General features: G+C 43.8%; 1 protein-coding gene and 1 non-coding gene across 2 annotated transcripts; both read left to right on the top strand.

Annotated features, from left to right (window-relative positions):
• The first annotated feature begins 3,586 nt into the window (after positions 1 to 3,586).
• LOC120849248 lies at positions 3,587 to 16,493 on the top strand. Its single transcript, XM_040221437.1, has 3 exons — positions 3,587 to 3,655; positions 14,420 to 14,611; positions 16,410 to 16,493. Exons 1-3 carry the CDS (start codon positions 3,610 to 3,612, stop codon positions 16,448 to 16,450), a joined length of 279 nt encoding a protein of 92 aa, XP_040077371.1. The 5' UTR covers positions 3,587 to 3,609; the 3' UTR covers positions 16,451 to 16,493.
• Positions 16,494 to 22,635: 6,142 nt separating this feature from the next.
• Trnac-aca lies at positions 22,636 to 22,717 on the top strand. The gene has a single exon. It is a non-coding gene; the product is annotated as a tRNA-Cys (tRNA).
• Positions 22,718 to 72,089: the final 49,372 nt, after the last annotated feature.

The following is a 72,089-nucleotide window of genomic DNA, read 5'->3' on the forward strand; positions in this document are numbered from 1 at the left end:
CCTAAAAGGAACGCGTTCCAGGAACGCCGTTCCTTTGAACGCCGTTCCGTACAAAACTGGGGGTAAATCTGCCTCCCATATAAGGGCAGATATGTCCCAATCAAATAAGGTAGACTTTATGTGTACTGTTGTTTTCTAAAAATATCTACCAGAAGTAAATTCTCATCTGTATAAGAAAAATTCCAAGTGGATAATGAGAATGTAGCAACTTTTATTAATTTTTACATGATGGTGCGCTTTACGCCACTCCTGATTTCGCTCAACTAATTCCCAGAAGAGCAGGATTATCGACATTCGCGTAACAAATGTCGATAACGTGTACGCAGGGAGAATAAAAAAAACAGTACTCTATCTGTAGTTGTGACATGATTTCAGACGGTCAATGGCAAGTGACTGCTGGTAGAATTTCGAAGAAAACATTCTCCCGGCTGCCAGAAGATAGTCACGGCCTAATTCTAGAGGTGATCTGGAAGAGGACCTGTAGGAAAACGATCAATTGTCGCGAAGTAGGTGTCAGCGCACTTACGTTGAAGATACCGGACTTGAAAGGTGTAATCCGAGATATATATTTACACGGGCATGACAACCACTCAAACACAAAAACCAGAAGGACGGTGTCCATGAAGATTCAACATGATGTAACACAAGCTGTCATTTGTAGAACCGAATACTAAACGCATCACAAAAACATTATTGAGCTTCTTTGAAAAAATCGCTCGTTGCCGGTATACGGGTAGGACTTTTCGAATTTACTGCGGAAGCAGAATCCGCAGCAGCCATGCAGGGCACAACACATGCCAAACTAGGTTCAGAAGCAGACACTCCGAGATTGCCAACGGCTAATGCGTCATCCGCCACACCACGCGACCACGCTGCTGCCATTTCCTGCGCACAGAGAGCAGTTCGTCACGTGCGCACATTCTACCACGCTTTCAGCTTAGAGAGAGAGAAAAGGAAAGAAGTAAAGACCAAAACGGGAGTGCACACACGAAAGGCTTATCCTCTGGGGCATCCCAAACAGGACCTGGTCCTGATCCTAACAATGACCACAACGAGAGGATTTGTCACTTGTACCCAAGGTTGATAGTGCAGTGAACGCTATGTGTGGCCTTGGGCTTGAGGCAGGTGCCGTGTTCTGCCTTATCACCAGCTTCTAGACTGTAGGCACGTGACCCAAACCGGAGACACGATGGGCCTAATACACTCATAGTGTTTACCCTGCTGTCAATACCGAGTGAACAGGACAGCTCTATGAAGTTCAGCTTTTGAACTTCCAAAGAAGATGTCTAGCCCAAAATATAATTTTAAATGAAAAACTAAGCGGGACTTTTTTTTTGCGCACGATGACCACAAGTAAATAAAAAAGAACTATTTACCAATAAATTTAAAATTATTGGTACACTTTTGGGTTCGCGTTTTTAAACTTAAAATGTTTTATGAAAGAGTTACACATAAAAGACACCACGGAGAGCACATCTTCCGAGTTTCAACACACGATGAATCGCCGACGCTCGCAAACGAAAGGTTGCGATGCTGCGCGAACGATCTTTGAAAGATGCTGCGTAGGGTACTCCGGGCGCAACGGCTTTGCAGCCGTTCGAAGGGAAAATGGTTCGGGACGACGAAGTAGCATCTGGCATCTTCAGTAAGTGAACGGTTCGTGTTCCCCCGCTAAATTTAGAGGGGAAACATGAACAACATTAGTTTCACTGTTAGATTTAGCAGGAAAATTGACGTCACGTGACATAAGCTTCAATTCAATATTCCGCTAAATTAAGCGGGGCGGTTTCACCGATGCCGACGGCGACGCCGACACCACTTAAAGCGGAAACTGGCGCCTAAGAGCTGCGATCTAAAATCCATTATTTAATTAACTCGCTTTCCGATCTTATGGACTTCGTCATATTGTCACACGTCAAACACACAACCAAACTTCATTTGTCTTTCAATCTTCGAATTGCGGAATTGATTAATTGGTCCTAATATCTGGAATAACTTCACCTTAAGGATGTTAACAATAGTTAACCAATTACATGAGACATGCACTGTAGATAAATCAACTAGTGTCTTCGCAAGTACATATAACTTTTTTTTGTACGACCGAAACGGACACTAATATCATTATCACGGGATATATTTTTAACCATATATGTCGTGAAAGGGCTATATGAGGCCGTATTTGAACTTTTATGCAGCGCAATCAGCCGTATTTGCACGCGTATATGGCGGTATATGGCCGCTTTTATGCACTTCTGTGGCCATATATGGCAGTATTTGCCCACTTATATGGCGATATGTGGCCGTATTTCCTCCCAAATATAGCGGCATATGACCTTATTTGGCACCTTATGTTATCATATATGGCCATATGTAAAATATATCAGGGCCATATATGACATTTTCGTCCGTACCCAAATGGTCTTTCAATTCAAGACGCAATCAGTGCCTATTCGCGCGACTGACTGCTCGATAGCGAACCTGCTCCCCGTCGCTCTACTCGTCGCTCGACAAACCGCTTGCATGCGGTTTAATACTTCACAGCGTTTGGAAGGACGTAACGCGACGCACAACAGAAACACGACCTAAACGATTATTTAATTTTCCTCGCCAGGGGTCCTGCTCCAAACATGAGAGCCACTGGTCTATCCCGAATAAGCACTCTCCTCTTGGCTCTTTACATTTCCGCGTCTTGTTTCGTGATTGGTTGTTCGACCTGCTCATTGGTTAATGGCGGAATCTCTTAGGCCAAGGAGCGATGATGAGATGCAAGGAAGTTTGGCCGCACCCTCCGCTTCTTAACTTGTCACTGACCACACGAAGAGGCACTGAGGGTGAGGAAGAACTAGCAGCTCGCAGCGACGTCGAAAGGCCGAGCTCTGACGATGCAACGTAGAAGACAAGGCCCCCTCATGATTTCAAGGTTGTATTAAGGCTCTGTTATACTCCGACGTCGAGCATAACAAGATTGATCGGATATATGGAGTCCCTGATCGCCGACCAATCAAAGGCCCATATTTTGCGCAACGCCACGTTCGCTGCGTTCAAATTTCGAAGTATAACTTAGTATTTAGATATGCACACCTTCCGGCAACAAATATTTAAAAGGAGAAAATAAAACGAAGCCTTGATAGAAGGCACGTAGCCAGGGAAGGGGACCTATGGGGCCATCCCCCCCCCCCCCCAAATCTTGCCATTTTGGTGGGGCCCCCTCTCCCCCTTCCCCCTCATACACCATTTTGTCATGGGCGGCTCCCCCCCCCCCCCCCCCCCCCCGAAACAAAATCCTGGCTACGTGCCTGCTTGATAGTATCTGATTTATTTGGCGAGCTTTTTTTGACGCACAGAGGTGGACCGAACAAACGCCGTTGCATTTTGCGATTGTGTATTGTATTTCTTTTTTTTTTCTGTTGTTATTTTTATTTACTTCTTGAGGGGTTCAAACAATCATCACAGTTGGAATTTTGCGTCATGACGGCGAAAATGGAGAATGTTACAATTGCCCACGTGATTCTTACGCTATGTGTCGAAGGTATAAAATCGTCAATTCGCTCAAATGCGAAGCAGTTTGCGCAGAAACTCCATTCCATAAAGAAGGAATCAATAGAAGCGATGAAGCTCCTGCTGATTGCCGTCGTTATTTCTATTCACACAACAGGTACGTAGTACATCTTGTATCATTCCGTAGATGCTTCGGTTGTACTGGGCCTTAATTTTGAACTGGAATGGATGCGAAATCATTGGTAAAACCTTGCAATGTTTTTGTGAGCCATTACTCTTGTAACATTTGATGTTGAATCAAAGTAGTGAGCTGGACGAGTAGGCTCTTGGAAGTTTTTTTTTTTTTTTATTTTCCGTTTTTCCCTTGCCTTTTCATTTACACACACACACACACAACACACACACACACACACGCACACACACATATATATATATATATAGTTTATCATCCTGAGACTGAAGCGTGTGGATATTTCTAGTTCAGAAACATAGTGTTCTGTCATTTATTTATTCGGTGGGTTCATTTAAAATCAAACGCCTGTGTCGAAGTGGGTACGTTAATTTCCCTGGAAAAAAATTTTTTTAGTGACTCCGCTTCCGTCAATAACAAAACCGTTCTTGAACACACACACACACACACACATATATATATATATATACATATATATATACAGGGTGTCACAAAAGAATATTTTCAGGGTTTTTTACCGCAAAATATAAACTAGGCATCGCCGAACGCTCATTCTCCGCCCAAAGGTAGCGCTAGAGGTCACAACCAGATGCCAAAGTTTTAGCCCGATCCGATAACTTAATCAAAATTATAATTGATTTTCTGAAAATTTCAATGGGAAAATGGAGCCCATTTTTGCCCGTTTTCGGTTTCTGGTGCCCATAGAGCCCCATGTATACGAAAACTCAGCCGGCCGTCATTTTCCGATTGAAATTTTCAGAAAATCATGCATAACTTTTGCCTTTAAAATAATTTCCACATCAAATTCAACTTGAATAAAAAAAAAAGAAAGAAGAGTTGGGTTATAGAAAGACGTCCCCTGTCGAGGGGCTTAGCATCTAACAACCTACATTGCAGTGTTCCTCGGAAGTGCACACACGCTGCTGTAACTGTCGTGTGTCGTACTCATCAAGCGCTGCTAGGTTATCTCACTTGAGGAATCAACTACTTGATTCTTTAAATGGCAGATCCTAGCTTCGCTTGGTGAGCACAGGACAAAACATCTTTCTTCATTGCTAAAATGGACTTCGTGTAACGGAGAATCGAACGAGAAGCTGACGTTGCGAGTCGGCCACCACCTCTTTTCATGCATCCATCCCTCAGTCGTTCGCCCACACAGAAACATCCATAACATCGCAGATGTTGTACTCCGTTCACAATCCAGCTGGCAGGGTCGTAGAAGCCACTTACTCGCCGGACCAATTGATCGCCGTAATTGCAGATAACTTGATCACCTGGTGCAAGACCGACGGCGGACTGGTTCCACGTGCATGTAGCTTCCACCACACAGTCAGCTTAGCGGTGAACAGAGTAAACAATTCATGGGCGAAGGTCACGCGCCGGAGCGACTCTACCCTTAGCGAAAAGTCGTTCAAAATCAGTATACTGAAAGTATACTAATAGTGAACTTAGGGTATGTACTGAAATCGTACTAGTTTCACACTTTTATGAAACAAAATAGTATACCTTTAGTACACCCCAAGTACATATGTAGTATACCATAAGTGCACCTCGAGTGTACTCTTAGCGTGCTATAAGTGAACGTTTAGTACACTTCATGTATGCTTTTAATGTACTAAATGTACACTACCAGTACATATATGCGGAGTGTCCCAGATAACTTGCACCAAACTTTAAAAAAACAAAAACAAAAAAAACAGAGCGTTTTGCGGGAGTGAAACCAACTGTACACTGTTAGAAAGTCTCTTGCGAAAGTGCACGAAATTGTTTTAGTGCGCCTATTTATTTAATTAACAGTAACAAGCTAACTTTTGAAATCTTTGTTTAAAAGCCGAGGTGTGAAATGGAAAGTTGTAGAGCGCATTAAGAAACACCCAATTAAACCATTTTCAACAAGGTGCACTTTGAATGCTCCTTTTCCCTAGCCTTCAAAAAAACGCCCGCGAAATACAAAAAAAAAAAAAAATACTGCGTGACAACTCGTTTTCCCAATCACAGCGTGCGAGAGCGCCGCGAATGTGCGTTCTTTGAAGGCCGGAAAAAAGCACGAAAACGTATTATGTTTCAAACACTTTAATTCGGTGTTTCTCAATGCGCCCTGCAACTTTACGATTGATATCTTGGCCCTTAAAAGAATATTTGAAAGGTTAGCTCATTAATCTTAGTTATTTACATAACCAGGCGCATTAAAAAAATTTGTGCACTTTCTCAAGACACTTGCTAACGACAGTTGATTTCACTCCTGCAGAGCCCTCCGGTTTGTTTTTAAAGTATGGTGCAAGTTATCTGGGACGCCGGGTATGTCGGGCGTTCTGAACGGAAAGAACGGTCTCAAATTGACCAGAAAAATCAGCGCCTGCATTTAAAAAGCTGACTTTTCAAAGGTGTTTCTTTGAACGGCTAGTATTCCAACCTGTGAAATTTCATCTCATACAGCTCCATTCTCGTGAAATGTTAAGAAACGCCGTTGACAACTCAATTGATGATGATAATGCAGAGGCGCCACCATCGGGAGATGCACTCTTAAAAATGAGTCAGGAAATTAATGAGGAAATCTTTGGCAGCTCTATTCCTCGTGAGAATGACGTACCGGCGTCTTCTGAAACTGTGTGAGAAAAGCCATAAAGAAGAGGTGCACTGCATTTTTCAACTGAAAGTATGTATGTGTAGCATAGAAACATTATGATCAGTGTTCTTCGCGTAATTGATAAGACAGAAATTGAAATCCTACTTATCACTTTATTCAAGTTTCCGAGCCTGCCTCACTGTACACTCTCGTTTTTGATGATGGTATGCCATTACATCCTGCGTAAAAAGAGAAGAGAAAATTACCCTATGCCACTCTATGATATAACATCACATAATTCGCTCAAAGGACCACTATGTGAGGAAGGCTAGATAGTAACAACTTCATCCTGACAAAAGGGCGAGGAAAATCGGACAATATCATTTCTGAAAACCTGATACCTGAAAGAAGTTCTAACACAGAGCAAACAAAATGATTGGCATTTTCTTAATGTCTCCTTTTCTTTTGCTGTGAACACACATACACGTCATACGCTATTACACATTCAGTGGTGCGGCTTAATTTATGATAAGTACTTTTTTTTACATAACTTCGAGCTTTTAGAGAAAAGATTCAATATAATGGGTCGGACATAAATGGTTGCTATGAACTATCCTATATATTTACACATTATCTGATATCATAAAAGCACTAGAGCAGGGTAGGGCTGTACTTCATCAATTATAAATTTCTAACCAATTAAAAGTTGGCATTTATTTAATTTATTAGTATTGGCTATTATTCTTTGACGAAGAAAAACTGGGCGAGTTGGTACGTTGGTAGTCTTTCAACTCCATCGAATATTCAGGTCCTTTTAACATTTTTTTCATGCTTTTCCTTTTTTTAACTGCTCTGCCTTTTGTAGCGGCTTTTGCCGCCACTAAAAAACGTGACATCCAAACTCACTTTATTCACAACACACAATCGCAAACTTGGAAAGCGTGCCGCTTCGGCATACGCAAAGAGATCGTCCGTCTCTATGGCACAGGCATCAGCACGGGCAAGAAATCATGCTGCTCGCTCTTGTAATGTTTTTCTCGCTCCCGCTTTATGAAGCAAACCGTTGGCGAGAGACTGTTGGGACCACACGTTCAGAACGAGCATGACCTGTGATTGCTTGAACTGCCGTCAGACTGTACTTGAACGCTCCGCAAAAGCGTCGTCGGGCGACCGCGTCGTAGGGACGGCGCCCAGGGCAGGCCCTCGGCTGGCCCTCGGTTCCGCCGCACACGAATCTTTCTCACTCTGCGGAGAGAGCCATAAATTTTGAAGATACGCTCTTCACAAATAACGAAATAAAACCGGGTAGAGCATAGTGAGAGTCAAGCATAGCTTAGCAAGCACACGGTACAAGACAAAGTTTGAAACAGCGGCGCACTTCGCAGAAACAAAGGGAACTTCCTCACCTTCGCTTGCACCAGTCGGCCATGATTGTCCGCCACTTGCGACGCTGCGTCTCACAGCTCTCAGTAATCGCTTGCTATTCTTGAACACGGTATTCGTAAGGAAGATATCTAGAATATCCGCAAAAACGGCTGAAACGTAAAAAGGAAACGATGCTCGAACTTTTCGGAACTCCAACGGCGGCCGAACGGAAGCTGATTGCAATAGCGATGGTCTTCCGCAGTTTTCGAAAGTCTCTTCTTTTTGTTCTTTTTTTTTTTTTGAAGACAAAATTAAGCAAATCAATATATTGATAATAATAATGTCACTTTATTATATTCGTAAAATATTAACAAAACGTTTAGTCTATCTTAGGGTTTATCTAAACTTTCGGTTTTCTTTTTCGGTGTAAAACCGAAACTATCTCAAGCAATTTCTCCCTTGTCGCCTAGAGCACTATATAGCTCCTACGGAGCAGAGTAGCGCAATCCTTTGAACCCCATGTTTTGCCGACAACATGGCCGACAGAGCGGCTCGGCGCGAGTCACGTGGTACTCAGGGTTCCAGGAGGCGGCCCGCCCTATGGGAGAATACATGGAGATCGATACAACACGGCTGATTAAAAAATGAACGGCTTGTTCACACTTTTCAAAACTAGTCTGCCGTGAAGTTAGCAAAGTACTAAACACTTTATCAAAGTTTTAATAATATCGGATGCGTGTGCAAATTTTGAGAAGGCAATTTCCAAGGCAATGGCGTTTGAAGCAGACGATTTTTGCTCGCAGCGGAAATGGGCTTTTCGGGTTGGCCGGAGCGGGTCACGTGAATGGTGTGACGTCGCCGTGTCGTCTGCTGCATGATGCCGCTCAAGCAATTTTTTAAACAAATTCAGGTCCTTGCGGGGCACAAAACTTAGCGCAAATTATTATAAACTGTTCCATTATTATGTCAAAAACAATTGCCACTCCGTACACCCCCACAATACTGAAGAAACAGCGATTGTCTCACGTTCTCCATGCATTTCTGACCGCAGTTGGAACCTCCGGGCGTTCGCCGCTAGTCGCCGATAGGCGGCGTTCTAGATTGCGCTACTCTGCTCCGAAGGAGCTATATAGTGCTCTATTGTCGCCAAGGCTATTTTGATTCATCAGCGCATGCTTGCACCGCTGGTATTTCGGCTTTTCTGGAAGGATCGGCTCTCGCGGCACATACATAATGAGGGCAACCTCGTGTTTTGAAACAATGAGCGTGCCCGTCTTTTTTGACGAGGGAAAGACACGTTAAATTTACGTCGATCTTTTACAGCGTGGAAATCTCGATCGACGGTGTTGTTCGTTGTTGCAATTGTCAATCTCTTTTCACGTGAATTGAGATGTCTTAGAGTTTTGCAAGATACATCTACACCATGAAACACTTTCGGTGAAAGCTTGAGGTTGTTACATAAAGGCGCCGATTTCTCCAGCCAATTTCAGAGCGAGCTTCCATTCATAACATCACTTCGCTTACGCGGTTCGGAAGTTGATTTGCGCTGCATGCGACCATGCAAGGTGGAGGATCTTATGTCCCCATTATTAGCCGTGGTTTCTTTTGCCTCCTGTCCTTTTGATTGCTGTGGATGCAGATATATGAAACAGCATATAGTACGCTGAGACCTGCATTACAAAAACACCGGATTATCCTACAAACGTAATTTGTCTACTAGCCTATGAGGCAGCACGGAAGTGGCGGTGCACTTTGAAAACAAAGTCATGTGCATGCTTTTTCATCAGCAGCATCAAACACCTGGTGCGATTGCCCTCGATCGCCGAGCTTCCGAATAGTGCTAACAGTTTTTTTACAGTAAACTTTTATTCTTCAATAAAGGTAACAAATACAGCTCAGGGAAAATAAAAGCTATCTTTGCAATAAAAGTAGACTGTTCAATTGAGAAATATAGTAGAGATGACTAGCTAAATAATTATTGACAAGTTAGATAATGCTACTTTCCGTGGCGTACAATGTAGCTAATTTTTCTATTTGAGCTTTTTTTTAGGCGTAAGTCCATGTTGCATTTGCGACGTAAGTATGCTCTGACAGTGCCGGTCGTTTCCCCGGGGAACTTTTGGACCACGTGGTCTGCAGTGAAATGAGAAATGAAGCATCCCTTTGTCACATTATGTCAGCTATATACTCGGTGATATTTTTTAATCAACTGGTTTCAGGAAAATTGGGGGCTCATGTCATGTTGATGCAGTCTTCATGTGTGTCGTGCGACTCGGCGGACATTACATGGGCGAATAACCGTGGCAACATCTTTTTAAGTAATTAAAATCCGTAAATTTACTTTTTTTTATTATTGCTGTTTTAGAGGCAGTCGTTATTGAAGCCTAACACAATCAAAACTATTCACGAAACAGCAAGGGGCTTTAAGATATTTATTTATCAAATTTCGCACTTTTTCTCTCGATTCAAGAACCACGCGCGGCAGGGGCGGGCAAAGTGGAGAGTGAAATTAGCAGTTTTGTGGCATATCGGTGATGGCATGTTTGTGTTAGCGAGAGCTTCTCATACTGGAGTTCTATGCATTATTTAATTTTCTAGTGAAGTTACAACCCTCATAAAGTGCTGTCGCATTCAGCATGAACGAAGTTGCACTCTTTTGAAAGCGTGCCTTTGGTGGATGCTCCAGCATCATACTTCCAACGGTTCGACTGAAGGGAATACGTAAGAATAGCATCCCGCGCTCTGTCCAGTGCACTGTATTTAATCAGGCGACGAAGGGCAGAGTTTTAGCTATGAATAACCCAAAACTTGTCGCCTTTTCGCAAATTGTTTCAGTTGGGCTAGAGTTTATTCATAGCCCCTTTAAAATTGAAAATTCAACATGGTCAATTACACTGTCAATTAAAGAAGCTAATTAGACAACGTACTTTGACGTTTATTTACTCATCTAATGTCCACCGAGCCCCACAAATATTCTGTGAAAACGGCATCGGCCTATCTATCGCGTTTTTAGTGTGTTGATGTTAAAAATCGCAATATATATATATATATATATATATATATATATATATATATATATATATCAGGGTGTCGAACCGGAATCGAACCGAACCGAAAACCGGAACCGAACCGGTATTTTTTCCGGAACTGAACCCGAACCCGAACCGTTATATTGTTATCTCGATGAACCCGAACCAGAACTGAACCGGAAAAGAAATAACGGTTACCGGCTCATGTCAAAACGGTTCGGCCACGCGCTGTTGACAATGAATGTGCTATCAATGCCATTTCTTTTTTAAGTGCCGTCAACTGACACACACCTCGCTTACACATTTTCCTTCTCCACTCAGTCTTAGGAATATAAACGCTGCATTCATGAATCTTGACATAGGAACCAGTATTGCGCTGGTCGCGGTTTGCACGAAGAAAAAAAATTGGAAGGCTGCGCAAAAAAAAAAAAAAAAATGGCGTCACGGGATTTTATTTTTTTGCAATCTCGTAAATCCTAAATTCTGCTGTGTGCTCATTTCATAACACGTTTCTAGAACGTGATGTTGCAATTTTTTTTAATTATTTTGATGGTATTTTGATGTTATTTTGATTTTGTTATTTTGATGTTGCAATTTGTCATTTATAATTTCCGAACCGGTTCAGCGCCCCGAACCGGTTCGCGGATCGAATTAATCGAACCGGAACTGAACCGGAACAAAATAAATTTACTTGAACCTAAACCGTAACCGAACCCGTATTTTTTTCGGTTCGACACACTCATATATATATATATATATATATATATATATATATATATATATCAGGGTGTCGAACCACTGAACCCGAACCCGAACCGTTATATTGTTATCGCGATGAACCCGAACCGGAACTGAACCGGAAAAAAAATAACGGTTACCGGCTCATGTCAAAACGGTTCGGCCACGCGCTGTTGACAATGAATGTGCTATCAATGCCATTTGTTTTTTAAGTGCCGTCGACTGACACACACCTCGCTTACATGTTTTTTTTTCTCCACTCAGTCTTAGGAATATAAACGCTGCATCTATGAATCTTGACAAACGCTGCATCCATGAATCTTGACATAGGAACCAGTATTGCGCTGGTCGCGGCTTGCACGGAAGAAAAAAAATTAGAAGGCTGTGCAAAAAAAAAAAAAAATCGCGTCACGGGATTTCATTTTTTTACAATCTCGTAAATCCTAAATGCTGCTGTGTGCTCATTTCATAACAGGTTTCTAGAACGCGCGAGTTCTTGAAGCTTGCTTCCATCGGAATGAGAAAAGAAAAGGCTGTGGAGTTTGGTAATGCATCCGGTTTCGTATAGGCACTTAGAAGGTAACATATTTGTGAGACAGCGAACTCTTCTATTTTAATATTTATCCTATTACGTCCTTCTGGCATTGCGTTCGGTGAAGTGCTTTTCATATTCCGTATCTTGTTTAATGAAAACTTCTTTAAGGGTCTAATTTGAGTTACCGAAGCCTAGCTCAAAGAAAGAAAGCTGTGTTTTCTCCCCACTGTTCCTTCAATTGCTTACACGCCGAGGTGGCGGGATAGTTAGCGAGTTCTACTTGTAAGTGGGTTTGTAAGGAGGTCGCGGATTTTACAGCTACTGCGTCGGACCCAATTAGATGAAGTCCGAATGCGTAAACGTCGGTGAGGTAACCTTTGAGTGCACATAAAGAAACCATTCCTGGTAGAAATCCCTGAGCCTTACACTACGATGTATCCCGTTTCGTTATATACTGATTTCAGATGTTTTATTTGTAATTTATTTTGATGTTGCAATTTGTCATTTATAATTTCCGAACCGGTTCGGGGATCGAATTAATCGAACCAGAACTGAACCGGAACAAAATAAATTTACCTGAACCTGAACCGTAACCGAACCTGTATTTTTTTCGGTTCGGCACACTGATATATATATATATATATATATATATATATATATATATATATATATATGTATATATATATGTATATACCCGTTATTATAATTTGAGTACATCGGCTGCAAGCACTGAAAGTAGACCTTTAGTATACTTAAGTGCACTTTCGATATACTGATTTTGAACTACTTTTTGCCGCGGGCACTACGATTCTACTACATGTACTAGTTTTGTACGGACGAGTATACTTTCAGTCCACCGCCATTTTTACTGGAAGTATACTTCAAGTACACTTAAAGTATACAATCAGTACAAAGACCGCACTGAAAGTATACTTTTAGTATACTTCAGTACACTTAGAGTGTACTGATTTTGAACGACTTTTCGCTAAGGGTATGCACCGGTAAATTGAGAGAACGGAGGAGGTGAGAGCGCGCAGGGACGGCAGAACGCCGAATTCTGGTTGTAATGAGTAGTGGATATACCTAAAGCTAGCTGCCTTTGTCTCTACTGCACTCTTCGAGCCCGTTAGAATGCGGAACGCCAACGACCGTCGTTTGGCTTTCGAACTTGAACTCGCTCCATGAGAACAGTGGAGACAAAAACCGCTAGCTTTAGGCTTGCCCACTAATCATTCCAACCAGGGGCCCTATCTTGCGCTTTTTGGACTCCCACGGCAACTAAGGACAAGGAAGTGACGTCACCAACGCGGCAAACGCAAATTGGATGTTTATTGGTGAGAGTCGCTGATGACGAATTTACCCGAAAGAAAACAAAAAAATAGTGTGCTTTGTTTTCTTCCGCGTAAATTCGTCATCAGCGACTCTCGCCAATCAACATCCGATTTGCGTTTGCTGCAATGTTGACGTCACTTCCTTCTCCCTAGTCGCCGTGGGAGTCACAAAAGCGCAACGTACACTCTAAAAAAAAGGGTATCACCTCACACCCTTTTGTCCCCTATAATACACCCCAAAACTTCATTTCGACGTACAGCGCCCTGCAGTCGAACAGACGGCACAAATTTTGCCAGGGGCTTGATAACAGTGCGATATAACTTATTAAATTGCTAAAGTACGTATCAAAGACCAAAGGAAGAAAACACGGAGCTTTTGCAGTACGGCCAAGAAAACTCCGATAGTCTTTTTTGTATTCAATAATACGTGCATCAGCTATCTTAATAAGTTGTACCAAACGGCTACCAAGCCCCTCGTAAACTTTGGGGCCACCTGTTCGATTATGGGGCGCTGTACGTCGAATTGAAGTTTTGGGGTGTATTATATGGCACAAGGGGTGTAATAATACACCTTTTTTTCTGAGAGTGTAGGGCCCCAGAGCACGGCGTCTTGACGTCTGCGCGCCCTCTCGTCTTCTTCTATCCCTCAGTTTCTCGGCACATATCCTCCTTCATGAGACCCTTAGGATTCGCGAGAAGGTGTGGGCAAAAGAATTAACCGAGGTACGGTTTCGAAATGCATTGCCATGTGGAGGCGGCTCATGACGTTAAGCCAGCCCCTGGATGCGTTGAAGAGCTGGAATCAATGAAAGCCCAAGAAAAACTGGGGGTTACCTATCATGTTCCCACGCTTTGCTTCGTGATGTCTTCTTCGGCATATAATTTGCCTAATTCGGCAATCTTGATGGTTGCCAAACGATACTATGATGCTAGGGAATAGCCACGTTTTGGAATTTCTAGTCTGTACGTGACTAAAACAATGAGGACGACTGTACTCATGACGGTTTGCTTTAATAGTTTCTTCTTTCATGCCCTTGTATGTACGTATATTTCAGGCTAGTTAATCTTTCGGTCACTGCGTTTTGACGGGATACATTGGAGCCAACAAGTTTGAAATATATCCGGTAGATGTGACAGAGAGCCATTACTTTTCATTCCTGTCCCCAGGATTCTTGACAACAGCAAAAGCGGGATGTGAACCCCTGTACAATGGTGGTTCTGGAGGTCGTGGAGGAAACGTTCAACCCAAATGGTCTTTCAATCCACGCACCAATCACTGTGTACCAGTTATGGTGAGATCTGGCTGTCCTCGTTCATTGAACTGCTTTCACACTGAGGCCGACTGTAATGAGGATTGCGGTAAGTGTCATCTTATTTACTTAAATGCGTTGTATACTTTGCTTACATACAGTCTATTAAATGAACTCTTGCAAACCATACCTATGTGAGCATCCCAGTTAAACTAAAGTCTTCAAAATGAATGAACAATTTGTGATATGCCGTGACATGTTATTAATAGCAATATCCTATTCGCAAATAAAACCTGTGCTCCACCCTCCTGGGCCTCAGTGCGCCGTTCCGAGTGTCAGGGATTTCATCTTCATTTTTATTTTGCAGGGAAGAGCCCATTGTATATACGTAAATTTTCTTTGTAACTTATTCTTTCTTCCAATTATCATCAGCATATATATTTACCTTTCTAGGATTTTATTAAGGCCATTCATATAATCCGTAAAATGTAAAGTGTAAATTATTCTTTTTATTTCAGCAGAAAGACATTGAACTACAGTGTCATCACCTTTTCTGTACCTTTACTCTTTACATATGGCATTCAATACTATGGCAACATAGTTTAATATTATCGTTTGCATTTGAAAAAGTTAACATTTGGAAAATTAACTTTCATTGCTGCATAAATAGTGTCCAGGATGGTTATCCTCCCTGTTAGTTCACTCGGCCTTGATATTAAAATTATTGTCATACCAGTTCCGAATTTCCAAACATTACACGGAGTATGCCATTTTAACGTCAAACGTTCTTTGGCTAGGTGTTCGGCCTTTCGTAAAGCATGGATAAATTACGTGGACGCGAGGCCCGACACTGATTGGTTGACGGGTGGGAGACGAGTAGGGAGGGGCTCGAAGCTGATTGGTCAACGAAGAGGTCATGTGACCAGAATGGTAGGCGAGGAGGAGCTCGACCACCGGTGCAGAGTGAGGGAGAGGAGCTCGAGATTACGGAAGACTCTAAAAGGTCGCCAGATTTATCAGCACGATAAGAGGTAGTATCTTTTCATTCTAAGAGCAACTATCAAGTGCACACCATGGTACTCTTTAAACAATAAGATGAAGAGCGCCGTGAACGTAGGCGTCTGGCGCTTGGAAACTCACTGTAAAAAAAGCCCTTGAGTCTGCTTTCCCGCACAACACTCGGAGAGCCAATCAGCTCAACTTACGGAGGCAGCTCAGCGAATGACACTGCCGAAACATATGTTTAGACCAAAAAACGCAGTCTGAGTTGTGACATTAAGCAATGCAAAACGCCACGCTTGCATTGCTTAATGTCACAACTCAGACTGCGCTTTTTGGTCGAAACAGATGTTTCGGCATCGTCATTCGCTGAGCTGCTTCCGTAAGTTGCGGTGATTGGATCGCCGAGTGTTGTGCGTGAAAGTAGACACACAAACGTTTTTAGAGTGCAGAGTATCGCTAAACGTTTGTGACGTACGCTAGAACGTTTCACGTATGTAAGAGAATTGCCTAGCAATTTCACGTAATTTCGTTTAACCCTAGAGAGTGGGGAAACAGGATAGCACAACAAAACTCGAGCTGTGCGGAGATTCGTGTTGTCCTGTCTTTCTGTTTTCCCACTTTCCAGCGTTACAAACTGGCAGTTCTTAACCAGCTCTCTTGCAGCCTCGCATTAACGAAGTATGAATACATATAATACAGAAACATTAAGCAATAAATATAATTTCTGTCAATCTTGAAGAAGGCGTAAGCTGATACTTTACACCAGTTCAACACCCTGATACTATTTTATTAAAAAAGAACTTGGGGCAATGTTATATTAAAATTACAGCAATTTGTTTTTCGATTTGTATCGTACAGAAGTGTGCGAAAATAGTAATTCTGATTTTTTTTTTTTTTTTTTTCAGATCCAGAGACGCAGTTGTTCAAGGAAATCCTTCAAGGTTGATAAGAGGAGGGCGTTTATGTAGTTCGGTCAAACGAGCAGATTTATGCATATAACCGTTATACACTCGTTATTATCAGAGATATTAAAAGATTAATATCATCATTAAGTGTCAGAGCTCTTTGAAAAGATGCTTTTTTTCTTCCACCTTGAATAAGCTCTTGTTTTTTCCTTTACGCACTGGTGCGCTTTATTAACAAGAAAAGTAAACTCTAAATAGAATCCCGCGTCAGGCTGCTTTGTTCAACTGCACACCATTCACCCTGAAGGGCACGACTAAACTCTTAATTTATGAGGAGACATCCATACATTGTGTCATAAATCATCTCCATCTTGGGAATTTCTCCTAAATGATTACATATAAATAATGCCGGACATTAATTCGTTTTGTGTTCTTAAATTTATACAATGGTGGCAGTTGGTAAAGTTGAAGCTTGTGCGAGTTGGCTCGACATGCATGAGAATTAAAGCTGCCCAAAAGACGAAAGACCAGATGAAGAGAGCGGACTCAGCGCTGTTTCGGTATCTTTCTTCATCTGGTCCCTCGCCATTTGCGCTTTTTGAATTCGCAGCTGGTAACTTTCTTTTAATCTACTAGCGGTTCCGGCATAGAAACTCGGGCCTGGAGCCTCCACTTCCCTTACAGAAGAGACGGCGCGCGACGGTGTGCTCAATTTGGGTGAAAATATTGACTTGAAGATTAAACATATTCAGAAGAGGTCTGTTTAAGTGGGTAAAATTTTGATTAAAAAATAAAATTTCAACGAGTCTCTAACACGTGGTCAGCTCGGCTTCTTCAAGGGTGACTGTATCCGTTGAGGAGCACATCTGGAATGGAAAGAAGACAGCTGTTCCTCAGCGCAGTTTTACTTGAAAAACAAAATCGCGTTGGCTTTATAAAATTTGTTTTCTTATCCATTGAAGGATTGCTAAGTTTGTCATCTTCCTCATAAATACTATGTTTCGCTCTAAAAAAAAAACTACAAAAAACAACGCATTTGAAAGCCATTTATGGCATGAAGAACAGTGACAGTTGTGTGACATAGACAGGGTGAGAACGCACTTTCTTGCCATTGACGCTTTATGCCAACTATAGAGGTGCAGTCTCTGGAGCTTAGGGCTTTTATTTGAAATAACAAATCATAATGTAACAATTGCAGATATTTGTGCCGCTAGATATATTAACCCAGTTTTTAACCAAATTATTCACAAAGACCATAGAAACCGACAGGCTAACAAAACGTAAAGCGTAGCCTATTTTGTTCAAGCTTCTTGCTTCGTTATCTTTGGCCTTCTTAAAGAGAAATTTAGGTATCTCATAGGGTCGCAGTATCAATGACAAGTTGCTCTGGACTCTCTACACCATGTTTATCTTAAGCTGTCCGTGGCAATATAAATCGATATTCACGGTGGATAGTGTGCAGAAGGGCCAGACGTTAGGTGATCGCTGTAAATGGTACAGCTAGAAGGATATCAACGGTTTCAAATTGATAGCGAGCACCTCAGCTGTGACGAGATACACCAATCTGGCTTCTTGCGCAGCAGTATGGCAAAACCAGCTTGGTGTAAATGTCTCGGTACCTGGATACAAAATATGCTCATGAGTCTTGCATAGAGTGGACCTTGCAAAAATGGGCATGTAGTTTTGAAATATTGTTCTGGCATGCCGTCAACGATGCCGGCTGTTGTTGTCTCGTTACGCAAACACACACACACACACACACACACACACACACACACACACACACACACACACAAAGGGAGGTTGAATCGAGTGGGGCTACACTAAACGTATAGAAAACTTAAACCATCATCACCGGTTTTATTGGAGAGACCTTTTGTAAGGCGTTTTCCTGGTTCGTCAGATCATTCAAGCGTCTGCTACATGTTTCAGTTTTTAGTCCCTTTAAACTTTGTGTTGACAAATAAAATGTTTTTTTTAATGCATTATAAATGAGCTACTAAGAACCGCATTAGCTCCGTAACATATTTCTAGAATACTGCTAGCAAATAATAATTACTTATTTATTCACACAACATATAAAAACCAAATGCTGGTCAAACAATAAACGTAAATTTGATGACGGCGGATTCTTCACAGACAGCATCTACTTTCGAAATTCAAAAGGCCGTTATTGAAAAAGAGTCAAAAAGGCTCAATTAAAAAGAATATTTTTAAGACATGTTAGCAGCAAATGAGGGCGTATGCCAACGGGCCTAGAAAATAAAATGCTTTGAAGTCGTATACAAAACATATCGGGACACGAAGTGGACGTGCAAACATTGGGGAACGAGACCAATGTCTTATTAAGGGCACCAGATAATCAAATTTGAGAGGTTGAAGTCACAAAGGTAAATTTTATAAGCCTCTTTTGTGACTGCAGACATTTATCCGGTGAACTTGAGAAAGGATCATAAATAAATTATTTTTTTCTTTCAGCACTGCGCGTGCTAATGGCGAGCTTCCGCAGTTCTTTTGCAACGTGCGTTCCGCTCTCTCAAGATTGAAGGTCTTAGTAGCCTATTAATGTGAGCTCATTCTGAGCATGTGCTCTAAACATCGCCCTCAAATATAGAATCCAATGAATGCTTCCCATAAGCTATACGTTGCCGCACGCGCAGTAATATTTAAAAGAAAGTTGATTTCCTGATCACTTAATAAGGTATATATATATATATATATATATATATATATATATATATATATGTATATATGTATATATATATATATATATATATATATATATATATATATATATATATATATATATATATATATACTTGACAGCACGGACGTAGTACGGCGGCGTTTTTAATTACTTCTGACGGAAAAATACATTTCCTTTGAAAACTAAAAAGGGAACGACACTTAGTAGTTGGTTACTTCCGGCTGGTTAGTTCCGGTTTCGAAACGGAAACCATGTTTAGGGAGAAAATTTCTGAAAAAAACAATATCGACGGTTGTTAAGGCATTTTTCAAAGGAGTTTGTTTTCCCCAAATAAAACTCCTGCTTTCTAGGAGGAAAATCGAACAACGCTAAAAAACAACAATCCAAGAACACACAAACTGAGAAGTTCCAGTTACTATGTCAGATTCAAATGTTTATGATACAATTTAAATGGCTCGTGCAATCAATTTCCTCTCTTGTGGAGTAAATGTTTTTTTTAATATATAATCTGCTTAAAGATAATTGTTTTTCTTAAATATCTCGCGTCCTCATTTATCACTTTCTGCGAAGCATTAAGACTCCTTAATAATCGTGGCGGGTAAATATATTTTCCCCGCTTTGTGTAGCTATTATTCGCTGAAATTATCACCCTTAAATAAGTTTTCAAAACTAATCGCTCAGATAATATTATCTAGAAGCATATAAGAACCTTATGATAAAGTATTAGAAACATATAAGATTATGTATTAAGATATAAAAAACCATTAGTAATTTCTAATAACTTATGAACCTAACCGCTTTTGTACTGTTGTGTGGTTTTACTATACTCCTATATGACCTTGCTCGATCATGTGAGTTTATTGAACCATGACATTTTTCATACAACATAACTTTGTTTTACTAGGGTATCGCTCTTCAGTCAATCGGTTAGGGGTTTCAACCGATAACAACGCCAAAGAACCAATCACAAAGCGAGAAGCATGATCCTAATAGACCACGCCCGGCGTTTCTGAAGTTGTCAGTGACGATACAGGGCCCAATCAGAAAATTGAGACGCTTTGTTGTTTCGCTCACAGAAATGAATTACCCATTGCAGAAAGCTGAACCTTTGTGAGAATATTCCACTTGATAGTTGTGATAAAATGCGAATGTTTGAGAACATGACGTTACCTGCATCAAAAGATACGGGGAGAAAAACAAAAGTTTAGCTGATGAGCCGACATTTCCACCTAAGTCTAATATTTATCAAGCTGAAATGTGACATTGCGGCCGCCTGTAACGTTAATTTCAATGTAGAAACCAATAACTATTTGTCAGTGAAAAAGAAAACATTGTTTTGTTTCTGTCTCCCCAGTGTTTTCACGAAAACAATTGCTACAGGCGGAAACAATGCCATTTCCTGGTTTGATGAACCTAACTCAACTTAAACAGACCTCGGCTGATAAAAAAGAAATTGTATGTTGTATTTTTTGATTGAGGTAATGTCATGCTTCCAAACTTTCGCGTTTTGTCACAACCCCAAGCGTCACGTTCTCACGGGTTATCATTAGAGCCCTGCATATACGGGGATTACCCGCGGATCCTCTGTGGATATCCACAGTATACTAGCGGATGCGGATAAAAATGCATTCGATTTCGCAGATTGCGAATCGTGTGCGGATGACAGGAGCTACGGATGTGGATCGGAGGCGCAAATCCGCGGGTCCGGATCTACTTGTTTTATCGAGGCGGCCCGCAAAAGTGTGTGACTGTACAGTTTATAGTGAATAAGTGGGTGATACAATGAAATGCGTCATCGACTGTATTCCGGGAGCAAACTACCCTTTTAGATAAAAGGTGCCAATCGGAAAGGAAGTTGTTCTTTACGTCAAGAAATATTTGATGATTACCATGGATCGCTTTGAAACGTTGTAGCTCGCCAAAAATGCTTTCCATACAAAAAAAATATAAACGATGCAGCAGCATCAGTCGTCCCGGGAAAGCTTGTAATTGTCTGGCAGGGAAAACCGAAAAACGTACTTTGGACAAACAAAAAACAATAAATAAAACACAACAACAACCATAGCAAAACGTACCTACAAGCCACAAGAAAGTAAAAGCATGCAAGTGATTTGTTCGCCTACAAGGAGATCGAGGAGATAGAATTCGATCCTTTGGAGTGGTGAACTTTCGCCATCTCAAATTTCTGCACCTCATTCTCGTAGCGCAGTTCGTGCAGGCAACCCAGGCATCAAGTGCACCAACTGGAAAAGACTTCTCTTTGGCGGGTATTAATTTAAGAGACGGGAACTAGTCTGAAGTTGTCCATGTTTACGCTATTCTCTTTCTTCTACACGGCAACCGAACTCGACAAGGGAGACGCTGCGTGTGTGTGCGTTTTCTCTTTCTTGGCATTTTGCGCCGAGTTGTTTTAATTAGAAAGCATTGAGTGTCCCATGGAGGGAACCGACGCCATCAGTTTTGAAGCCGCTCCAAACGGCACCTAAACCCCCGTGTCCCAATGCAGCGAGGTGAAACCGCGATCTGATGGACAGGCCCCCATTGGCTGGCGCCGGTCATCAATGAACGAGGCTCTCATTTTCTTTCGCACGGCGTAGTTCCAAAAGACGCCAACAGAGAAGCCCTCTCGATGGCGGCGCAGCGCACACAGCGGCCCTAAAGTGCGGAACAGATGTACGACGAAACCGTCTGATCAGACGTCCAATCAGGCTGTTGTTAAATGACAACCGCAAGGTTTAACCCAATACGAACTGTTTATTAGTCTAAATCTACAACTCAAGCTTTGTTCAAGCGGTATGCACGCATTCCGCTTGCAATTGGCACACACCAAAGGAACCAAGATGACAATAAGTGGAGCCGAGCAAGACACCACACCAGACCTGTAGTGGACACCAAATGAATACATACAACATCAAAAATGGAAGTGCATCTCGGGCAAATGAGGCAGCGACCATTTTCTGTCCTTTTTCTAAGCTTCGCCCTCAAGGAAGATCGAGGACAAGAAAAAATGACCGCATCTCTACGTAATGAATGATGTTGATTGGGGCGGACCTCTGTTGGTGCTGATGATACTGATTTTATTGTTCATAAGTAGTGCTGATGGTGCTGATTTTTTTTGTATCGCTCATAGGTAGAGCTGAGTTCCGGGTTGCGTTTCGACTTCACCATTATTTTTATGGTCGATGAAATGCAGAGCCAGTGGTTCTTCTAGCGGATCAGCTTGGATTCGCTAGAAGCCGTGGGAACGCTTCTCCACCTTTAAGTCAACGGTCCATGTCAGAAAGAGAATGTGTGGTATGGAGCGTGGTTATATACGCATTTTAGCATTTGACCGCAGCGCACTCTCGTCTATAAACATTGAGCCAATGCATGCAAAGTTTAACGTGATCATATACGCATTTGACCGCAGCGCCCTCTCCTAGCTGTACAGACGTTGAGCGGCTACATGCAACGTTTCATCCATGACAGAAACCCCAGCTCTTGAGTTACTACCACATCTCAGAGCCCCCTACTCGTCCCGCAGTCGTGGCCGAGTGGTTAAGGCGATGGACTACAAATTCATTGGGGTGTCCCCGCACAGGTTCGAATCCTGCCGACTGCTCAAACTTTTTTCTTTTTATGTGAGCACGGACGCCGCCCGGACGGACAGACGGACAAGGCTGGACTTTAAGGAGCTTCGCCCTAAAAAAGACACGAGTGGCTAAAACCATTCACAGGAACAAATTTAGAGAAGCCCTAAAGAGAGACAATTTCGAAGAGTCCAGTATCGAAATCCTCCTCAACAGCGTTGTTCCAACAGCCATAATAAAAGCAGAACGTCGCAGAAGAGGCTTCTAATTCTGACCTTCCCCTACTCACACTCTAGGCCACACAATTGCAGGTGGTGCGGAAGTATCCTAAGGGGCGCTAAATCTCGCAGAGCAGGTGTGCCAAAAAGCCACGCGGATACCAAGGCTCAACAACTATACAGGGCTCATACAGCTCCTTTAAATATTTATACCCGTGATTTTGATAAACGCCTTTCAAGGCCCCTTGAATGTGCTTGAAAGTTGCAACACGCCGTGTATTTCTTGAAAATCAAAAAACGAATATATTTGTGCGAAGTATGGCGATGGGAGAACTTCACTCAAGGGAGGCGTACACGGAAGCATATACTCTAGCCCTTTGTAAGACAGTGGGACATACACGTCCCAGTTCGTGATATACGCAAAAATGCTTGCCAACGGCTAAGGGACGCATGCATCCCACTTTCTATAGGTGCTGCCTAGAGCACTATATAGCTAGTTCGGAGCAGAGATGATGATGATGATGATGATACTGCGGCTGCTCCCTTTATAACGGGCGGTCTCAAATAATCGTGCCCAAGCCTGGGGGTGAATTCAGCGCCCCCTGTGTTGTGTATGATGCCACCAATCCTCCAGTCGTCTTTTCGTCTGCTCGATGGTGTTCCAAAAGGCTTCAGTAGTATTGGCTGCCTCGCTTGACGAGAAGCCCAACGCTGCCGCTAGAGGCGGGACACCTTCGTGTAGTCGGTTCGCCTCTTCGGTGGCAGAAGTGGCAGAAGGTCGGATTCCGCCACAACGGAGTATGATGTGCTCTGCGGTTTCGCTCTCACCCTCGCATACTCGGCATACAGTCGACTGCACACTATTGTCGAAGTGCTGTACACCAGTGTGCGCAGGGCTCCAGCACGAGCCTCGAATAATAGGCGGCTGCCCAAGCTGTTGTCGTACAGCCGCGTCTCTGCCGTGATTTGCTGTTTTAACTCCGCATACATGGTAAGGGTTGACTTTGTCCGGGCAGCCTCCAGCCATTGCACATTCTCCTGTTCGCGGACCCTTTTCCGCACCACAGACCCTTTTCCGCACCTCTGTGGTCGCCTCCACCGGTTCTGTGAAGAAGCCGAACTTTTTCTCAAGCTGGTAGAGGCGCTTTCGCCAACGGCTCTGCAGAGAAGTCATATGTGTGTATATGAACAGCCTCTTGGCCCAACGGCACCGGTCCATGAGTCGAAGCCGTCCGTCATAGGAAACCTTGCTTGTCGCCTCCCTCGCTTCGAAAGACGACCAGCCCAGGTCCCCCTGCACTGCCTCATTCGCCACCGTGCCATGGCAGCCCAGCGCTTGGCGTCTCACTTCTCGTTGTCTGCGCTCCAAGGTGGTTCTTGTGTCACCTGGTACACACACCACTGCGTTGGCGAACGTCAAACCTGGCACCACCACCGCCTTCCACATTTCGTGGCACACTATGAATCTATTACAGCTCCATAGGCTGCGCTTACGGAGGATGTTAGCTCCCCGTGTGGCGGATTGACGGAGGTGGACGTAATGCTCTTTCAGATAGTCTGCCTCTTTCGACAACTGAACGCCTAGGTACTTATACTTATTCAGTAGCGCAATCTAGAACGCCATCTCTAGGCGACTAGCGGCGAACGCCGGGGAGTTCCAACTCGGGCTTCAAATGCATGGGGAACGCGAGAAAATCGCTGCTTCTTGATTATTTTGCTGATGTACGGAACGACAATACTTTTTGACATAATAAAGGAACAGTTTACAATAATTTGCGTTAAGTTGTGCGCCATGCAATAACGTAATTTTTTTTTTTAAATTGCCTGAGCACCATTTGGCAACAGACAACGCGGTGACGTCACACCGTTCACGTGACCCGCTCCGGCCAATCAATAAAGTCCATCTCCGCTGCGTAGAACAATCGTGTGCTTCAAACGCCATTGCCTTGGAAATTGCCTTTTCAAAATTTTCACACGAATCCAATATTATTAAAACTTTGATAAAGTGTTTAGTGCTTTACCAACTTCACAACAGACTAGTTTTGAACGGTGTGAACTTGGCATTATTTTTTTTTATCAGCCGTGTTGAGTCGATCTCCATGTAATCTCCCATAGGGGCGGGCCGCCCCTGGAACCCTGAGTACCACGTGACTCGCGCCCAGCTGCTCTGTCGGCCATGTTGTCGGCGAAACACGCGGATCAAAGGATTGCGTGCGCTACTCTGCTCCGTAGGAGCTATATAGTGTTCTAGCGCTGCCATCTTCCAGAGCTTCTAGCACTTCATCTGGCGATGAGTTTGCAGTCGTGCACCAGATGACGCGACTGGTATAAAAGTTAAAAATTTTCTTTTTCGTGGGAGCGTCTCGTGTATTTGCGCAGATGTGATCGCTCAAAGAGATTGTTCAAGATGCCCGTCGAGTTTTTCCTTTTCTGTGCTTCGAGGGGAACATCTCTAGCTCCCGATAAATGCTAATCTCTAAAAGTTGGAATGGGAGGTTATATGAAAAGGCATGACTTGGCATGTATGAAGATAAGGCATGACTTGGCATGTATGAAGATAAGGCCTGACTTTCGGGATGCGGCTAGCACACTGATCTCTATTACAATTGCAGGATCGCGTTTGCCCGCTCCGCGAATACGGCCACTGGCGGCCATCTTTTTGGTAGAGTTATATCACCTCTAGCCAATGTACCGTTGTTGCAGCCACAACGAGGTAGAGGGGCTTAGAGCGATAAACCGGGCTTCCGGTCTGCACTCGAAAGTGACCCCCATTGTAAGCAAATTTGACCACTCGTCACGTGACCAAACCAAATACGTGACGTCACAGGGAAGATGGCAGCTCCCAGGCCGCGGCTGGCCCCAGCTAGGCCGTAGTATTGTCCGGAGCTTGTCGGATACTTTCTTTGTTGTCGTTCGTCTCGGCGAGTTGATTTCAGACGCGGAAACCGTCATATGAGGCCGGTCGAAAGCGACTTCAGAGTTCTGCGTGGTGTCTGACGGAGGCATAACATGAACATATGGCGGAACGGTGTGTATTTCGCTGGTAACCGGCGGGGATATTGCCACGAAAGAGACAATCGGCCCTACATTGCTCGGACCTTGGATTGATTCGGATATATGTGCTTTCGTTGACCATCGGAATCTTCGAGGTCTGCAGTGAAGCGTGTACAATATATTTTGATACACAGCTTTGCGACTGAAATTGCGTGAGTCGTGCTTGGCAGTGCGCGATCGTGGTGCCGCTTCGTTCAAATGACCGAAGGCTCACTTTGGTTGTGCGGCGCACCGGAGAGCTGCATTGAAGCTGGTAGTTCCCGTGCCGTGCTCAGTGATGCTGTGCTGCTTCCCAAATTGTTCCGGCGTAGACGTGCATTTTCATGGAGCACAGGTGTGCGGCGCACCGAAGAGCTGCCTTCAAGCTGGTAGTTCCTGTACCGTGCTTTGGGTGATGCTGTGCTGCTTCCTAAATTGTTCTGGCGTAGACGTGCACTTTCACGGAGCACAGGTGTTGCAGTTGGTATTGATTCCGCCGGTCTGTCGCACGTTTCGTCGACAGAATAGTTTCATCAACACTCGTTACGCGAATTGGAAGCTGTATGGACATTTCATCGCGCGTGTTACGTACCCAGTTCACCCGTTCACTCCGCTTTGCGACGACAGTCTGCAGCGGCTCATTACCAGAAAAGTGGTCCCACATCCATTTCAGTTCAGTTCGTCCACGGCAGTCGCCAAAACCCCGAAGAAGAGGATTTATTCGGACAGGATGCCACTAAAGCAATGCAGCTTCTTTAGTGGTCAGGATAGATTCTCTTCTGTCAGTTTTGTTATATTGTCACGGATGCTTGCTCCAGTCCAATCTTCTATCAATATTTACTATTCTGGAAAGTTCCAGGCCATGCTCAGCTCTCATCGTATGTTCTGGTGAAGGTGCTGGGAACTTTACCCGTAGCCCTTCACTCTGTGTGCACCCTGGCGGCTCCTCATTGAAGTTCCCCGATAACGGGACACGGGTGGCGGATTATCCCGCGTCTTAAACCCCCGGCGAGCCGCGAACCAAGTCCTATCCCGAGCCCGGCAGAAAAACCGCGAGACGAGCGAGTACCGCAAGGACGAACCTTGAAAATACACCTCGAAGAACCTGAAATCCAAACGAGTCGATGCTACCAGCAAGAACCACCGGAATTCGGTCTTTTGCCAGAAAAACCGAAGCTGACTAAGCTAACAATGACAAACCATTAGGAGCAAACGGCGTCCGTTCCCACCATTGTTTGCATGCCTCACACTCCGACGCCCTTTCACGCCAGGTGTATGAAGACGTCGGGGGCTGGATTGAACAATATGACCGTGTCGCCCGCCACAGTGGGTGGACAGCCAACCAGCTCCTGTAGAACCTAGACTTCTTGTGGAAAAAACCGCCAGGCACTGGTTTGAAAACCACGAATCCTCCTTAACGTCGGGGGAAGTATGCAAGACTGAGCCGAAGTGCACCTTCATGAGCCAACATTGACGAGAGAGAGCCGAATTCCTGATTCTGTCGAGGACACGGCCCCAATGAGAGCGTCACCTCCTTTGTGGAGGACGTTTTCCACTTGATCGAGCGCTCACGCCGACCCTGATACTATAAAAAGACAAGAAGCTAAGAATCCGATGTCCCTCATGTGAGGGACAACACCTTCGGCAGTCTTGTCCGCAACTCCCCGACAACAGTCGAAGGGCTCATATCACCGAGGCTTCCAACATTGAATGTACACTGCAGGCCCGAGCCAGTCACTAGCAACAACTCTCCACCGTTTTGACATTCAAGTCGTCCAGCTGCAACTTCGACGCCAGCCTCCCAGGCATCCGCGACATCATCCACGACGTTTTCCGGGAGGAGATCAGGAAGCTACTTCCTGCCATCAGTTGCCCGGCTTTTATTTTGATTGCCGAGGTTGTTTCGGAACAAGTTCAACAGGCGCTTCAACTGGAGACTTCTTCGCGCGAAGCGGCATCTGACGAACCGAGGGCGACTTATGCCACAAAGTTACCACGTCCGCGACCGGCTGCCCGTTACTATACAATGCCAATTCAAGACACCCCAACGCCGAAGCATTCCTGACATCGGGAAGAACCAGTGTAGGTTCGCGCTGAACAAAGTACACCGCGAAAAACGGAGGTGTTGCGAATGACCGACCAAAAACCACTCTGCTATGACTGCATGGGGCTGACCATGTCTACCGGAGCTGCCCGTACCAATGAATTGGCCTGTAAGGGTTCCTGCCGAACGACCCTCGACCACGTCTCGAGGAGCGTCCGCGGGACATTGAGGATTATCTTCGGTGGCCTTTGGCCCTGGTTCCGACATTACCCCGAAGCTCCTCATCCCCATCACCTCGACGGGAGGTAAGTACGACAAAGCAGATGAGCGGCAATGCAAGGACAATTGATTTGGTTTCGGTTGTCGTCCAAGGACAATACCTAATAATTCGCGGACACCGATTATCTGTGTCCGCACCACGAAGCACACAATTTCCAACTTTGAGGGAGAATGCTGCTGAGTGACTTAAAGAAATCGAGTGGTTGATTGTTCTCAAAAGTGGACACCAAGCATCATTCGACTTCACTTTGCCACACAAGACTTACATAAGTTGCAGTGGTCGCAGGATGCAGGAGAAATCACCATTACGAAATGGAAGTGAAATGGCTTGGATAGCAAACAAACATTATTGCCGGCCATCAAGTCAACAGTATAGCAAAAGGCACACTCACGGAAGCAATACATGCCTGAGCTTGCTGCAGTGACGCAGAAAACTACAAGGTAAATTTGCGGATTAGAAGCCAGCCCTGCAGCTTCAGTGCATCAGATTTCAGTGGCCGCACATGACGTATGATTGCAAAACGGCATCAGTCGGTGAAAGTTGGCACTTGACCAAACTGACCACCGACGTGCCAGGAGCGTCATTCGACAAGGAGCACAGGTACTACGACTGAACGCCTGACACGAGACTGTCGCAGAAAGAACTCTTTATGGAACCATTTGCAAAGAACCAATAATGATGTAATCAAGTGGAAATAAACATATTTGATACACTAACCAAATAAATAATTTCTGCTCGCCCTTACACCTTCAGTCTATACACAGAAAAGTATGTTCACCGTACGTTTCTGGACCTTTTCAGGACACTCGCATCTCTGATCCCTCACCATTAATAATGGGACATGTACCAGACTGGCTGCATTCTGTGACGCATACGAGGTTTTCGTATGCGTCAAAGAATGGAGCGCGGCTTCGTGTGCTCTCTCGTTCCCCTCTTTTCCGGCTCGGCCCGGGACCCAGGAGATTGTGATTTTAACTCCTCTAGATTTAAATGTCTTTGCTTTAACTTTTTTTTTTTTTTTAAACCGTCTCGCTTCCGGCAAGTGGCTGGCCTCTTTCCAATTCGTGTACAGGTGTACGGGCTTGGACGCCTCTGGAGTCAGGGACTCCGAGTAATAAGGCTGTTACCTCTGCTTCTTTAGTCGAGTGCTTCTTGTAAAACGCAAAGTTTGCCTTGGATTGTGTGTTAAGACACCATGCAATGGCTGTGCCTCCTCCGTCTTCTCTGAAAGCTGCGTTGTAGACGTCTGCTGTTTCAAAGCCGTGATGGGCGTCCTGCAGGGATTCCGCGTTTTTTTTTTTTTTTTTTTGCTGGGTTGTTCTTTCTGCCATTCTGGTCTTTGTCCACGCTCTGTTTCATAGGGCGATGGTCCACCAGTGTACTCTCAGAAATTGGGGGTGGACAGGGTACACTCCTTGTCCCATACGTAACACCTCAAAACTACGTTTCGGCGTTCTGTCCACCGACGTCGAGCTGGCGATAACAACTTTTACGAGCGGCTTAATAGTCGAAAGATACAACTTATTAATATAGCTAATGTACTCATTATGGGCTACAGTAAGACTATAACGGTTATTTTTGCCCTGCTGCAAAACCTCAGTGACTTGTTTTTGTGGTCTTTAATACGCACATTAGCTAGTTAGTACGTTATATCCGACAGCTATCAAGCCGCTCGTATACGTTGGTATTGTCAGCTCGACGTCAGCGGACAGAACGACGAAATGGAATCTTGAGATGTTACATATGGGCCAACGGGTGAACCCCTATTTCTAAGAGTGTGCCTCGCCCTCCGACGGGGGTGGAAGGGTAGAGATCGCGGGATCTCTACTCGTCTGCGTGCTGGAACGGAGGCTGGAATCGTTACAAGGTCAGCTCCAACGCTTGAACATACCTCCTCCTACCATATTTGGTAGGAGGAGGTATGTAGGAGGAGGCAGGTATCCACACCATATTTGGTGTGGATACCTGCCCCTGCGTTCCTAAACAGTAAGTGCGTCGCTATCGCTGGCCATCAGGTATGCAGCAGACGCCGCCATCTTGTCCGCGCCTTTGGGGCAGTAGATAGCTTGTAAAAAGGGAGTAACGATCAGAAAAATGTACTAATGATGCATTTACTAACGTTTTACTGGCTATCGCCCCTTTGAAGTAGTAAATTGTTAGTGAAAGTTAGTAAGTTGTGTCGTGAGGCTGTTCTCGTGTTCCAGTGTTGTAGTCAGCTTCTCAATGTTAGTTAATATTTTTACCCATTGCTCCTGACACGCCCTTTTGTAGTTTCAATTACTATTTTGCTTTTTAACTTATTAGCGTATATTTTTTATTGCCGCACTGCCCCTATAAGTTGGCTGAGGACCATGTCGAGCTGATTTATCAGCTTTTTACTTCGGCCACCCCCCCCCCCCCCTCCCTTTTTTTTGTTGAATGAAGAAAATAAACTGATTTTATTAACGATCAGAAAAAGGTAGTGACTGGTGCAGTTACTAGCTCATCACTACATGTTTTTTAAAGAGTGTTCTAGCAAGAGCCACATGGCATCTGGGATTTCCCAAAGCCTTTCATCCTGCCCAGAGAGGATTTCGACCCTGCATCGGAACGCAAGAAATCCTCGCCCTCAGTTTGGCAGATAGTAATCCAGAACATCATCTCCGACGGAGTAATTATCAAAACAATTGTTAATTGACGTCAAGAAAGCGTTTCACGCAGTCCCCCTCTTCTCAATCATTATCGAAGCTCAGAGACTCGGTATTAGGAGAAGGCCTCTGAACTTTCAAAATAATTTTGGAAGGAAGAACGTTCTCAGTACGCTGCGCCTCGCACGGCAGCAAACCGAAAGTGAACCGTGTGGGCGTCCGAGAAGGCACCGTCCTGTAACTGACACTCTTTAATCTCATAATTGCAGCCATACACCACGAACTTGCCAAAATCGCCATCTTTGGCTTCACTGTGTACGTGGATGACGTTTCAATATGGAAAAATATCGACAGTATTGTGAGGCAACAAGACACTCCAAGCAATCGTAGACATAATCGAAGCCCACCTAAGGAGAGTAAAGATGCAAGCATCTCCGGATAAAACCAACTACGTCATAACTATACCTAAAAGACAACGTCTCACCAAGATTGCGTAAAAACTGAACCTCTATCTAGCAGGCAAAAGTATTCAATTTCCCGTCATTTTAGAAGCGGGAATGGTAGGCAGCTGTCTTCAGGATACACACAAACATTGCAGGAGCGGAGCAACAGAAGTAATCAGCAGAAAAATGGTCAACGCCCTAGTCGTGTCGCGCATCTGCTATGAGGCTCGGCATAACCGGATCAAAATGCCTCGATGGCAGAATATCGAAGTCGTAAACAATCAAGCTAGAAGAATAATCATGGGCCTACCCATGTTCTGCATTCTGGGAAAACTGAGGGAATACGCCCAGTTTAACACGTTACACGAAACCGTCGTGGCTCCCACGGTCGTGCAGGGGCATCGACTCCAGCACACGTGGAAAGGATGAGGGATCCTGAAACTATTATAAACATCTACGGAACACATTTTCCAATCACCGGAACAACTTCCATCTTGGGAAGATCACGCAGATTTTACTGAGAATAAACTTCAAAGACATATCAAGAGGGGAGAGAAATAAGACACGAGTGTTGCTTTAGTGCTCGGCATGGACCCGTGTCCACTCAACGGGTCGAAGGACTCTCGACGTGAGGCTTAGATCGTAAGTAAGCATTATTTACGTAAATAAGCATTATTTTGAAAAATCTTTAAAAAAAATGCAATCTTTAATATTCTTTAAACTCTTCGCAATTAACGTTTATGATATTTACTAGCAGAGTCTCCAAAAACAGAATGCAATATTTGTGTGGCTTTAAAGTTATGAAGCGAGAAATATGGCCAAATTGGCGCTAACGCGGTTGCCATAAAAGAGGCGTGCGCATTCCCGTTCTTCACAATTTCATTATTATTAAAGAGCGTAAAAATGATACGGGGTGGTCAGGAAGAGACCAGTGGAAAGCAAAGAGGTGGACGGTAGTTTTGAAGGGAAAATTCTTAATACATTTTCGCACAACCGACCCAGAAATGGCCTTGGGCCGGAGCGACAGAAATGTCCCAACCTGTGACAGGGTTTGGGGTGCCTGTTTCAACAGGCACCCCGAAGCATGTTACATTTATAAATTTACGTTTTACTTTTTTTAACTTTTTTTAGTTTATTTTTTTAAGTTTTGCTTTATTCTTGTGCACCGTGTATTTTAAAAAAAAAATACATATTGATAAAACAACAGCTGCGCTTTAATGCTATAGTTTGTTTCGTTCGCTGTTGTTATTTCGATTTCACTTCTCTTGGGGTTTGAACAATGAATACAGTTGGAATTGTCCATCGAGCCCTTGGAGATTCCGAAGGTTGCGATTGCCTACGTGATTTTTCCGAATTCTTTCGCATTAAAGGTCAAAAATGACAGGTCAAAGATGAAATATGAGATGACTATACTGTTAGGACCCATTGTATTTTCCTAAAGCCTTGCTAAATTCGTTCTGAAAATGGCGGAATAGTTTCGTGAATAAATAGATTTATATGCGGGTCCCTCGGATCAGAAATGTACATGTTCCTCTTTTTAAGTTATTTAGTATGGGCCTCAAATGTAATTTCAGTAGTGTAGAAATTACTCAAATAGAAAGTAATTCAGTAAATTGCTGACTACCGTAAAAGGTAGCGAATTACTTTTGAAGTTCCTTTAATATGTATATATGTATATATATATATATATATAGACATACATACATACAGGGTGTTTCACGAAAGGTGGACAAATTCGGTATTGCAAAAACTACGCGTCGCAAAAAAAAAAAAAAAAAAAAAAAGCCTTGTGTCGTTTTGGTCTTGGGCCAGGGGCCTATTTAGGAAAATTATTAAACTCCGGGATAATTAAATTGTTAATTATTTTTGCGTCATTAACTTTTTAAATATTGAGTTTAAGGGCAGGGTTTTAATTAGAAAATTGCTTAGGATCATCAAAAATACTTAAACCAACGAATTGCAGAACGATAGAAGACACGTGAAGCATTTCACGACTTTCTGAAAAACCGCGCAAATTCGACGGGTTTTTAAGTTTCGGTTTTCTATCGGAGCGCATCTCGGCCCCGACGGCACCGCGCCCCGTGGAGAAATAGTTTAACCAGCCTCTGCTGCGTCACGGGCTCCGATAGAAAACCGAAACTTAAAAACCCGTCGAATTTACGCGGTTTTTCAGAAAGCCGTAAAATGCTTCACGTACCTTCTATCGTTCTGAAATTCGTTGATTTAGGTATTTTTTGATGATGCTGAGCTATTTTCTAATTGAAACCATGCCCATAAAGGGCAACTCCGCTTCATTTTTGATATTTAGAAAACTATGTAGCCCTCTTTAGTATCATATAGGAAGACCCCATGTCAAATATTACGATCTAATTCCACTTATATATTTAATAAACTGGCCAGCAAACCTTCAAGTGAGCCAAGTCGCCGAAATCTACCAACTCTAGCGTGCGACGTGATGCGCGATCATCAGCGCAGCCAATGCGACGGAGTTTGAGCGGCAAACGTTGAGCCACTACGTTAGAGGCATGGCTACGTCATTCATTATTTTGTTTGTTTTTACTTCTCAGAGCGAAATTGAACGATGACGTCATGAGTTTCTCCTCCCGGTGTTGGCTGACCGGGCATTCACGTGATCACCGTAACGCGGATGCGCTAGTTTGCGCTGCCCTGCGCGCTTATCGGTCTGTTTCTCCGCTCCCCTTCTCCTCTTTCGTCTTCTGCCCTTCCCCCTCTCCCCCGGGCCATCACCGTCCACGCCATGCGAAGCGACCTGCCCGCGTCGCGTGTCCTGTCCCTCGCTCCCTCCCGAACGTCAGAAGACCACGTGGTTCGACGTGACGTGGCCATGACTCTGACGACCCGAGACCAATGTTGCCTGACGCAACCGAAGTTTCGGTTCCGGTACCAGCTGATGTTTAAATTATGATTACACAAATAATATTCCACATTTTGCGAATCCGAAGACGTAGAGTTGTTTAGTAGTGCTTTGTGAAGTTGAGTCACATGTAAGCCTAAATTTTTCGGAATTGAGCGGAGTTGTCCTTTAAACCCAATATTAAAAACGTTTATTACGCAAAAATAATTACAATCTAATTATTCCGGACTTTAAGGCGTGGGTATATAACTGAGAAGAATAAACCCTTGGTGAAAGCAGCAACAACGGACGATTTATTCTTCGACGTTTCGGCCGCAGTTTCGAACTCGGGCCGAAACGTGGAAGAATAAATCGTCCGTTGTTGCTGTTTTCACCAAGGGTTTTTCTCCTCAGGTATATATATATATATATATTATAGTAACAAGAAAGTGTATAGCTTTTGATCCGTTAGCGAAATCCTGCTAGCCGAATATCAAGCGGCTTGTTTTGTACTTCTTTTTCGTCAATGATGTATTATTTATAGTTTGAAGTTACCACTGCTTGGAGTTTGATTTTGCAGGCAGTGTTTGCCTGTTTACCGTGTTGTGTAAAGTTCACCTAAAAAGTACTTGAAGTACAAAGTAAATGGCAGGTTATATACTTCAAGTAAAATAAAAAGCACACCGAGTGCAATGTAACGTCAAATACTATAAATGGAGTGTATTTTCAAAGTAAAGTACTTTTTAACACAATCTTTCGTGATGCCCTTTCATCACCTATACAGTGTTTCCTTAACTGGTATGCATTGCTCGAGGAATAATCGGAGGTGCATCAGTGTTTTCGAAATGGCTGCAAATATTGGGCAAAGCCAAATCGCCACAGAGTAGTTGTTTTACTCTCACTGACAAACTATTTAACAGAATTATCTTATAAGGCACTTATTGGTATCGGTCTTATAGCCTCCATTACTTCACTCAGAGAAATGACCAGATTACCTCTCGAAAGTCGATAGCGCGTTTTCACACGGCGGTATGCCATTTTTTTTTTTTTCAAATTTGGGGAATAAAATACGAAGTCCAAAAAGTATCAGAAAAAATATTTTAGTAAAGTGCAAATACATGCCCAGAGAATGTACTTCAAGTAAAGTACACGTTTTCTAAACCTACATAAAGTAGTTCTTTATGTACCGTGTAATTAACGTACTTCCCAACACAGCTTGTTCATTATTATTTTTATGTAAACAACTTGGGGGAATTATTAAGGTCTCTTGAAACTTCTTCGAACCTCGGAAGACGTGGATATTCTAAAGTTTTGGGAGGAAAAGCAACGCAAAGAGGACACCTTTGCGTTGCCCTTTAGCGCGCGAGTCTTCAAGTACAGCATAAACTACGGGAGCATAGATTAGCCTCAGAGCCGGTGCTGCACTTCTTTGTCTCCTATGAATGAGGAGGCAGTGTGTACACCTCCTCTAGTGTGCGAGAGTTTTTACGTTAGGGAGAAGCAGGGCAAGCCCTTTCTTCAAATGCGTCAAGTCTCCTTGAGCTTCGGGACATAAAGTCTTCGCCGCTAATCCCACAGTTACTCGGCCTCACTTGCGACGTGGCTGTCCGCTCCCCGCGCCTCATCTAAGGGTTGTTGCAGTGGCTCGTAAACATCTTAGGGGGTTTCGGACCCTTTGAATACTGCCCCGTCCCCTCCCCTGCCTATGCCACATGCTGAAGCAGCACCGGTCTGGCCAATCATTGGCCAATGGGTGGCAATGGTCCTTTGGCCAGTGGCCAGACAGTGACCAGCCATTGGCCGATGACTGGCCTTTCTCTGGCCATTGTCCATCGCCCACTTGTCAGCAGCCACCGGCCAAGCATTGGCCGATGAATGGCCACGCTTTGGCTATTGGCCAAAAGACCATCGCCAGGCATTGGCCAATGCATGGCCAAAATTCGTGCTGCTTGAGTGCCCCCTTTCCTTTGTTAATATCAGCTGATCTTCCAACGTTTTCTCTCTTTTTGTGCAGGATTGTAATCAAACCTACCACTCAAATTCGAATGTAATTTGTAATTTGAGTAGAAGTTACTCCGAAAAAGTAATAAAAGTAAACTACTAATTACCGAAATAAAAATGTAATTGGAAGTTACTAAACCACGCAGAAAAGTAGATCAGCTACAGTAACTTGAGTAGAGTAGTTGAACTACGTACGAGTCTGCCTCGGATCCGGCCCATTGGAGAAGGCCGGCGTAACTTTGAGGCTGGTGACGTAGCCAGCCTCCCGCGGCGTCCCCTTGCTCGCACTCACAAACTTGGCTATCTTGGCGTCACGAGCTTCGGCTTCCTCGTTTACCTTCCGCGTGCAGCAATGACATTGCGAAATGCGTCGACGAAATTTTTGCGCGTGACAAATCAAGAAACGTTACAAGAAGCTGACAGCAAAAAAAAAAAAAAAAATAATATTTGTAGCGTGCAATTTCGCAGAAAACAAAAACATTGCAGCTGACCTAGCTTCGTTAGTTTTTTGATTTTGTATATCACAGATTTGCAAGGGAGGTTTTCCTGTATCCGCCAAAAGACTGGAAAGATATGCATCCGGTTAAGTTACGTCGAGCTTTCCTTCGATGAGTTTTTTACGATACATTTTTAGCGGTGAGCTTTCTTCACTACGGACATGAACGTCAGAATACCATTTAAACTTATGCGTTGCAGGTCTAAATAGCCACCAAATAGATCGGAGACCAAAAGCCTGTCAAGAATAGACCAAATATAGCAAAAAGTACACTATTTATAGTACACCCAAGAGGCGCAACGCAGTACTGCGAAGAAATCTTAGACTCGCTGCTCCACTCCGCTGCAAACTTCCCGGTACATATGCCCCAGCCCACTCCCCTGTCCCCTTTTCTCTCCGACATCAGTGAACAATTGGTCAGAGAGAGTCCTACCCGTTTTATTTTAGGGGCGAAGCTCCTTAGGGGCTAGCCATGCCCGTATGTGCGTCCGCCGTCGGGTGCACGTGCTCCTGCTCGTGAGCTCACGTGCTCACGTGCACGTGAGCACGTGCTCCCGTGCTCGTGTAGGGCAAAAAAAAAAAAAAAAAAAAAACCGCAACTCCACGTGGTGATTGATGTTGATTGGGGCGAAGCTCTGGTGGTGCTTGTCTGCAGAAAGAGAATGTGTGGTATGGAACGTGGTTATATACGCATTTAGCATTTGACCGCAGCGTGACATGGATGAAAACGAACGAAAGGCTCGGCACGCTACGGCTCAGCGTCTACGCAGACAAGCACCACCAGAGCTTCGCCCCAATCAACATCATTCACCATGTGGAGACGCGTTTTTTTTTTATTAAAGGCATATTCAATCAATCAAAAACCACCAATGCTTCAATCTGATGAGTCGCACAATTTTGTTCTCTCTGTGGAGCCGCGGCTACATCACACATTTTGCGGTGTTCGCTCAAATGGGGTGCGCTCTCGTGTCTCGCGCTCTACTGATCATGCGCTCTCGTGTCGCGCGCTCTAGTGTCAATACTTCAGCTTGGGCGAGTTGGTTAAACATGCTAATACTTCGCAGCGCACAACAGACAACACACCATCAAAACAACACTCACGCAGCGCTGACTGTCAACTCTCGGATATATTAATCTTGGAGCCCGATGTACTAGAAATGAACTTGGTCAATACTTCAGCTTGGGCGAGTTGGTTAAACATGCTAATACTTCGCAGCGCACAACAGACAACACACCATCAAAACAACACTCACGCAGCGCTGACTGTCAACTCTCGGATATATTAATCTTGGAGCCCGATGTACTAGAAATGAACTTGGTCAATACTTCAGCTTGGGCGAGTTGGTTAAACATGCTAATACTTCGCAGCGCACAACAGACAACACACCATCAAAACAACACTCACGCAGCGCTGACTGTCAACTCTCGGATATATTAATCTTGGAGCCCGATGTACTAGAAATGAACTTGGTCAATACTTCAGCTTGGGCGAGTTGGTTAAACATGCTAATACTTCGCAGCGCACAACAGACAACACACCATCAAAACAACACTCACGCAGCGCTGACTGTCAACTCTCGGATATATTAATCTTGGAGCCCGATGTACTATAAATGAACTTGGTCAATACTTCAGCTTGGGCGAGTTGGTTAAACATGCTAATACTTCGCAGCGCACAACAGACAACACACCATCAAAACAACACTCACGCAGCGCTGACTGTCAACTCTCGGATATATTAATCTTGGAGCCCGATGTACTAGAAATGAACTTGGTCAATACTTCAGCTTGGGCGAGTTGGTTAAACATGCTAATACTTCGCAGCGCACAACAGACAACACACCATCAAAACAACACTCACGCAGCGCTGACTGTCAACTCTCGGATATATTAATCATTTCTAGTACATCGGGCTCCAAGATTAATATATCCGAGAGTTGACAGTCAGCGCTGCGTGAGTGTTGTTTTGATGGTGTGTTGTCTGTTGTGCGCTGCGAAGTATTAGCATGTTTAACCAACTCGCCCAAGCTGAAGTATTGACCAAGTTCATTTCTAGTACATCGGGCTCCAAGATTAATATATCCGAGAGTTGACAGTCAGCGCTGCGTGAGTGTTGTTTTGATGGTGTGTTGTCTGTTGTGCGCTGCGAAGTATTAGCATGTTTAACCAACTCGCCCAAGCTGAAGTATTGACCAAGTTCATTTCTAGTACATCGGGCTCCAAGATTAATATATCCGAGAGTTGACAGTCAGCGCTGCGTGAGTGTTGTTTTGATGGTGTGTTGTCTGTTGTGCGCTGCGAAGTATTAGCATGTTTAACCAACTCGCCCAAGCTGAAGTATTGACCAAGTTCATTTCTAGTACATCGGGCTCCAAGATTAATATATCCGAGAGTTGACAGTCAGCGCTGCGTGAGTGTTGTTTTGATGGTGTGTTGTCTGTTGTGCGCTGCGAAGTATTAGCATGTTTAACCAACTCGCCCAAGCTGAAGTATTGACCAAGTTCATTTCTAGTACATCGGGCTCCAAGATTAATATATCCGAGAGTTGACAGTCAGCGCTGCGTGAGTGTTGTTTTGATGGTGTGTTGTCTGTTGTGCGCTGCGAAGTATTAGCATGTTTAACCAACTCGCCCAAGCTGAAGTATTGACCAAGTTCATTTCTAGTACATCGGGCTCCAAGATTAATATATCCGAGAGTTGACAGTCAGCGCTGCGTGAGTGTTGTTTTGACTCTAGTGTCAAGCGCGCTACTGTCACAGCGCCCTCGTGTCGTGCTCTCTAACGTCGGCGCTCTAGTGTCGCATGCTCTAAAGGCGCTCTCCCGGACTACCGAGCCTTTGAAGCATTTTTAGAGCGCAGCTCTTAGGCGATGACGTCACTTATCCTTTGGCCTAGACCACAAATAATCGGCTTTTGTGGCGAAATGTCTGTCGAGTCTATCGTGGGGCTCTGAAGGAGCCAGGTGTTTAGAATTGGCATAATCCTTGAAGTCATGAGCCAGTTCCCTTCATCATCAAAACAAGAGGACAAGTTTCTCCAGGAAGGCAAGAAGACGCAACTATTTACCGTCGGTGAAAATGTTTATGCAAGAAATTACTTGTGTGGTGTGAACTGGAGTTCCGGACTTGTCAGAGCCGTGACCGGTCCACCATCCTACAAGATCGAAACTGAAGATGGACGATCCTGGCGTCGCCATGTTCGCCAACTGCGCAGAAAGCCGGTGACAACCTCAGCAAAAGACAATGAAAATAACTGATCAGTCAACTTAAGTTCCAGTGCTCTACCTGTAGCGGTCTCTGAAGAAACCGACGTAAGGGACGATGCTACACCAGCAGTCATACCACCTGGTTCGGCAACAGTACCCCCTAGTATCTCTTTGAGACCTCAAAGAGAAACACACTGCCCCACTTATCTTAATGGCTATGTGCCTTAGTCTCTATAGTAGGGAAGAGTGTGATATATGCTCCTGCTCGGCGCCATTGCGAGCGTGCCGTCGCGTCACATGGAAAAAGACGACGAGCGGCGAACCTTGGACATAACTCGCGCAGTTCGATCCTGATCGAACTACTGGTCCACAATAGACCCTTTCCGAAATTCAGTCTGGCCGCTTTGATTAATATCATCATCTGTGGAACGGCAACTGTGTCATACGAATGGCGGCCTTCTATTGACTGATAAAGGAGGACGTTGAAGATGCTCCTAAGCGGATCTTGCGAGGCCTGTACATTCGGGGGTCAGTACGACGCGACGTAGGAATGGAACACAAGAGCTACGTAAGCGTTTATTTCTAATAACTGAGATTCAGTCAATCTGTGGGCTGCACACACTCGGCTTTAAAGCACTTTGGTGTATGAAATTTTCTCGAGGCATCTGAGTGGGTTGGAGCTTTGTTCTGAATGCAGGTTCTTGGTCACTATCGAACTGAAAGAGATCGAGAAAGAACTCACTCTGAACAATTCCTCGCGTGCCGTTGACTTGCGAAAGTGACGGTGCCGATACAAGTTCATTCCCGCCATTGATATGGCAAAACCTAAACTGCTTTACAAACCACCAGATGGCACTGAATTTCGGAAAGGGTCTATAATTGTCCCGACTATCCTGACCTGTATATATGTAAATAGCCTTCATTGTAAATAAATATACGTTACAATTTCTGCATACAAATAGAGGTTGGAATAGGGGGCAACTTGTTTGTTTTCACGAATAAACGCAGAAAACTGGAAGCTACTATTTAGGTATTATGAGCCAAGTGCTCTAGCATGATCGCACTTACCATGTTAAAAGATTTGCATCATTTGTATGCACCTTGTTTATAACTAAATAATGTAAGGAGATGTTTCTTTTCCATTTCTTGTATTCCTATGTAGCCTTTCGAATTCCTGGATAGGGGTACGAGAAGGGTGGATAGAAAAAACGCGCGAGCGCATTGTCGTGTTTTTTCATTGCCAATACACATTTGCAAGTGGGATCCCGGCTTAACCTCGAACCGCGCGTCCAGGTGATGGGGACCTACTCTCCAGTAACAAGTTCGCTGCTGGTCGTACAATGTGGCCAAGTGTCTCTTGCAACGAGTGGGATATATTTTAAGGAATACAAGAGTAAAAAGCAGAACGAACCTTTATTGTCTCTGGAAACGTTTTTAGTACGTGCTACGTGGCTATTTTCATCCCAGTTAAAACCAAAAGAAAAATATTAATGCTTCCAAAGAGTGGAAGTGTTTATATCCTTTGAGGGGCTGCCACGATTGTCTGTGGATGCCTCCCCCTGCGTTTTGAAACAGTAGTACGTCACCAACGTGCCCTAACGTCGGCCATCGGCGATGCAGAAGACGCCGCCACCTTGTCTTCGCCCACCTCAATGACGTGCCCCTAGCCCACCTCAGCATGGCGGAAACGTTACGCGGCGCCAGCATCGCTCGCAATGGAAGCGCACAGGAGCATTTCTTGCAAACATGTGTACGGTAACAACGGCAATGCGAGTTAGTCTTGGAAAATTTGTTTTAAAATAATTTCCGCTTTAAATTCAACTCGAATTTTAGAAAATAGAGCTAGCTTATAAGGAAACGTTGCCGTCGAGGTCACAACGTAGATTGCACTGTTCCTCGGAAATGCACAAACGCCTTAGCTTTTTTGTGTTGTACTCTTTGGGCGCGACTAGGATATCTCACTTGAGGAATCAACTACTTGATTCCAGGAAGTGGGAGATCCTAGCTTCGCTTGGTGAGCACAGAACAAAACATCTTTGTTCATTGTTCAAAAGGAATTCGTGTAACGGACGATGGAACGAGAGGCTGACGTTAGAGGTCAGCCAACACCCATTTTTACGCCTTTACCCCTCCATTGTTCACCCACGCGGAAACATCCAGAACAATCCGTAAAAAAGCACAGGAAAGGAAATTCAGATAGTGGTTGCGCGCTTCGAATTCTCCGTTTATCTTGCTCTAGGGTGCCTACGTGTCTGTCTGTCTGAGGGTGAAAACATCCATTGTTGCCCTAACGTGCCAGCGCGTGACGCTCTCGCGCACTTAGTGCGTAATTTGGGCGGTAAAATGGCGTCTATGCGTTAACCAAAGCTACGCGCTCGAGCTGAGTGACATCAGATTGCGAACGCTTAAAAATGGATAAAAAACGATTGGGCGGAAAAATGGCTGAGATGTCACCACTCAAGCAAAAGTGCGCGTGTGTATAAAGGCACTCTATCTTGCTCTAATGTCCCTCGATAAAACTCACGTTTACAAGTAGTGCCGACCATTGTTGTGGAAACGCGAAAGACACGTGCCACGAGCGGGTGCGCCGCCGCCATTCGCATCCAAGGGCCGCTCATTTCAGTGCTGCGCGCCATTTGCTTCCCAGGGCCTCTCGATTCACGGGCCTCGTGCACTGGCGCATTTGACGCTACTTGCGAAAACAACGCAGAAAGATCGAGGGGCTTTATCTTGCTCAAGGTTGGTACGCCAAGTGTCGTGAGAATCGGGAACGAAGACAGCGTGTCTCAGAAAGCTGGCCATGGGAGACAAAGGCTGCTAGCTTTAGGTGTACCCACTAATCGTCCCAATCAGAGCCCGGCGTTCTGACGTCCTCGCGCTCACCCATACAAAAATGTCCTATGGTCGGCTATAGAAAATTCTTTGAATGGTCGGCTTTAGCTATTTGGCCCAATTAGCTAAATAATCTTCTATGGCTGTCGTTAGCATTTTGTATGGTCGCCTTTATGGGCCTCTTTAGCTTTGTCTATGGCCCTATCGCTGTCCAGCCAATGCGCTCTGTAGCTTGTCTAATGGTTGCTAAAGACTTCTCTATGGCTTACCCTATGGCTCTCTTTAGCCAGCAAACTGTAAAAAAACTTTTACTTCAAGTTCCCCCGACTTGTGAACGCTACATTCATGGTAGATATACATACATCTCTGAACACACAGAATGCACAGAACACAAGCAGAACACTACACTCTAAGAAAAAATGGAGGAAAAAAGTAGCAACGGCGCGTCTTCCTCCCTTCTACTGACGCGCCCCCAACCGGACACGAGAAAAGGGGAGGAACGAAACGTTTTTCTCCTTCTCCAGGCAGACGAGAGAAAGCTTTCGCCCTCCCGACTCATCTTCTTTCGGTTTCGTTTTTCGAGCAGGTCGCGCACGTTGTTTAATAAATAGCTGTTGAGTTCATTGAGCTTCAGCGGCAGTAAAGGCCGCCTGTAATTCCGTTTTCTAGTCTAAACGTGCAGAACATTTCGGTTGCATTGACGCTTTTATCACTAATTTTATCAAACGAGCAAACGAAGCCGCTAGAAACAGCGAAGTTGCGGAACAGTGCCAGCAGTGCCACGTACACTGGGGGATGGCCGTCTCCGGATTGCGGGACTCGCGCGCGCGGCGAACCGACGGAACTAAAGTACAGTCGCTGCAGTAGCGAAACCACGCGGAACTGTGTCGACGTTTTCGACGTTATGGAAACCGCAGGAACTGCGTCCAAGACAGGCAGGTTTTGCTGCCGGCTGCCTGGGTGCCTTCCGCGCTGAGTTCGGTTCTGTTTTCCGATGCCGAGTGCAACCGGCGTTCAACGTGGTTCTGTATTTGTGCGTGTCAGCAACATAGCTGCAACATTGTGATGGCAGTGTTGTGGGTTGTGAACAGAAGACTGGAATTATCGCCGATGTGACCGTGTGTTCGCGTATCAGTGGTGTAACAACAAGATGAGATCGTAAACTGTCGGGCATTGATGCCGTTGGTCGGGCCGTGATGAGGGGGCGGGGTGTCGCAGGTTGATATTCCGCTTTACATTAAAAAGTTTAATACCACTTGAGGGATTATGTGCAATCGATCAACGTGCGGATAGTCATGTTGGAACGCTGAAATGAACAGTAGAAGCTCCTATCGCTATCGTACAATGGCCAATATGACTGTCGGAATTGTCTCGTCCCCGAGAGCGATTGCGCTCTTGGGCAAGGACTGAACAGTACGAAATCGTGACGGAAAGTACGTATATTTACAGTATGGAATTTCGGCATTAAAAAACAATAGAAGGTAAAATCGAAAAAAAAAAAAAGCTGCCCTTTATTTTGCTGTTTAAATATACTACGGTTCCTGGAGAAACTGCCTTCCAAGTGGCGCGCTGGGATGAGCGCTAGACGTTTTTGGGCTCGCCACGGCGTAGCTCCGTACACTGAACACCTGCCGCAAGTCGCGGCTTTGACTGCATTCAAGTTGATCGAAAAGCGATTTCTCAGCATGTGAAGCATCACTTCCAGCTGAGTGAATATCCGCTCTACAGAGATTAATTCAAGACGGCAATTGCAGCTTTGCGCGAACAGCACAAATAGAAAAACCAATAGAAATACAGGCTACGACGTGCCGTGTGGGGAAACAAACTCATGGCTTCGAACCGCATTAGGGCGGCTTGATTTATAGGCTTTCAAATAATTACAGCTTGATCGAGCGTTTACTTTTAATAAGAGATTCATCCCTTGAGCCATTTAAAATACTTTCAGAGGTATGACATTGCTGGGAAAAAATCAACATGCTGGGAATATTTTTTATTGCTTAAGGGGTCACCGAAAAGTTCCGTACGTTCAAAACGACCAGTATAAAAGACGGAAACGCAGAGCACGGGTGTAGTGTTCGGGTTAGTGTGGTGTTCCGTTGTATTGATATTTGTGTGTGTGCCGTGTATGTGCTCAATGTATGTTCACCTAATGTTTGTAATAAGTGTAATGTGTGTGTATAGTAGAGGATCCCCAAGCGCAGAAGAGCGGCTCTGAAGCGCAGTAGTGGCCTGAAGAAAATACATTATTTTTTGTAGAACATGAATTGGGCGGTACCAAGCGCCACCTAGCCTAGCTGCTTGCAATTACTCTGCTTGACCCCGCCATCTGGTGGCTAGCGATTTAACCTTTCACGCTACGCGATAAACAGCGGCTTCGAGTTTGTTCTTTCGAGAGCGGCTTTTGGTTTCGCGGATTGAGTTTGCCCTTCTCTGTGATGTGCGGTTGACGAAGGAATTGTGACTCGAGGAACACCGAAGGTAAGACTCAAAGTGCGCGAAGTAACTGGGTATCGGTTGTCTCCGTTTAACATCGCAGTGCTGTCGACGAGAAGCCTGAGTAACTGCTTTCGAAAAGCAAGTTTCTGTACCTGTGGGGGGAATCTGGCTTCGGAAATAAACACAGTTTGCGGAAAGCTCGTGTGACGCTTTTATTTGCTGCTGCTCTCGTCGCGTACAAGAGACGTAGCGTCCTGGTTAAGCCTTATTGGGCTCGACTTGCTCGATTCGGGGCCGCCATATTGAGATGCAAGCGACAGAGGAACGTTGCTCCCCTGCTTCAGGGACGAACGTTTCTCCCTTTCTAAAGGAACATAGGTTACAAGACCGTTCCTCCCCTAAGGGAGGACTATCCATACCCTTTTTTCTAAGAGTGTACCCCACACAACAGCAACATCGCAGCGGCACCGGAGCGAACATATGCTATGTTCGCACTAGCTGTATATATGGCAGTCTAATTTTTGAATCCGACTTTGCCAGTGACCCATCATTTGTCGCAAAAACACGGAGAGGTGGAGGAAATATTACTCGTATTTAGTATATTATTTGAATTGTCTCTTGGAATAGCCCCCATCGCCTAATTCAACACCCTGAAAAAACCAAATTTAGGTCGTTAGGCTAATTAACTAAAATTTATTAATTACCTTTTAATAAGTTTGATGAATCACGTTGACAATGCTGTGATGACATGCAGTACACTACTGCTGAAGATTGCAATCAAGCTATTGCTTGATTGCAGTGTTCGGCGCCAGTGTAATTTATTTTAAGTTTTGGGAGGTAATAATTAATTTTAATTGTTGCACAAGTATTTTAATAGATTTTTCAAACAAACAATATTACTGGTTTTCACGACTCTTTGCAACAGCAGAGAGCATGGTTTGTCACCGGCATTACAGAAATTTACTATTGATTTAATTTTCTAATTTGGAGTGTTTTTACTAAAAAAAGTAAGCGTCGATAGTGATTTTCTATAGGCGTGGAAAGAAAATGCATTTGTTCTTAGTCTTTAAACTGGGGCCGTAAATTTTTCTAAAGACGGGTACAGACAACTTATTGGTTTCCAGTCTTTAGACTTGTAGCCATAGAATTTTCTATAGGCGGGTAAAGAAAATATATCGGTTACCAGTCTTTAGACTCAGGGCCATAGATTTTTCTACAGCTGACTGTAGCTGTCTTTATGGATTTATGGAACTCAGGGAAAGAAGACAACGTGCGGGGTCGTTAGAATGCCGAGCTCTGGTTAGAAATGATTAGTAGTTAGACCTAAAGCTGGCTGCCTTTGTTTCCAATGCGCTCGTCGAACGCGTTAGAGCAATAAGGTTGGTTAGAACGCACAACGCCGGCGTCTGGGGTTCGACTTTCATATCCGAATGCGTTCAATGAGGGTCATTCCATGGCAAAGGAGACGCGACAGGTTTTCATGTCTGGGCATAGCCTCCTTTATACTCGCAAAGCCTGGCAGTTCGACGACGGAGCCACAGAGTGCCCGGTCACAGATTTGGAGCGTGAGGATCTGGTAGCACAGAGCGCGCTTCTCGGGCAACCTAATACTCAGCGCACAGCTTTTGCAGCGGCGAGGACCCGAAACATGGTTTTCAAGCCCGACGAGAAAAGGAACAGTAGCGCGAGGAACGCGAGCGGCACAAGCGGACATTCCATAGCTCGGGACAAGTGTGTTTCTTCGTTTCGCCTCAGCGGGCCGCCCGTTACATCACTCTCCTCTCATCCGTTGTCTGCCGCTCTACCTTTTCACTTTCGGCAGCCCCGTCTTATGACGATCTGCCAGGCTTAGTCCGGTTAGAGGAGGCTATGGTCTGGGATAAGACAGTGCGCAGCTAGCTTTAGACATATCTAGAGACACTGAATGTTCCCAGAGTACCAAATTCCCTTCAATACCCTTACCTGAAGTCAATTCCACAGAATCTAGTTTTGATTGGCTGGTTTAGCCAGTGGCGGAAGTTATCAGTGAGCCATTGAACGGATCGGCCCAAAACGACAAAAGAAAGCATAAAAACGTTTCCGCTATACCACGACTGGGGCTCGTGCGTTCACTTTCTCTAGATTCTTTTATTTCAAGTAGCCGCTAATCTGGCTCACTAAAGAAGATTGCCGGCTTGTTTGCTTGTGCCGGTTGCGGTGGTGCTGTGCTTCAAACTCTATGCCGTAGACACTCGACTTCAATATGTTTTGAGGCGAGAGAAAGAGACTAAACAACGAGGACAAAGACACGCAAAAACAAATAATAAAAGGAAAAGTGTCACGACAGGCCAGGAACTTGTATTGAAGCGCTCACACGAGAACGAACGCTACACTGTAGGCGCTACGCTTCGACCGCATAGGGCAGCGCCATATTGGGGATCGCGACTCGGTTCTGAAACGAAGCTCTGGGGACATTCAGTGACTCCAGGCCATTCCACTAATCATTCCTACCTGAGCCAACGCTTCTCCAGAGCTCTCGTTTCCTCCTTTCCCTGAGTTTTTCAGCGAATATCCTCCTTTATAATACTGAGAACGAGTCGTCTGCTGCTGGCGCAGGAGTTTCGGTGACGTCAGAACGACGCGGAGTTCTGATTGGCTGATAGAGAAAAATAGTGGGCAGACCTCAAGGCATCCAGATTGAGGTCTACCCACTATTTTTTTTTTCAATCGCCCAATAAAAGCTCGGCGTCGTACTGACGTCACCAAAAACTCCTGAGCAAGGAGCAGACGACTTGCTCTCGGCATACCCTGAGGATACGCGAGGACGTGTGGGCAAGGTCATTAAGCGAGATATGGTTTCGGAATGCATTGCCATATCGAGGCGGCTTATGACGTTAAGCCAACCGCCTGGAAGCGTTAAAGAACTGTAATCACCGAGATCCCGAGAAACGCTGGGTGTACCCAATTATGTTCTCACGTTTTACTTCGTGATTTGTATTTCGGCATGCAATTTGCCCAATTCTGCAATCTCGATGGTTGGGGAGCGATAATAGAATGTTAGGGAATAGCCTCGGCTCTAGGCCTTGTAGCCTGTAAACGTGACTAAAACAATGAGGATGACTGAGCTCATGACGGTTTGTTTCAATAAATTCTTTTTACATGTCTTCCGGTATAAAATATTATATCTGGGGCTTATTTGGCCATATCAAACATTATATGATTATATACGGCCTATATACAGCCTTATCTAACGTATACACAGCCTTATTTTGGATATATGCAGCTTTATCTTCCATATATACAGCCTCATCTGAGATATTTACGTCGTAACTTGGCGTATATATAGGTTTATCTGGCGGCCGGTTTTTAATATATAAAACAATAGTTTATCGAATTCGTTGTTGGCAAACGGTAAAGGCTCATTGTTCCCGAGCTAAATATTAGCACAAATGATCCTAAACTTGAGTTTTGGCAAGCTTGTTTCGGATTATTTGTGCTATATTTCCCGAGGATTTCAATGTAGCTAAATTATTTTGAATAGTTAACATTTCGTCCGAATAGACCATTTGGTAAATCCCCCAAGCGCCCCGGCCCCCATACTCGAGAAATCAAAACAGCAGTGTTCCTTCAGCTACCTAGTGATCGTTAATTTCTACAAATTCCATGGTTACACAGTTTTGAGTGTAATTCGGAGTCACCCTGAACAAGCGTCGTATGATTATTAAAATTTCTCGTCATTGTGAGCGTTTTCCATATAATGTATGCTGTCCACCCTTCAACCTGTATGAGCTGCAGACATCTCTTCCATTATTTCAATTCTGGTGCGGTTACAAAGACGCTGATATTAAGGTAGCAGATCTAAAAATATTATAGACAGCCCCGCGGAACTTGGGCTAAATCCTGGTTTGGGTTGTTCTGATTTCTCGGATTTGTAAGCAATTCCTGCTAAAACAACAATCACAAGAATGTTAATATTGCAACAGATTTTCGCGGCTCAGTCACGTTGAAAGCTGGATCGCATGCGCGGTATCATAAGCGCTGGCATTGATATGACAGGTCTTTGGGCTCTATAGAATGCTTGTTCAGGGTGATTCCGAATTACACTCAAAATTGTGTAACCATGGGATTGGTTGTAATTGCTGATCACTAGGGAGGTGAAGGAATACCCTTCCCATGGTCACCCGAGTGCGGGTATGGGCACTTCGGTGAGTCACATTTTTCGAGAATTGTAGGCAATAAAAAGATATAAAGTGCTGAGTTCAGGCTTGTGTGCTTCTTTTAATATGCCTGGCCAGATCTGGAATTTTTATACATAGCCAGATCTGGGATTTCCATACATGGCCAGGGATATCTGATTATATCCGGCATTATTAATGAAGCGATGTCTGGTAGATATACCATATCAGGTTATATGTGGCCAATTTTTAATATGCGCCATATTTGAAAACTTCAAATCTGGCCAGATATACAATTTTTGTAAGGGCATGCTGCAGTTCAGCCAAGTCCGGAATATATACGGTTTGTATCATACGGAGACATTATTTTTGAATTGTGGCCCAAGGATTGTTGGAAACAAAAAAAGTGGCATATAAACCCCTGTACCATGGTGGTTATGGAGGTGCTGGAGGAGCAAACGCTAAGCAAAAATGGTCTTTTGATTTACGAAGCAATTAGTGCCTAGTCGCGCGACTGACTGAGCGATAGAGGAGCGGGTCACCGTCGCTCGTCTCGTCGCTCGTTAAATCGCTTGGATGCGGTGTATACTTCACAGAGCTTGGAAGGATGTAACGCGGCGCAGGACAGAAAAACGACCTCAACAAATATCCGATTTTCCTCGCCAGGGGCCCTGCTTTAAACCTGAGCGCCACTGGTCTATCCCGAATAAGCACTCTCCTTTTTGCTTGTTACATTTCCGCATGTTCTTCCGTGATTGGTTGTTCGACTTCCTCTTTGGTTAATAACGGAATCTCATAGGCCATGGAGCGATAATGAGCTGCAAGGAACATTTGCCGCACCCTCCGCTTCTTATCTTGTCACTGACCACACGGAGAGGCACTGAGGGTGAGGAAGAAATAGCAGCTCGCAGCGACGTCGAAGGGCCGAGCTCTGACGATGCAACGTAGAAGACAAGGCCCCCTCATGATTTCGAGGTGGTATTAAGGCTAGCTGTTATACTCCGACGTTGAGCGTAACAAGATTGGTCGCAGATATCCAGTCCCTGATTACCGGCCAATCAAAGGCCCATATTTTGCGCAATGCTACGTTCGCTGCGTTGAAATTTCGAAGTATAACATATAGTATTTAGATATGTACACGTTCGGGCAACAAATATTTAGAAACCGGAAGTATAAAGTAGCCTTGATAGTATCTAATTTATTTGGTGAGCTTTTTTACCGTTCACAGGTTGACCGAACAAACGCAGCTGCACTTTGGAAGTGTGTGTTGTATTGTTCATGTTTTTTTCGTTACTTTTAATTTATATCTTGAAGGGTTTTAACAATGATCAGAGTTGACAGTTTTCGTCATGACGGCGGAAATGAAGACTGTTACAATTGCCCACGTGATACTTATTCTATGTGTCTAAGGTATAAAATCACCAATTCGTTCAAATACGAAGCAGTTTGCGCAGAAACTTCATTCCATAAAGGACGTCAACATAAGCGATGAAGCTCCTGCTGATTGCCGTGGTTATTTCTATTCACACAACAGGTACGTAGTACATCTTGTATCATTTCGTAGATGCTTCGATTGTACTGGTCCTCAATTTCGAACTGGAATGGGTGCCAAATAATCGGTAACACCTTGCAATTCTTTTGTGAGCCATTACTCTTGTAACATTTGATGTTGAATCAAAGTAGCGAGCTGGATGAGTAGGCTCTTGGAACCTGATTTGTTTATTTTCCGTTTTTACCTCTTTTATATTGAATGTATCACCCTAATACTGAAGCGTCTGGACATTTCTAGTTCAGAAACATAATTTTTGTAATTTATTTATTGGGTGGGTTTATTTGAAATCAAATACCTGTGTTGGTGTGGGTACGATGATTTCCGTGGCTATTTTCATCCCCTTGTTTCGGTGGTGCTGGGCACTATTTTGAATGTAGAATCTGTCGAATGAGAGGCAGAACTTTGTCATTTTTTGTCAACCATTACTCTTGTAACATTTGATGTTCAATCAAAGCAGCAGCGATGAGGATTAGTCGGTTCTTGTAACCTGTTTTGTTTACTATCCACTTTTTCCTGGCCTTTTTGTCGTTTCTATGTACTTCACCAGCATGATATTAATGCGTGTGGTAATTTGTAGTTCAGGATATAATACCCTGTGACTTAATTAGCATGTGTTATAATTGAACCATTTATGTCGTCAAGCAATCTAACTGAATGTTGTAGCATTACAGTGCCATACAGATATCTTTGTCAGGACAACTGTCGTTTTTTGCTTAGTTTCTGCCCCTTTACGTTGACCGACACACACAATCACATTTACAAGATTATAATTTATGAAAAATCACCCTGCCACTAAACGAACAAGTTGACTTTGAATAAAAGTTTAATTCATTTTTATTGCCATGAAGATGACTGGAGTTTGTTAAAACATTAAAATGGGAGTACGGATCTACCCCAGAATTGAAAAATGGCACCTCTATACTCTCCTCGGCCAAAAGCGTCATAAGATTCAGATGTAAAAAAAAGCATGGTACAGCGCCAAACATTTTATTATTTCCTATTGATAATTTTTTTTATGTCCCTGTATTACCGATGTCTCATAATTTCATATAAGACCCATATAAATCAACATAACTCAAGGTACTTGCTCAAATTACTTTACAATCTAGGTGATTGCACACAATTATCCTATACTATACACATATTATGCGCAACAGTCAAATAAATGTCGGCTGAAGTGCGCCACATTTATATACTTCAGATATGACTCTGCGGAAAAAGACAAACAAGGTATGCAAACAAACATGGCCAAATGTCAAATTTACTTGTACGTGGTTAATTGAAAAAGAAAATTATAAATGATGTTATACGATCCTAACGAATTGTTGGTTTTCATTTTCTTCATTTGAGTTAGACTTTTAAATTGTGTGCCTCTCCGAAATGCGACACTTATTTTTGGATTAACTCTGTAAAGACTTAGTCATCTACACTTTATATACTGGGAGCATTCACTTCTTCCCTATATTTCCTAAAATATTAAACGTGGGGCTGTTGTTGATTTTATTAAGCTTGTTAAAGCCCAGGGGCCCTAAACTTGTCAAAGTCAAAGTCAGGGCCGAAGTTCACGGACGATTAGGATATCATGACGACGTGGTACATTTTTTCCGTCGCACGTATCAGTGCTCCAAAACGCGTGATGGGGAGGGCTATGCGTCGGATGCGTCGGAGAGCTATGCGCAGACAAATTGAGGGAGTAAGGGAGACGAGAGCCCGTGAAGACGTCAGAACGCCGACGTCTGACTGGAAGGATTAGGGGGTAGACGTAACGCTAGCTTCCTTTGCGCATATTTATTTTTCGAACATGTTGGAACGCGAACGCGGAACGCAAGACCCCGGCGTTCGGCAATCCAACGTGTTCAGAGTATGAGTACAGATAAAGGCAGCTAGCTTTGCGTCTACCCACTAATCATTCCAGGCAGAGCTCGGCGCTCTCACGTCCCCGCACGCTCTCGCCCTTTCCTCTCCATCAGTTTCTCGGCGCAGAATCAGACAGCTCAAGAGACGCCAAATGTGGCATATTATGTTATAAGTAACACAACCCTGAGAATGCAGAAATCAAAAAACCACACGCACACACAACGCACAATCACACACATACACACGCACGCACGCACGCACAGAAACACACACACGCGCCCATGCAAACAAAGTCTCAGACTGGACTCGTGTTGTGTTTGGCTTGATGTCTAACCTTCATTAGCTTGTTTGCAGCCTGACTTTCTGTTCCATTATGTTCACGCTTTTTGCTTCGTCGGTTGTTCTTCGGCATATAATTCGCCGAATGCCGCAATCGCAATGGTTGCGGAGCGATAATCGGATGCTATAGGAACTCGCCACACCCCGCGTTTCTGAACATGTCAGCTCCTATTACGTTAAGAACAAACGAGGCTTATGACGGTTCGTTTCAGTAATGTGCTGTTTTATGTCTACGCATATATAATTAAGGCTGGTTAATCTCATATATGGTTGACGTTACAGAGCTCTTGACAACAGCAGAAGCGAAGTGTGAACCCCGGTACAATGGTGGTTATGGAAATGGCGTAGGAGGAAACGTTGTACCAAAATGGACTTATGATCCCCGATTCAAACACTGCCAACAAGTTTTGACGTCAGGGAGCTGTAGTTCTTCACATAACTGCTTTGAATCTGCGGACGAGTGTGAAACGGAATGCGGTAAGCGTCCTCGCCGTTGCTTAAATGCGTGGCATACTCTAGCTATATACGGTCAAAGAAACTGAACTGTGTCAGCGAAGATATATAAGCACCTTAACTAAACTCAATTTTTCAAAACTGATTAAAAATGTGTGATACGTCATAAATAGAAATATTATTCTAAAAATCAAACCCACGCTTTATAGTTCTTGCCCCACTCCAAAAACCCACAGACCCATAGGGTTATGAAACCGTGTGGGTCGCACAGAAATTGTGTGGGTGTATAGGTCCCCATCGGTCCCCATACAGTCTGTGTGGGTCTATGGGAGCTGTGTGGGTCCTGCAGAGATCCTATGGGAGCTGTGTAGGACCAGAGTCCTGTGGGAGCCGTGTGGGTAACCCATGTGGGTAACACAAACTGTGCGGGGACCCCGCACAGTTTGTTTGGGTGTGTGGGTCCCCACATTGTTTGTGTGGGTGTATAGGTCCCCATCGGTCCCCATACAGTCTGTGTGGGTCTATGGGAGCTGTGTGGGTCCTGCAGAGATCCTATGGGAGCTGTGTAGGACCAGAGTCCTGTGGGAGCCGTGTGGGTAACCCATGTGGGTAACACAAACTGTGCGGGGACCCCGCACAGTTTGTTTGGGTGTGTGGGTCCCCACATTGTTTGTGTGGGTGTATAGGTCCCCATGGGTCCCCATACAGTCTGTGTGGGTCTACGGGAGCTGTGTGGGTCCTGCAGAGATCCTATGGGAGCTATGTAGGACCAGAGTCCTGTGGGAGCCGTGTGGGTAACCCACGTGGGTAACACAAACTGTGCGGGGACCCCGCACAGTTTGTTTGGGTGTGTGGGTCCCCACATTGTTTGTGTGGGTGTATAGGTCCCCATGGGTCCCCATACAGTCTGTGTGGGTCTACGGGAGCTGTGTGGGTCCTGCAGAGATCCTATGGGAGCTATGTAGGACCAGAGTCCTGTGGGAGCCGTGTGGGTAACCCACGTGGGTAACACAAACTGTGCGGGGACCCCGCACAGTTTGTTTGGGTGTGTGGGTCCCCACATTGTTTGTGTGGGTGTATAGGTCCCCATGGGTCCCCATACAGTCTGTGTGGGTCTACGGGAGCTGTGTGGGTCCTGCAGAGATCCTATGGGAGCTGTGTAGGACTAGAGTCCTGTGGGAGCCGTGTGGGTAACACATAGGGTTTCATAACCCCATGATCTGTGGGCAATCTGTGTGGGAACCTGTGGGGGAATGCATGCTTGGCACAGTATTTCACTGCACACCATTGCCAAGAACCGGCTGGTTCTATCTTTATTTACTGCTTGGCTCTTCATTTCTCTTGCTTTCGCCGGTCATTTATTTTCTCTCCCAGTATATGGTTCACTTTTTCTGTCGTCGACAGTACAGCAATGACATCCGCATGATGTTTTTGGCGACGGAGCTTCATCACTAGGCATTCTGAAAAATATGCAATGACGAAATATTTAGAGGAGCACAGCCTGTAGACGTCAGGTTTAAACAAATGTTTATTTAAATCACATGCCACATCACTTTCATAAACAGTTTCATTTGGAATAGCCTTTAGTAATGACGCACTTAAAAATTGCAATTGCGACATCCCCTATAAAATTAATAATACAAAGTTAATTAACAAATCTTGTATAATTATTCAAGATATGGTGAGAGTTATCCCCTTATCTATGTCCGCCGTGCCCCACAAATACACAGTGAAAAAGGCATCCACGTAACTCTCACCCCCTTTTTTTAAAAAAAAATTATGTTCGAATTAAAATGGCACACCCTGTATAATGTCAAAACCGATTATATCAAACTATCCCTTGTATAAAACTCTTTGTGAACAGACTAGTGCCTGCAATAAAAATGCAAAGCGAAAAAATGTGGTTACAATGAACGAACATTGCAGCGTCTCCCCATAGATCGAACTGCAAAGAGCGCCGTTTAGCTCTGGAAGCTAGCTTTCCCCCAATGCGGGCGGCTCAATGAGGGAAAGCCAGCTTGCAGAGAAAGCTGGCTTTTTATTTTTTGGGGGCAACCGCGTCGACCACCGGGAAGTGGGGGAGAGAATGAGCCGGTGAGACCTTGAAAAACGAGGAAGCGGCCACTGAATAGCCACGTGGAGCGTCCCTCATGACGTACAGACGCTCCTTCGAGAGTAAACAACTTTTCTAAATATGCCGTGTTTGTTTGTTGTCAGATTCAGCCAAACTTTCATGTAGAATCGAACTGGTCGACGTTTTTTTGCGAGTTCGATATAAGCGGGTTCGACTGTATAGCAGTTAGCAATCATCGTCATTTGAAAGCTTTTTATGTCCAGTTCCTGGTTTCGACAAGTATCGGGCTCATGAAAGATACCGTCACCACGTCACCGTTTTCCACCGCCAAAAAGAAGGTCCTTGGCCCTTTCCCTAGAAAAAATGCTTAATGTAATTTTTTTTACACTTATGCCTGACTGCGCGGGCCGCTAGCAAACGCCAGGCGGGCTGCGTGTTTGAGACACAACATAGGGTGCCCCTCTCCTGTCTAATGTTTGAGCAAGCCAAGATCAAACCATTAAAAAATAAGTACAATGATGATGCTGGATTCAGTTTAGAGAAAGTGATTAAGAGTGTTCAAACATCCTACCAGTCATTGAGAGTACTAATATACATCACATATTATAACCCTTCTTTTGTTTGCCACAGCATGACAAGCACTTAGAGCTACCATAAAATATCGGGCAAGCGCCCACTCAAACTTCATAGATAATCACAAAACATGGGGGATGGGCACTTGTCCGGTCATTAATTTTATATATAAATGTACCGTGCGTATTTTTTTTAGATCTTACAAATTTGGGGATGGGCGCTTAATGTGAAATGAGCGGATGTAAAAATACAGTATCTACGGTACTGTATTTTTTCACAATGCGTACTGGGAGTTCACATTGTTCCGTGGGCACATCGAAGTGACCAGATAAATGGGCATATTGCGCTATGATTTATTTATTAGAAGCGCATGCCTGAAAGCGGTGGCTTCAGCATTTCAAAGATCAGGACATAAAGAAGAAGAAAAAAGAGAATTGTTTTTCCAACAAAAAAATATTTCGAAGAGTTTTTTTTTTTGTGAAGACATCAGATATTATTCAGGGTCACTGTGGCATGTATTGCAACTGCAAATGACCTGAATAAAAAGGATATGCCCTACGCATTTCTTACTTCATACAGCCAAAATAAAGGCCAGTGGCACAAAAAAAAATTGGTGTTTGCATGTAAAAGTATAAAAATATAGCTTCTGCGTTTTACTGAGGTTACCTAATCTTCCCATACTTTTACTGAAAGCTTTCACCATTATGTAACACCTGTGTGCTCAATCCAGTCAGTTTTATGCGGTCCTTCCAAAGACCGCCGAAACATTGTGAACTCCCAGTATAATACCAACTAGCTGCGAAGATAATGACTTGATTGAGAAGATTTTTCAAATAAGTGCTTAGGTTACGATTACCTGAGATAATTTTCACTTGCCTCTTGGGACACCTTCTTGGGACCCCTGCTTCAGTGAACCCTCCTCGGAAGTCAAAGCCGACCTGCTGTCCTTGTAAAGACTGACATTCGACACCACTTCGGTCAAAGTCCTCTGCCGAAGGACACTGCGCTTTCACAGAGCAATGACCAGGTTCTTCACAGCAACCCTTGGCTTTATGTCCTGGTTCACTATGTTGTCACCCCAGGCTTTCCACGTCACCTTGACATCACTGTTGTATAAATGTGTCTATAAAAAAATTAAAAGAGGAGGCAAAACCGATGTATTTAGTGGTGAGATCTTTTTTTCGTGGAATGCTGCTTCGTGCATATTGGTTAAAGTAAGCTCTCGTTAGTTTGACCCCTTTTTTAATTGGATCATTTGAACTACGTACGTACTGCACCTAAGACAACTCATGCGCCAACACACACCAACCACGATACCGAACACTGTTACGGGCATATACATATGAACAGTACAAGGCACAAGCAACTGCAACACAACACCACCGCGACTCTCTACTCTGACCACCCTACCGACCCGATTTGTATATATGCCTTACCCGGTTCTGACAAGGATTAGGCAAGTGACTGCCGCTGTTTAGTTGATGAATACAAAAGTATCTGCAAGTATTATTAGTATACAGTTGTTCTGAGTATTTAGATTGGCCGGCTAGACACCTCTTTTAATCTAACGCTTTGAAAGACAACATGATATGAAAGTAATCGGCTAAAGTAACACCAGATGGCATGCTCCCGATCAGTTTCGGTTTCATATTCACGCAGTGATAAGCTTACTAATGCCATGTTGCCTCATGCTTGTTCCGCGCGTGTAATAGCAGCAAAGGTTACAATAATATCTGCATTCCTAGTCAGTAATCGGCTAAAGGTAACATAATTCTTAGTTTTGTGTTGTTAAATACCCCACAAAGCCCAGCGTATCATATTTGCTACGTGGAGTTTGAGAACTCTGAAAGTGACAATAAATTGCGTGAAGCTGAGACCATAGCGTTATTATTGTAATAACTCTAGTTCTAAGACCAAAGCCTGCAGTATCGGTTTTGATACGCTGACAGAGTTTTCCGATTTGGGTAATTCAGCAAGGCCCCGCCAGGCTGCCGCCGGCAGCTAGAGCAAGATGGCCGCACGCAGCAGCTCGCTCGAAGGGCTCGAAGGCATACCGTCGGCGTCATTTTACTCGAAAAACAGCAAGCCGTCCTATTTTCGGCACTTTTTTTTTTTTTTGCTCAGAAAGTGTTGCGCAACCACATTATTCCGTTCCCTGTTGTTTTTGAGTCCTGTCCGCTTAGTAACATTGCTTCAAATTTCTGCGTATCATTTTCGATACAGTGGGTCGTAATTGATGGCACAATTTTTGTACCAATTCTGATACGTTTTCTTGGTAAAGCTTTGAATGGTACACGTTTTAACTGTTTTTTTTTTTCCTTCCAATTTTAGGTTCCTAAGTTAGGAGCATATTGAACATCGTCGTCGCCGGCGAAGATGTCAGCGATTTTAGTGATCTGTCGGAAAGTAACGAAAATTAGTCCCCCCGCCGCGGCTGAGCCCTCTGAGACAAGTGATGATAAAGAAACCGTAGAAAATTCCTTCGGATCATCTGTAGCTTCGTCTTCTCGTCCATACAAGAAATGGCGAAAGGAATTGCTCCAAAACAGTCATGCTGAATTTTCCAAAGTATTCTTTGAGCCGGATGCCATAGATTCAGCATTGTTCCATTTCCGCCAGTTTCTAAGTACTGATATGCTCACTATGCTAGTGGAGCAAACAAATGTTTACAGTACGCAGAAATACGGCAGCTCCGTGACACAACTCTGCAAGAGCTGGAGCAGTATATTAGAATATACCTGAAAATGGGGCTTACAAAATTCTGAACGTCATGTGCTACTGCGAGAATGGGACAAGGTATTCTCCTATCGCTGACAAGAGGTCGAGAAATCGTTTCTTGAAGCTGATTCAATGCATGCATGTTGTAAACAACATGGAAACCACCAAAGAAGCGAAGGAGGACAAGTTGTGGAAGATTCGTCCTTGGATTTTATTATTCCAGCACAACCTCTAGAGCATTGAACAAGAAGAGTTCAATGCGGTGGATGAGATAATGGTGTTATTTACAGGAAGGAGCTCGCTAAAACAGTACATCCCAAACAAACCGACGCCGTGGGGTTTCACGCTTTGGGGACGGGCATGCAGCACAACCGGTGTCCTTTACCAATTCGAGGTATACCAAGGCCACTCCAAAGAAAACTACATTTTTGGACTTGGGGTGATACTGTCCTGAGCATCTGCTCTGAAATACGTTCAAACGAAGACTTCAAGGTTGCAGCTGACAATTTTTTTAGCTCTTTGAACCTTGTTGAAGGGCTAATGAGAGAAATACAGTACGTTGGAACTCTGAGGCAAAATCGGCTGAGAGACTGCAAACTCCAGGATGAGAAGACTGAGAAAAGTTAGCCAAGGCTCACATGATTACAGAGTTGACAATGACAAAGGAATTGTGGTAGTTCACTGGTTTGAAAGGAAAACTGTCACCCTAGTGTCGAACTTCGTCTCTGTTGAGTCAATTCAGCAAGTCAAACGGTATGACCGGAAGACCAAAGTGCACATTGACATCACACGCCCAGCAATTGTTGGTATGTACAGCAGTTTTAGGGGGGGCGGGGGGGGATCGACCAGCATAATTATCAGGTGTCGCTGTACAAATACACCATTCGGTCGAGGCGCTGGTACACGTACCTCATATATCATGCTATCTTCATCTGTGTCGTGAATGCGTGGAATATTCAAAGGCGCCAAAGCCATCAGCTGAAGGAGCGGCCACTCAAGCTGAGATCCTTCATTGCCAGTTTATCAGAAAGCCCAATCTCTTCTGGAAATGCGCCAAGAGGACGGCCGGTCAGTCTGCCTTCGCCTCCGACGAAGAAGAGGAAGTTCACGCCAAGTCATCCCCAAGATGACGTTCGAAAAGACGGGGTTGGGCATCTTCCAACTATGGCGAGCAACCGACTTCGATGCAGGAACTGTGTGCCCAGCGTGAACACATTTAGCACAGTTGTGTGCGCGAAATGCAATGGAACTCCGAGTCTGAGCAAGCGACGCAACTGTTTCTTTGAATACCACAAGCCACGAGACTGCAGCTGGCAAGGACGTAGCAGAAAAGCCCAGTGTATCATATTTGATACGTTCAATAATTTTTTACTGGTTTGAAATTTCATTGTTCTTTTTGTATGAATGTACTTACCTTAGCCATAAATAAAGGCACACAAGTTTCTACAATTTTAATTTGCCTAGAAATTTGTTTGGGCTTAAATTTCTCAAGCACTTAAATTTAGTGCTTGAGAATAGGTGACAATTGTAGCGGGCAAACGCTGGCGGCACGCCTTCCCGTGTTGATCGTGTAACCGATGAGTCGCTCTACTCGCTCCACTTTAGAATCGCCTAAATTATACTCGTGTGAAAAAAAAGGATTGGGGTACCTGTAAAAAAAAACAAAAACAACTAGCAAAGCCAAGGTTTCTTCTTTTTTTTTTGTGCTGCATTTGGGGAACATGTACACCGATATCAAACTATTTTAAATCTTTCAGTTTTTTGTTGACAAGAAAAGGTTGGCACTTTTCAAGTATGGGGACACTTGATATAAACACTGTATTAAGCTCAAAACATTAGGGCATTGCAACCAAAACTATACTGTGTATATATATATATTTAAAGTGGCTATAATGAAGACAAAGTGCTCAGGTGGCAATTGTTTGTATTATTTTATTTTCCAGACCTGATTATACAATTTTATATTGAAAATATGTTCCTCTAAAAAATAAATAAAACTCATAAAACAACCTTGTAGGTACTTTTGACACATTGTGGAAATGGAAATCTGAAAAGGAGTCCTTTTCCAGCACCGGACTATCGAACTATAATAGTTATAATAATGATACTGTCAAAAGCCAGAAACAACCCTTTGAATATGAAACAAACCAGAAAACTTACATGGAAACAGGGAACGTTTAACCAAAAAACAATGTTATGTATGCATTACAGACATATTAAGTCATCAAAATATGCAACATCACAGTCACTTCACCATTCTAAAAAAATACCTGAAAATATATATAACACAAAAAGGGACATGATTCACACCAAGCAAGATACTGGGCCATAGAACCAAAGGTTCAACAATAAGAAAAAGTACAACGTAGACTCTAACCAATTTCTTCAATGTGCCCGACGTTTCGAAGCCAGCTCGGCTCCTTGTTCACGGGTGACTGTATATGGGCCCAAGGGTAGCAACCTGTCGTCGTTTTCTTCTCTTCTCTCTTAGCTTTGTTTGTACACTTGACAAGCTCCGTTTCCGTTTTCAAGACTCACCTCACATTCAACAAGACTTGTAAGGATCTTCACCTGATACCGAAGAGCCTACGCCTGAAGAGGTTAGTTCATTCGGCTGAGGGTCATCGTATCATCGACCAAGCCGAGCGTCGTCTACTAGACGCCAGAACACAAGATTGCCGCGAAACACTTCGAAGGAAACACCTTGATCTTTTCTTTTTACGGAGGCAACTTGAACACCGTGTGCCCGAGGTTTTTCCGGCCATCAATGATTTTGCTAAGTCTGCTGCTTCCTCGGCCACCTTGAGGAAAGGACTGGAACACGAGAAGAAGCTTGTCTCTCTCCAAGGTCGGCCCAACACCCCCCAAACTTTGAACAAGGGTTTCGTCAAAAACCTCTCTTCGAAGGCACTCTCCCCAACCGAGACACTGGTTTTGGCGAAAGGAAAGAAGTTTAACTTCACTACTGTTCATCCTCCTCTCGCACTTATGGCAGCTTCCGTGGAGGAGGGTTTACACAAACTAGACCCTTGCATCCGCGAAGAAGCTCGCTTGAAAGCCATCGGCGTACTTTCAAAGGTAAACCAAAGGAGGCATTTTAACTATAGCACAGAAGAAAAGTCCGCCCTCAGGAAGCTAAAGGAAGACAACAGCATCGTAATTCTTCCAGCTGACAAAGGGAATGTCACAGTGGTGATGGACCGTACAGACTATGAGGAGAAGGTGCACGCACTTCTGAACACCAAAGCGTACATGATGCTACCGAAAGACCCGACATCAAAAATTCAAGGAATCTTAAACAAAGCGCTTTACGCCGTCTTCAACAAATATCCGGAGTTTCGGGCTCTCTACCTTAGTCTTATCTGCCGAAACGGATCGACTCCTGCGTTCTACGGCTTACCAAAAATACACAAGTGTGGCATTCCGCTTCGTCCCATAGTTGACTTTACAACGTCGCCACTACGAGCGCTGTCAAACTATCTCCATCGTCTGTTTCTTCCGCTCATGGGGAAGACCAACACACATGTCGAGAACACTGCCCACTTCATCGAACTCGCTTCGGACCTGCAATTGAACGACGACGAGTGCCTTGTTTCATTTGATGTGGTATCTCTCTTCACGAGTATTCCCATTCGACTCGCGGTGTCTGTTGTCAGAACGGCACTCAAGGCCGACACGACTCTACCTGAAAGAACACACCTCTCGGTGAATGAGATATGTCGGCTACTAGAGCTGTGCCTGACAAATACCTACTTTTCTTTCGCTGGTCGCTACTACAAGCAAAGCAGTGGCACAGCCATGGGTGCCGCGGTGTCCGTCACTGTCGCCAACCTCACAATGGAAGCCATCGAGCAAAAAGCCTTAAGCACATTTTCTCCCACACCGACTCTGTTTCTACGTTACGTGGATGATTGCTTCTGTGTTGCCAAGTCCAGCGAAGTCGATCGCTTTCACAAACATCTCAATTCCATCCATCCAGACATTCAATTCACGGTTGAACAAGAGTCTAACGGGTGCCTTCCATTTCTGGATGTGGCAGTGGAAAAAACAGGGAACCATTTATCCTTCCAAGTATACAGGAAAGCAACGCACACCGGTAGCTACCTAAACTTCTCGTCAGACCACCCTACGGCTCACAAATCCTCTGTAGTGTCGACGCTCTTTCGACGCGCCCTCACGGTCTGCTCAACAAAGAAGTCACTTAAGATGGAAGTCGATATTATAAAGCGAGACCTTCGGAAAAATAACTACCCTACGAGATTTGTCAACAAAATATACAGACAACTTCGTCACCCTCCTACATCCAAGAACAAAAACACCTCCAGCCGCATGTGTGTCCCGTACCTCCATGGCACGAGCGAGGTCCTTGCCCGCGTTTTGAGACCGTACGGCATTGCAGTTACGCATAAACCTGTCTCAACTCTGGGCCATTTTCTTCCTCTTCCAAAGGATCGTCCACCAAAAGAAAAAGCTCAAGGCCTGATTTACCAAATTCCTTGTGCCGAATGCGACGCCTCTTATGTGGGGGAAACGAAGAACTTTCCCGAACGTCTGCGTAGACATAAGTATGATGTTAAGAAGAATGACATCCAAGGCAGCGCGCTGGCGGAACATGCTCAGAAGACCGGCCACGCCATTGGCTTTGACAGCAGCTCCATCCTCGACACAGAAAGAAACTGGAGAAAGCGGCTCTTAATAGAATCTTGGCACATACAAAATACAAGTAACAACCTGAACCGATCCACCGGAACGCTTCCAAGCAGCTAAATACACGGGCTAAAATGCGCCACACACAGGAACAGAAGAAAACAAAGCTAAGAGAGAAGAGAAGAAAACGACGACAGGTTGCTACCCTTGGGCCCATATACAGTCACCCGTGAACAAGGAGCCGAGCTGGCTTCGAAACGTCGGGCACATTGAAGAAATTGGTTAGAGTCTACGTTGTACTTTTTCTTATTACTTACCTAACCAGGCGGAGTTCCGCCGAAATGTTTACATTAAAGGTTCAACAATAAAAGAAAGTATGAGTGGGTACCCAAAAATAACCGGAATGAATTTCAGGAGGCCGGGCATTCGTAGTACCAGCATCCACCTCTTGCAGCAGCCTTCCCAAGTTAGCTTGCCGACCGGCGTCGTCTGCTAAGGATCTAGCGGCATGTTGTGAATTTATTCCCCAAGCGCTTCAAAATCATTCCTTATTTTTGCAATGTCTGACTTGAAGGACCTTCCACATCCATAAAATGATTTCCTTTCAAGACTTTTCATACGGGTGAACAGAAAAAAGTCACACGGGGCCAGGTCCTGAGAATATGGGAGGTTGAGAAGCGGTGTCATGCCAGGACAGTGTCTGCTGAGGCATTGTTGTGATGGAACTATCATTACCCCTTTCCCTCATATCAAGGCATTTCTGCCTTACTGTGTTTCGCAAGTGTCGCAAAATTCCCCGGTAAAACACCTGATTAACAGATTCACCAAGAGGAACAAACTCTGAGTGATCAATGCCCAAATATTTTTGTGTTCTTCTTCAGTTGAGGAGGTTAAAGGCCGCCCAGTACGAGGTTGCTCATCGATAAAAAAATCACCAGTCTTAAAGCGAGAAAACCACTTGCAATTTCTTATTAGCATCTTCCTTGTAAGCTCTCTGAAGCATTACAAGAGTTTCTGGCAGTTTTACCTAAAGCAATAATTCACAGCCCCATGTTGTTCTTTCCTATCAGACATTGAAAAAAAAAAAGATTTTGAAGTGCTTGGAAAAAATATTTGCAGCATACAATGCCAGTCGGCAAACTCGCTCGGAAGGGGTGCTGCAAAGCGCTGCTAGCGGCGGAAGCTGGTACTACAAACAGCCCGCCTTTCAGAAATTCATTCCGGTTACTTTTGCATCCAACCTGGAACGAATCACTGCACTAAAAGCTTTCGATATATGCCATGTTTTTAAAAGAAAGATGGCAACCAGTCAAAGAGGCTCAATATTCCTTATGAAAAATTGTTTGGTGATCTGACAACACTGAGAGCGTCGCCATTTTAATGTTGGCAAGCGTCGTCGGTACCAAAGCACGGTGGAGGCATCAGAGAGATGTGTACGGGCAGTGTACGATAGCTCAGCAGCTGTTCCGCCTTCTGACCATGAAATGTGGACAAACAGTTTAAACCAGGGTGTCGAACCGAAATTTTCATTGGTTCGGTTCCGGTTCGGGTTCACGGCTTTCGGTTCGGTTCCGGTTCAGTTCCGGGGAGCCAAGAATAACGGTTCAAACCGGTTCGAACCGGTTTCAACCGCTAAATTGAGAATATATTTTCCGCGTTCTTTTGGCAATATACAGTATTTCCGTTGTGAAACAATTAACTATATAGTTTCTTCGATCGTCCGTGCAATTTACTTCTGTTCTTAGGTACCAAAAATATTAAATTCAGTTATTTAATTTTGACGCAAGAGTAGAAGAAAATCTACATTAACATACATAACGTCGAGTTCATACGACTCAATATCTATTTGTTTACGAGTAAAATATATTTTTCCCGAATCAAAATGTTTAAGTACAAGAGTAAAGAGTTGAGCTTGTTGGTGCATACCTGTAAATAGATCAGCTTCTAATTTAGAACTATACTGTATTTTCTTGTCCTTTCCTCGTGTTAAAGTAAAATTCTAAAGTTCAAGCTGATCTATTTACACGGTATAAAATGTTGTCGCGAAGTGTGGTAGGTCGTCTAAAATACCCGTGATTGCTACAACTTTGTGTGTCAGTATTAAAAGTGAAATCGTGTCATTGAACTAAGGAATTAATTACCTCACATAAAAATATGAAATGAGAATGCACCTCGCGGTCATATATCATGAAATAAGGTTTACGGAATACACTTCACAATATATATATATATATATATGTGATGACGACCCAACTGAGCTAAAAGCAATGAAATTTTCGAAATGTAACAAAGTTTTAGGATAACTCCTTTCAGTCTATCTTTTATAGAAACACCGAGCGGCAATCCAAATGCCTGTTGTTCTAACCAAACATTGTTTACACTCAGCACCGCACGCATGCGACTAATCGTGGAGCAAGGAGTAATTGCAATATTTCACTCTAATATATACGCACCTTCGCACTCAGATCGAATCTGGCCCAAAATTGCGCTTGCCCAAATGAACATTTTCTTATACAGAATAAGCTGGCATAGCCTGGCTGTTGAGGTTTGTTGTTGACAAGATGCCGGACAATTTAATTTGCAAATGAGCATCACCCTTGCTAATTGATGATTTTAGCACGATAGCGTTAACGAGCTCATGTCGCAGAAAAACCGATGTCGGTGGCGTGACTGGAAAATCCTGATGGGTCGATAGGTTCATGACGTCAGAGCTACATACCCTAGCGCAAGAATTTCAAACAACCCACAATGCTTACGTGAAACGTGACATCACGCGTGGAATGATGGTTATTAAAACATGATATGTAATGCGAAATAAAGGTCACCGTATGTTTCAAATGATTTCACTTTTGAAAGTAATTCCTTTGCTTAAAGAAAAAAATAAAAATTTTAGGCAGGATTCGAACCCACAACCCTTTAGTTGCGAGTCAGACGCTTTTCACTACACCACGCGAGGCACGCTTGCGCGGCAAATGAGAATGCGATGCAAACGAGGCCCGTTGACGCGATCGCGTTCCACTTTTAAAGGCGAAGTTTAAGCGTCCTTCAAAAATCTTTTTTGTTTAGTAAAACGAAGTAGTATTTTACGTTCTACTCGACAAGGCAGCTACTTAATTGGACACTTTCTGACGGTTTGCGTGCGTAATCATCATCCCTTACAAAAATCTGTAGATAAATTCTTTTGAATTTTTGTTGAAAATTTTCTGGAATCGTATTAAATTTCTTTTTAAACTTTTTTGATGTTTTCTAGACTTTGTTTTGACAACTTATATAACACCTAGTTAAAATTAGCCACTTAATTTTTTTTAGAACTCCTTCTTACATAGATTCTTTTGAATTCCTTCTTACATAAATTTTGTTGAATTCCTTTTGACGGAACCGCAAATCAACGTTTAAAAAAAACACTCAATTTTTTTTCATATATTTTTGTATTTCGTTAGGAAATAGTGTCTTTTTGGTACATAAACATCCCACAAATAAGCAATGTAAACAAACACACACAACGTCAAGCACTCAACACCAGAAACACAGTCCTGTTGACATTTCCAGGGCCTTATATAGCCTACATATTGAAGGTAATCATTTGGCCGGTGACCACCTCAGCACTTACTAAGTTTCCAAGTCTCCGGTCTCCTTCTCGAAAGTCTGTCAAAGGGAAGACAGTGTTTCGAAGTTCGTGGACTCTATCTCTCACTAAAAAGCATTGGTACAACTAATAATAATTTGGTGCAGTCGCTAAAACAACATAAAAAAACGGCTCATAGAACAAATGTTACCGCTTCTCTGCATAGCACCACTTGGGACGAAGCCAGTCAAGGCGGTTGCTCCACTTTAAAATAGTTATTTTGCTATTCTTTACTAGTTGAATAGGGTAAATAATGCCACGATAGTCATTTACAAAGTGAGAACGGCTGGGGATGTTTTTCGAATGCCTGGCCTTCAGCACGCGCTCCATGCCTTCCGTCGTGCTTTGACTGCGCAGTCGAGCTCGAGGGGCGCGAGACGTCGAAGAGTTGTCAAGGATAGAAGGCTCGCGCTGGAGGCAGGAGAACGGAACCTCCTGCCTACGGTTCTCAACTTGTCCGAGACTATTGAGAAACTTAGTGACTTTTGACATTTAGTAAGATGCATCATGTTCAATAAAAAGTCAACAGAAAGTATGTAGCTTTTGTTTTGACACTGACTACAGAAAGTCAAGTGAATAATTTAAACACGAAGTAAACAGAACTTTTTCAGTATTTCTGATAACACTTTCAACAGGAAGTCAACAGAAAAAGATCCAACGTAGAGTTAATAGAAAGTCAATAGCTTTTCTTTTGACTCAGGGAGAATAAAATCATAAAGAAAGTTTCAACACAAAATCCACAAACTTTCTGTTGACCATGTCAACAGGAAGTCAGTCAAAAGAAAGTAATCAGAGTGAACAAGAGGTCAGCACATTTTCAATAAAAAGTAAAAAAAAATCCGTCATATCGGACCCCGCACACGACCGCAGACCAAATAAAATAACAAAAAAAATGTTTCTTTTTATAAAATAATGTAAAGAAGTATTGTCAATAAGTTTTATTTTTATTTTTTAGAAAATAACCTACAAAAAAACGTCGTTACAACTTCTTTTTAATTTTTTCATAAATAAGTCTACAAAACAAAATCTATTGTTTTTCCTTTTTAATTTTTTTTAGAAAATAACCTACAGAAAAACGTCTTTAGAAGTTCTTTTTAATTTTTTTATAAATAAGTCTACAAAAAAATTTAATATTTTTTCCTTTCAAAGTTTTTTGACAATGGTCAAAAGGAAGTGCGTTTATAAAGGAATTCAGTAGGATCGGGGAAAGGCAATAAGAAGTCTAAAAAAATTAAAAAGAATGTTGAAACCCGTTTTTGTAAGGGATAGTTCCGCCGCGCGCCCCTGTTTACTTTCTTTTCGTCCAACCCACAGACACATAAAACTAATGTTCACCAGAAAAAAAGGCAATAACAGACTTCTATATGTTTGAGAAGTTATATGTGTGAGGAGCACATAGTTCTTTAAATTAGCTTCAAAATCAGAAATGTATGTAAGGCCGTCCCATATCATTTACAACGTGCCTGTCGAGGATAAAAACGCCGGAAAAGATTGGCAGAACCGCTTTCAAATAATTTTGGGGGGGGGGGGGGGGCATTGTAATTAAATATATTTTATATTGATAAAAATTTTTACTTTATAAAGTTCACATAACCGCTTGAGACCGACGCGGAAGGACGATACTCGAAACTACGCGAGCTGTGGAGTCTACGTAAAAGTGTTTTACTGTTTGCTGATTGGCAGTGTGAAACATCGGGTTGCAGGGCACGCTAAAAAGGACTCTATGCTCACACGATGAATTGGAAGTCGAATACACGAAATGTTCAAAAAAAGAGAAATAATTAATGTTATGTTTTTCAAACAATCCCTTCCAGAACGCCTTACTGCAAAAAGAGATGCGTAAAGATGCACGCAATGATATTCATGATTTTACATAAATAGCGCGAAGGACAGACAAAGATTCTTGAAATCTTAGTATATTACATTTCATCAGCTTGCATGAGCTCAAAACTTCCGAAATACTGCCTCGGGAGGCAAATGTTATATCCGGTTTTATTTGCACTTGTTTTGGGCCCTCACTTTACAGCACTATGCTAGAATAGTCATGCGTTCTAACATTTCTCTAGGTTGCCATATCTCATCGCGAGACTGCTATAAATACTTCACAAATTTACAATTAGGACATCTATGGCTAGTGTTGCGAACATCATATTTCACCAGAAAGCTGAACTATTTAGCATGGTATGCACGTGACGTTATCACACTACAGGGAGTATTCACTGGCGGCCATAGCAGTGTGCGCGAATGCTGAGCGCGTGCTGACGGCGAGCTTCCACGGTTCTTTTGCAACGTGCATTCCGCACAATCAAGAGTGTCGGTCAGCACCCTATTGATGTGAGCTTGTTCTGAGCCTGCGCTCTAAACAGCACCCACAAATATGGCGTCCAGTGAATACTCCCTATAGGCTGGTGGTTATTCTGATTCCTTCTTGCTGAGAAAGTCGAATTCGACGGTGCAAAATGCACGCTGCAGGAGGTGCAAGCTCAGTGAAAGCAAAGTATTTGAAAGGCTAGTATTATTATTCTTAGTGCATCGTCGTGAGGAACGGCGCCAGCGTCTGGCACGACAAAAACGTGTTTTTTGGCAAGAGCGCTTTTCCAATTAAAGTAGTTTCCAGGGTCACGCTTTTTGGTCTGCGCCAAAGATGCAGGGAAGGGGAACCTTTACAACACAGTATGTTTCTAAAACTCCCCCCCTCCCCCCCCCCCCCCGGCCCCACACACAGACGCACTTCTTTATACAGTGGTGCTGTTAAGGGCTAGTCATGCGTTACCGCCATCTATAAATGGCGACGGCAACCAGACAGCCGGCTTGCCAGTTGTTTGGTTGCCACCGTCGCTCATAAATGGCGGCAACCCCTCCAGCCTTTCCAGTCTGGCTTGCCGACTTGCGGCCGGCCATTACTTCATTCCCACCATAGTACAGCATTTCTGGCCTCCCTTCTTCACCAGAGTGGAAAGGCTGAAAGTATTCCTGAGGAAATGCCTCCTTCGTTTGTGTCTGTTAATTCGACAATTTTATTTGACACTTGTTAACCGCAACCTTCGATTGCTTTTATTTTGCACCTCGTGAAGTTTAAAGGGGTCATGAAACGATATCGGGTTGGAATGTGCATGACTTTTCCGAGGCATACTGGTCCCTTGGTCCAAGTGTACTCGCACAGGGCACCACTGATTTAGAAGCTTCTTTGTCGCGGTGAAATTGCGAGGATTGAACGAGGCTATTTCTTTTAGTCTTGTCTTCTCAAAGATTGATGTCGTAATTGTGGGATCAAAACCACCCGCCTGTCGACATTCGAGCGCGACTCATGGATTGGGCAGGAAAACTGTGTGAGCACCGTACATCGGCTCGTAACAATCAATGCCTCGGCGGACACTTGGGTAGTGGCTCGTGTCCAACCACTGTGGTGATGAGAAAAGTCGAACTCTAACAATGCCTGGAGCTCCAGCAAGCGTTTTCTTCCTTTAAAACTCCAGCGCGGGGGTATGATTAACGTTGGCGGCATAAGATAGGCACCAGGCCACGTGGCCGCTTCTGGCTCCGAGTTGAGGGGATGAACGATGCTCACATTTCTCTAATTTTTTCGGCGACTACCATTGCCTAGAAAAAAGAGCAAAGCCAAGTTCAATCAGTTATTAACGTTAGGGACTGATCCTGAGTAGTATTTAGTAATGTATAGAAATATGTTATAGCTCATTTAAACAAAATACAGAGGGGTCGCAACTTGGGCAATAACTTGAGTACGACGCTCATGTGAGACTTACAGCGACTACCAAGGTTCGGCTGTTCCTCTCACGTCACTAAAATATCTTTTTGTTTTAGGCATTCCTTCCGTACACACGTGTAGTTCTATGTAACGTCATATTAATAGGTCGCATTTAGTCATTTCAAAACTTCTATTCTCAGGGACATCTTTCAGATATACTTCAGCAACAACGAAAAAATGTTTCAATGCCTCAATAATGTAAAATTGGTCTTGCAACATTTTTCTGTACTTTCAATAAATAGTGTTAAGAAATAACCCGTAACGTTGATAGGTTGCGGAAACATCCATTAGTTTTCCCCTAATAACAGATGCAGAAAAAATAAAGAACAGAGACAGCTGTCGATATCTCCTCAACTCGCAATTTGAACAAGCGGCCACGTGATCTGACCCTAATTATATACCGCCAGTGTTCATCACAGTCATGCCCTAGGCTGCAAGGGTTTGCAAAGCAAAAGCTTGGGCTGAGCTTCAGATATTGTTAGTGTTGGGCTATTGATTATCATATCTAATTGACATGAGCCGTTACCTGAATGTTTGGCCATGCTGATTTTCATGAACCCGAGTACTCGACTAGGGGTTATGAAAATCGCTTACGTCACGGTGTCACGTGACTCTCGGTGCGAAATCGTGATGTCATGTTACGTCATGCTGTCAACAAGGTTAATACATCTAGTGACTTCCTCAAATTAAATCGATTTAACGCAGTGAGTTACGTGACGTCACGAGGCCACGTGACATTACTTGACAACATGTATTGACACCATGACGTCACGTGACAACTTGACACATGGTTAATCATAGTGCCAACAAAGGTGCCATGAAAACCCACAATTTATCATACGTTGCAATTATGTATATGACGATTCGATCAAAAGATAGAAATACAGCCACCAATTGTTTATTCCCATATGTTCATTTTGTGATACTGGCAAAGAAAAAAAAATATATTACCTTGAACCGTTTTTAACCGGTTACCGTTATATTTTTTTTCGGTTCGGTTCCGGTTCAGTTCCAAGATGGCGGCAAAGATTTCGGTTCGGTTCAGTTCCGGTTCGGCTAAAAATAACGGTTCTGTTCCGGTTTTTGTTTCAGTTCGGTTACGGTTCGACACCATGGCTTAAACAACCTACCGCAATTGTCTGATGAAGCTCTAGGAGCCCTGTGCACGCTGGCAACA

The sequence above is a fragment of the Ixodes scapularis genome, unplaced genomic scaffold (assembly GCF_016920785.2).
Source record: "Ixodes scapularis isolate PalLabHiFi unplaced genomic scaffold, ASM1692078v2 PGA_scaffold10__122_contigs__length_95168666, whole genome shotgun sequence".
In the NCBI taxonomy this organism is placed as follows: Eukaryota; Metazoa; Arthropoda; class Arachnida; order Ixodida; family Ixodidae; genus Ixodes; species Ixodes scapularis.

Coding starts and splice junctions, on each gene's coding strand:
- LOC120849248 (XM_040221437.1), top strand. CDS start 3,610: ATGAAGCTCCTGCTGATTGCCGTCGTTATTTCTATTCACACAACAG. Junction 3,656..14,419: donor TATTTCTATTCACACAACAG/GTACGTAGTACA, acceptor TCCTGTCCCCAG/GATTCTTGACAACAGCAAAA. Junction 14,612..16,409: donor CGACTGTAATGAGGATTGCG/GTAAGTGTCATC, acceptor TTTTTTTTTCAG/ATCCAGAGACGCAGTTGTTC.